Below are 72,089 nucleotides of genomic sequence, written 5' to 3'. Positions count from 1 at the left end.
ACATCTGACTTCGTTTGCTCCTACCGGACTTCCTAAGTTCACTCTTGCCTAAAAGTTAAAAGGAGAGGATATTAAGATGACTTAGCTATAAGTCCGAAAGCGGCAAGCTCGTCCACTGGAATGTCCATGGATTTTATCATCAACTTGATGAATTAATTTCAGGATATAAGACTTTCCTATTATAATAGATTGTTCAAAAGGATCTCTTGTTCTTCCATCAAATATTCTGCTTTTTCCCGGACACTCGGGTTCAAATACCCATGGATTTGCTATTTGCTTACTAGCTGAATATAATTCAGAAAACACTAGTTTTCTTGAAGCCTCTTGCTCATATCTCTCATCAAAGCCTTATTGGAGCTTCGTAACTAGTGGCCGGTTTCCCATCGTGTCAGCGTTTTCCCAGTGCGCGGAGCCCCAACGCTCAATTGAAGCCAAACTGGGTTCCTCGATAGAGTCTATTGAGATGCCAATCAATGGGTGGTAGGGCTTGTTATGCCCAAAACAAGGCTTTTTATAAAAGATTCTCGGAAGAATTTTGCCTTGCCTCGGTCATAATTATGCTAATTCTGCCTAAAAATCTCTGCAGATTTATCTCAAGCATCAGTCCGTGCCCTTAGGATGTCTAGATGGATTCTCGGGCTGGCTCTCTTTCGGGAGAAGTACCATAGAAAGTCTAATAGCGTACTTACCTGATTAGGTGGAGCTGCGTATGGGTATTGGTTAAGGATGATGGCAATGCAAAGTGGAGAGATTTGTTTGGTCAAGGTGCATAATTAAGACATGCACACAAACTTTTGTTAATGTAAGACAATACTTAAGTGTGCAGGGTGGTGGAGTACCATAAGTGATGTTTTCTCTAAATCTTGACTTTCTCCTTATAAATAAATTATATCCTAGAGGAAACCAAATACTCCACCATAAGAAAGAGCCTTGTGCACTCAAGCCCCTTTGGGCGTCACTTATATAAAGCTAGAGAGAGAGTGCGTCGCACCCCCATCTCTCACATGCGCACGTTGGGATGTGTGTGGGGTCCACCTTGTGGATAGCTCTCCATCAACCCGCTCCCTTCCTGCAAGGGTTGATTTAATTAATTCTCCTCTCCTCCACCATATGGAATCGATCAACGCAATCTCCTCTCCTCCGTATCGGACAGATCAGTATGAAACTACCTGTTTGATTTTTCAAATTCATTGTAAATGCCCTATAAATACCTGTTTATTACAATTTCACCCTGTTTGGAAAAAAGCAGGTACTTCTGCTTGGGGAAATAGTCCAAAAGGATTAACTTAAATTTGTGGGCCCCACCATAATGTATATAACATATCCATGTTGTCCTTCTGCTTTAGCATGGCATTTTGAGGCATGAATCAAAAAATGAGGTAGATCCAATGTTGAAGTGGCCCACGCCAAAGTAAATAGTGGCCCCAAGAAGTTTTTAACGATGGGTGTTCGATTCCCTTTTTCCTGTGGTGTGGTCCACTTGAACTTTAGATCTAGCTCATTTTTTTGGCTCATGCCCTAAATTTAGTTGGCACATAGATCACGATGGGCCTAGCAGCATCCTCGATTTTAGTGTCGAGAAAAGTAAGGGTCAAATCAATCCTAGAAAAGGATGCCGTAATTGAGAAATTGACCACCGTAGATGCAACTTTTTACCTGGTTTTTTCTTCTTCTTTTTTTCTGAAGAGTCCAAAACTTACCTTCCGAGCTTAGACGTTGGATGTACGGACAAGCATTTGAGGACTAAAATACCCCTTCCTTCCTTTTAGAAGTGGATTGGCTGGTGTACGAAGACGAGCACTGACGCTCGGATGTAGGAAACGGATTAGCTACTCACCTGCCACTAGCCAATGGCTGGTGGTTGGTGCTCTGTGGGCCCCACCATGATATATGTGTTTCATCCATGCCGTCCATCTATTTTTCTAGATCATTTTATTGCATGAGAGAACAAAATGAGGCATATACCAATCTTAGTGGACCACATTACAGGAAACAGTGTTGAATGAATTTGGACCATTAGAAACTTTTTGAGGGGCATAAAAGTTCTGGATCAAGCTGATCTTTGTTTTTTTCCCTTCATGGGTCTGTATGACTTAATCAACATATTGGATGTCAAATAAACAATACAGTGGGCCTTAGGAGTATTTTAATGGTGGATATCCAATCACTATTGTTCTCATATGGTGTGGTCCACCTAAGATTTATATTCTTATCATTTTTTGTATCAGGCCCTAAAATGATCTGTAAAAATGAATGAGCGGAATGGATGAAGTAAATACGTCATGGTGGGGCCCATATAGCACCGACCACCAGCCATAGGGCTGGTGGCAGGGGAGTAGCCAATCCTTTCCCCGGACGCGGATTAGATACTAACAGGTTGAGTAGCGAGTCGGCTACTGAAGTGACATCACCAAGTTCTGTGGGCCCCACTATGATGTATGTGTTATATCCACACCGTCCATCCATTTTTAGATATCATTGTAGGCTATTAACCAAAGAATGAGGTAAATAAAAATCTGCAGTGGACCCCGCCAAAGAAAACAATGGGAAGAGTGATTCCCACCATTGAAACTATCCTAAGGCCCATCATAATGTTTATTTGAAATCCAACTTGTTCAAAAGTTAAAAAAGACATGAAATAAGGGAAAACACGAATATCAGCTTGATTTAAAACTTTGTGGCCTTTAGAAGTTTTTAATGGTGGGCGTCACTATCCCACTGTTTTCTGCGGTGGGGTCCATTGGAGATTTGGATTTAACTGGTTCTTTGGATATTCCCCTAAAATGATCTCTCCAAATGGATGAAAGGTGTGGATACAAAACATACATCATGGTGGGGCCCACGAGCATCAATGCTCATCTTCGCACACCAGCCAATCCACTTCCAAAAGGAAGGCAGGGGTATTTTAATCCTCAAATGCTCATCCGTATGTCCAACGTCTAACTTGGGAAGGTAAGTTTTAAACTCTCTAAAAAAAGAAACAGGGTAAAAAGTTACATCTACAGTGGCCAATTTCCCTAGCGTAATTACACATGGAAATAATTATTACCTATTTACAATGCAACTACGTTTATTTTAGAAAATCAAACAGGCCCTTAGTTTGAAAGATTAGTGATAGTAAATCAAGTAATTTCTACATACATATTTTTTCTTTTTTGAAACTTAGATTATCAAAATGGAGATCTTTATAGCTAATTTTAAAATTTTAACTTTAGAAAATATTTTTAATTCCATTGGGCTATGAAAAATCCAACATGCAACTGTTCCTACTCCCGTGGCCCACTTGCATTATTGTTGAGGATCAAATATTGCATATCAGACCCAGTTATTAACTGGATTTATGAACATGGTACCGTTTAATAACCCATTTTAATCATATTTGTGTTGCAAGGGCGTATTCACGAGCCTGGACTGGGAAAGGGTACTAAAAGCATGGATTTAACAGTCTGAAGTCACCAAAGCAAGCGACGGACCCTAGGAGACCAAGATCGACGGAATTACACGCCAGGGATCCGCGAAAATCGAGAAACTAAAGCTCAAGCGGCCTAAAAGTCAGCCAGAATGCAAGATCAGGGGTTCCCACCATCCGTTCAGTTCAAAACTTCATATATGGCCTGCAAACCCTAAATAAACCGTACACGTCAAATTTCAGTAGTTGGATCGTCATGGAAGTGGTCCAATGGTCAGATCAGCCCATGAATGTGTGATTTGGGGCCCACCTGAGATCTGGATACGCTTCAAAGTTGGTCTCGCCCCATTTTATGAGGTGACACAACAGATGGTCGGAGTAGATTTCTCGGAATCATCACCGTAGACCCCACCTGTGTTGAGTGTACATAGTGCACTATTGCACTAGCCGTGCACGGTAACAGATCTTCGGTCAAACGAATCCCTGACCGAAGCTTTCTTCCTTCAAGATAGTTACGCAGGCCGTCCGCTGGGAAGTTTTGTGGCCCACTTGCATTCATCATACGGGAGATCTGGACCGTCCATCAGAACTCTACAGGTCCACTAACCGAGACCTAGGTGGAAGCTTTTTAAGAAGCAGCGAGGATCTAATTTCACCTATCCGAACGCAAGACGGACGGTAGAGCAGAAAGTCTGGTGGACCGCATCAAAAGCAACCCAAAAGCATCCATTTCTAACCGAAATTCTGAGAAGAATCTGGTGGACGGAGTGGATTTCTTAAAACAAAATCGTAGTGGTCCCCACCATCAGAACAACGTAAGAGGCGTTCGCAGGCCCCTGTTTCACGCGTCCACGAGTTCCAGATGTTCCGGAATCATGTAGGCCACTATCTTTGATCGGATGGACGATTCAAACCGTCCATCGTGTAGCTCGTCAAAATATTCCCCAAGGGACGTTGCTTCTTTGCAAAGAAAGCAAAGGAAGTGGGAGTGTCGGTGCTGTTTCTGTGGCTGTGTAAACAGTTTCTGCGACGCAGTTATAGTTGCTGGCTGCGAAGTTTTCCTCACGAACTCCAGCAGCGTCGGTTCTCTAATTCGACCTCTCCACCGCCCTTTGAAGGATATAAAGAGAGACGAAAGGAGGACGTGAGGGGGGAAGGAAGGAAGGAAAGGAGCTTGGCTTGGTTAGGACGTGAAAGCAGGGAGCATGGAATGTGAAGCCAGAGAGAAGGAAGCTTTCTGACAGGGAGTTGGAGGCAGCAGGAGGGCTCGTTTTGGAAGTCTTCAACATGGAATGTTAGACGTGGAGTTTGACAGGGCTGGACAGAGATGCACTTGAGCTGAGAGAGAGAGACTTGGTTCTTCTTCTATTCTTTCTCTTTTTATTTTAAAATCCAGTCGCATCATGCCTATGTGCGGCTAAACCTCTTAGTTAGGGCTAAGAGGTGAAGCCTGTAGCGAGATGGGAGATTCTACTTTGTGCATTTAATTTAAAATTCATAAACTGAATTTGATTTAGTTGATTATTAAAAGAATATTTTTCTTAGTCTTTAATGGTCTGTTGTGACTGAAATTACAATGGGTTTGCAATGGCTTTGAGTATTTCTTTCCCCTTTTTATGTTTATGAAGTCAGGAAGCCCTGTTGTTCATCATTGTCTCATGGGCATGGTAGGATGACAGTACCCTTCCTAACTTTCGTACATTGTTGGTTGGTTGGTAATTAGTTTAATTCTGTTGTTTACTTTGTCTCCTAGGCATGGTTTGGTGATGGAATCCATTCTAATTCATATACCTTTCACCTCTTGAAAACTATATCAAAGGAAGTCTAGTTAATTTCCATGATTTCTGAAGCAGGCATAAAATCTCTCTGATCTCTACAAGTAGATCCTCTGAATCCATAGTTTTCTTCCTCTGAATTCCTTAAGTTTTAGATAATTATTCCACAAATATTCCTTAAATTTTATTGAATTTAGATTACATCTTTTTGCTAGTTCTAGTTCTACTTAGTTTCAGATCACGTACAAGTTTCAGTCCCTGTGGATTCGACCTCGGTCTTACCGAGTTTATTGCTACATCACAACCCTATACTTGGGGAGTGAACAAGTTTTTAGCGCCGTTACCGGGGACTGACGGTTGCGATTTTCTGAAATTAATTAGGTTTAGAATTAATTTAATATTAGAATTTGACTAACTTTAGTTGTAGACTTTTATGTGATTTCTAGAACTAACTTGTTTTCCTATTTTATAGGATCCTGACATAAGTTTCTAAATTGGTAATTCCTTCCTCATCTCTCTACTTTTTTTACTTTTTAGAATTAGGGTTTAATTTTTGAAAAATTTTAATTCTAGTATTTTTCTATTTTTAGGAAGTAGTTTATTTTTAGAAACTTTCCTCTTTTGTTACTTTCTAAATTTGTTTCCTAATTTATTTTTAGAATTTTTGTTTAGAAACTAACTTTCCTTTTTTGTAGGCCTTTAAGATAGAAATTTCTAATTCAGTAAGCTTTCTCTCTACTTTCTATTTTTCAATTCTTTTTTAGTAATTTACCTTCTAGTTTTGACTTTTCTTCTTTTAGAAACTGACTTGTTTGTTTTATTTTGCAGGTTTTTAACTTAGGACTTCAATTTGGTAATTTCTTTCCAACTCTCCCTCTCTTTCTTTTTAGATTTTCTTTTCCTTTCTTAGGATTAGGCTTTGAATTTGATTGAGGGCTGCGAGTGTTTTATGCCCAAGTGGGCCCGTGACAACACTCGACGTCTCTTGACTGAAGGATGATTGGTTGAGGGGTTGACTATCCATCGCAGGACTAGACACCGCTCGAAATCCCCTGAGTTAACTAAAGTTATGGCTGAAGACCAACCTCCTCTACTTCCACCCAGGGTGGAGGATACCCAAGATGAGAATGAGGTGCATCAGGCACCCCTGCCTCGTACTTTACGAGATTATCTACAACCGGCGGGAGTAAGTACGCCCTCATGCATGATTTTTCCTGAAAACACAGGACAAATGGACATCAAGTCAGGAGTTATCCAACTCCTTCCCAAATTCCATGGACTTGAATCAGAGAGTCCATATTTACATTTGAAAGAGTTCGATGAGATTATAGCTACATTATGTTTTCCTAATGTATCTGAGGATACAATTAGGCTGAAACTCTTTCCTTTTTCCTTAAAAGAGAAAGCTAAGACGTGGTTACATTCACTGCGTCCTAGATCCATTGGCACATGGAACGACATGTAGAGGGAATTCATAAAAAAAAAATTCCCACATCATAAAACGATTACCCTCAGAAAAGCAATCATGAACTTTGCCCAAAAGGAAGATGAAACATTCTTCCAATGTTGGGAAAGGTTCAAAGATTTGGTCAGTTCATGCCCACACGCGGATTTGAAACGTGGCGCATTACAAATTTTTTCTATGATGGACTGACATCTTCCATGCGCCAAATGGTCGAGACAATGTGTAATGGAGAGTTCATTAATAAAGATGTTGACGAGGTATGGGATTACCTCGATAGTCTTGCTGAAAAAACACAATCATGGGACTATTTCCCAAAGTCGAACACCACGTCTAGGCCGAATCAATTGAAGGAGAAAGGTGGATTATATCTCTTGAAAGAAGAGGATGATCTCAAGTATAAAGTGACTATACTCATAAGGAAAGTTGAGGCCATGGAAGGAAAGAAGGATAAGGTTAATGAAATTGTTTGTGGCATCTGTGATTGCAACATTCATACAACTGAAAATTGTCCTACAATACCCGCCTTTCGAGGAGTGTTGAATGAACAAGGTAATACCGTAAACAACTATCAAAGACCTTTTATTGGACCTAACTCCAATACATACAATCCTGGTTGGAAAAATCATCCAAACTTTAGTTGGAGGAATGGACAAATGGCTACCCCTCAAGGTTTCTTCAATCAAAATCCAAACCAAGTGAAACCTCAAGAAGAACTGGTTTAAAATTCCATACAAGAGCTAGCTCAAGCAGTGCTGGGAATTACAGATTTTATGCAAAAGATTGATTCTCGTATGACGGTTATAGAAAAGGAGATGCTTCCTGCACAACCTCTCCCCAATCCTAAACCGCAGTACGAGATTAATGATCCCAGCTCTTCAAATCAGATGGGGCACGCTAAATCCATCACTACTCTTAGGAGTAGAAAGATCATTTATAAAACTCTTCCGGTTAGGCCTGAAAAGCCTCAGAAACCAGAAGACGACAAAAATGATGGATCTGGTGATGCCCCACAAAAATTAGAACCGGAACTTATAGAGAAGCCAGTTGCTCCATTCCTCCAGCAGTTGGTTTCACGAAAACCTTCCTCTAACTCTCAGGATATCCTAGAGGTGTTGAAACAAGTGAAAGTCAACATTCCTCTACTTGATGTCGTGAAACAGATACCTTCATATACCAAATTCCTGAAAGACCTATGCACGACCAAACGACGGCAGAGTATTCAAAAGAAGATCTTCTTGACCGAGAAAGTGAGTGTCATCCTAAAGCAAGACGTGCCACAGAAATTCAAGGATCCCGGTAGCCCAACCATATCATGTGTAATCGAGGACCATCGAATTGATCATGCACTTCTTAACTTAGGAGCTAGCGTCAATCTGATTCCTTATGCGGTATACAAACAGTTAGGTTTAGGTGAATTAAAACCCACCCTAACCACACTACAACTTGCTGATCGCTCGGTTCGTGTACTAAGAGGGATAATTGAGGATGTGTTGGTCCAAGTTGATAGATTTTACTACCCTGTAGATTTTATCATCCTAGACACCGAACCCATCAATAACATAAGCACTCAGATCCCCGTCATTCTTGGCCACTCATTCCTTACCACTTCAAATGCAATTATCAATTGCAGGAATGGTGTCATGACTATGTCTTTTGGAAATATGACATTGGAGTCAAACATTTTTTTCAATAACGGCAGAAACTTAGAGGAGGATGACGATTTCCACGACATTAACATGATTGACTCTTTCGTGGAAGATACGACACCTCTAACCTTATCCTCCGACCATCTAAAAACGTGTCTGGCCCACTCCCATGATTTTGATGATGACATGACTAGGGAGACGTGCGCCTTGCTTGATACTGCACCGATACTTGAAGTTAACCGGTGGAGGCCACAATTTAAAGAATTATCACAAACCGATGTAGTGCCTCTACCGTCTAACCTCAAGCCGCCGAAGCTTGACCTAAAACCTTTGCCCTCTGATTTGAAATATGCCTATTTAGGTCAAGATGAGACATACCCGGTGGTGATCTCTGCCCACCTGGAGAAAGAACAGGAGAGTATGCTCATATCTACTCTCATTGAACATAAAGGAGCCTTGGGATGGACGATAGCGGACCTCAAGGGAATCGATCCCTCGATTTGTACTCACCGCATATATCTTGAGGATAATGCAAAAACCGCTCGGCAACCACAACGTAGACTAAATCCAAACATGAAGGAAGTGGTTAAGGCCGAAGTTCTTAAACTGTTGGACGTGGGTATCATATACCCTATATCTGATAGTCAATGGGTGAGCCCAACTCAAGTGGTCCCTAAGAAGTCCGGAATCACCATCGTAGCCAATGCTAATAATGAACTCGTGCCAACTAGAGTCACTACTGGTTGGAGAATGTGCATTGACTACAGGAAGTTGAATACCGTCACGAGGAAAGACCACTTTCCTTTACCATTCATTGATCAGATCCTGGAAAGGTTAGCTGGTCATTCCTATTACAGTTTCTTTGATGGGTATTCAGCCTACAACCAGATAGAGATAGCCCCTGAAGACCAAGAAAAGACCACATTTACATGTCCCTACGGCACCTTTGCCTACCGAAAGATGCCATTCGGACTATGTAATGCCCCTGCCAACTTTCAGCGATGTATGCTTAGTATCTTTTTTGATATGGTGGGGCAATATCTAGAGGTCTTCATGGACGACTTCTCTGTTTACGGTCCATCTTTCAGCAAATGCTTGGAAAGTCTTAAATGTGTGCTGAAAAGATGTGAAGAAAAGAACTTGGTACTTGATTCGGAGAAGTGTCATTTCATGGTTCAGAAGGGAATTGTCCTTGGGCATATCATCTCGTCCAAGGGAATCGAGGTAGATAAGGTAAAAATCGATCTTATCTCTAACCTACCTCTACCCAAGAACATCAGAGACGTGCGATCCTTCTTAGGACACGCAGGATTTTACAGGTGATTCATAAAGGACTTTAGTCTCCTCTCTCGTCCTTTATGTACTCTTCTTCAAAAGGATGCTCCGTACGAGTGGACTGAGCAATGCCAAGAAGCTTTCACTAAGCTTAAGGGCACGTTAACCACTGCACCTATCTTACAGCCACCCGACTGGAGCCTTCCTTTTGAGCTTATGTGCGACGCTTCTGATTATGCTCTTGGGGCGGTGTTGAGGGTTAAATATTGCATATCAAACCTAGTTATTACCTGGATTTATGAACATGGTACCGTTTAATAACCCATTTTAATCATGTTTGTGTTACAAGGTGGAATTGCGAGCTGGGACTGGATTAGGATGCTAAAAGCACGGATTTAACGTTCAGAATGCACCAAGGCAAGGGACGGACTCTAAGGGACCAAGATCTACGAAATTATACGCCAGGGATCCGCGAAAATTGAGAAACTGAAGCTCAAGCGGCCTGGAAGTCAGCCAGAATACAACATCACTAGGTTTCCATCATCTGTTCGACTCAAAACTTCATACATGGCCTGAGAGTCATAAATTAACCGTACACGTCAAATTTCAGCCATTGGATCCCTCTGAAAGTGGCCCAACAGATAGATCAGCCCATAAATCAGTGATTTGGGGCCCGCCTGGTATCTGAAAATGCTTCAATCTTGGGCTCAACTCATTAAATGAGCTGACAAAACAAATGGATGGATCAGATCTTACATATACATCACAATTGGCCCCATATATACAGCGTGTGTACAAAACGTACACACGCTCTGCCACGCACCGAACCGAGTTAGCGGGTCAGCGCCTGCTGACCCGCGCCTGTTTCTAAAAACGGCAGCAGCAGTTTCACGCTGCATAACGGACAGACGACGTCCGTTTTGCGGACGGTAGTGGACCCCACAGTGTAATTTTTCGGATGATCCAAGCCATCCATCGTGTAGAGGGCCTCAAATACTATAAAACCTTGCTAAAATTTTACACCCAAGCATGCACATGTGCACGATACAGAGGCCACAAACAGGCGCTCCTACAACATTCAAAATGAATTTTGGCATGATTTCTTCTTTGGGCCTCGTGAATGGACATTCAAAACCACCCATTCTTGACCGAAATTTCATCCTGAATCCAATGGACGGGGTGGATTTCCCCGAAAATACCTCTGTGGGGCACCACCAACTCGTCAGCGAACTCCTCTTTGCGCAGGCTCTGTTTCCGCATCCGGTCGAATCCGGGATTTGCAGGAGGTAGTGGGTCACGATCATTAACATTTTGAGTGATCCAGACCGTCTAATGTGTCTACAGGGAGGCTAATACCCTATCCAAGATTTCAAAATTGTCAGGTAGGTCGATATCACGCCGCAAATTCTCTCCAAACGCAAGTCGTTTTGCACTTTTGCTACGCATACGAACTCAGTTGCGTAAACAAATTGCGAAAGCTTTCGTAGTGCGGAAGGGAAACTTGGACTGAAGTTGTACAGGGGGTCTTCTATAAAACAGGAGGGAGAAAGCATTGAAAGGGAGTTTTTTTTGGACGTGAGCATGAGGGGCTCGGTTTTGAAGGCTTGAACGTGGGGAGGAAAACAGGAGAGAGGCTTTGGACGAGCAGGGCTGCTGGACCGTGGGACTGGCAGCGTGTGAAGAAGAGAAAAAGGAAGAAAAGAAGAAAAAGCTGAGGGAAGCTGGAACCAAGAGAGAGGAAGAAGAAATTCGTGGCAGGGACGTGACTGACGATTGCAAGAGCAAGAGACATCCGGTCTTTGTTTCCTTTTTCTTTTCCTTTTATTTATTTCTTTCCTTTGATGTTTTTTTTTCTCTGGTTCTAGCATGATCACGCTAGGCTAAACCTCTTAGCTAGGGCCAAGAGGTGAAGCTTGTAAAGTGATGGGAGAATTTATGCCGATGGTATCCTTCATTTAGATTGAAGTGGTTTCTGATTTAATTTTATTATGGGAATATTTCTAGTTTTTAATGGTCTGTTGTGACTGAAATTACAATGGGTCTGCAATGGCTTTGAATATTTCTTTTCCTTATTTTGATTGTGACGTCAGGAAGCCCTGTTGTCCACCATCGTCTCCTGGGCATGGTTGGATGTCTGTACCCTTCCTGACCTTCATGGCATGTTAATTGGTTGGTAATTAGTTTAATTCTTTTGTTAACTTTGTCTCCTGGGCATGGTTTGGTGATGGAATCCATTCTAATTCATATACCTTTCTTCTCTTTAAAATTATATCAGAAGAAGTTCAGTTTAATTTTCATAATTTTTGAAGCAGGCATAAGATCTCCCTGATCTCTACAAGCGAATCCTCTGAATCCCTAGTTTTCTTCCTTTGAATCCCTAGTTTCCTTCCTCTGAATTCTTTAAAGTTTTACATTAATCTCTCACCATTATTCATAATTTATATTTGATTTAGATTGCATCTTAGGCTAGTTCTATTTTTACCTAGTTTCAGGAAACGTACAAGTTTCAGTCCTTGTGGATTCGACCTCGGTCTTACCGAGTTTATTACTACATCACAACCCTATACTTGGGGAGTGAACACCAACTTCCATATAGATGATGCGTCCTTGATGTATTCAATCACGTGTAGACCACCTGGATAGATTCGGCCTGATAACTACTCGACTACGGAAAAGGAACTCTTAGCTGTAGTGTTCGCCTTGGACAAATTTAGGTCCTACTTGACCGGATCCAAGATCATTATCTACATAGATCATGCGACACTTAAGTATCTTCTTTCTAAGAATGATTCTAAGCCCCGTTTGATACGATGGATCCTTCTACTCCAAGAATTTGATTTGAAAATTAAAGATAAAAAGGGAGTAGAGAACGTAGTGGCCGATTACCTTTCTCGCCTTAATACCTCTGATTCCCTTGAGGCGACCCATATCAATGATATGTTCCTTGATGAACAACTGTTCAGAGTCTCCCATTCACCTTGGTTCGCTAATATTGCTAATTATCTTGCTACAGGTGCCATACCGACACAGTGGACTGCGCAAGATAAGAAGAAAATTTTCACCGAGGTGCGCAACTTCTTCTGGGATGATCCTTATTTATTTAAATATTGCATAGACCAAATCCTAAGGAGATGTGTACCAAACGATGAGCATTAGAGCGTCATCTCCTTCTGTCACTCACAGGCCTGTGGTGGTCACTTTTCTGCTAAAAAGACCACGGCCAAGATTCTACAGTGTGGCTTTTACTGGCCCACTATGTTTAGGGACGGTCATGAGTTTTGCAAAGCTTGTGAGCGTTGTCAGAAATTAAGGACATTGTCCCATCGAAATATGATGCCTTTGAATCCCATCTTTATCATTGAAGCATTTGATTGCTGGGGTATCGATTTCATGGGGCCATTCCCCCAATCGTTTGGAAATCTGTATATTTTGCTCGCCGTGGATTATGTCACTAAATGGGTCGAAGCGATTCCGTGTCGAACTAATGACCATCGCACGGTCATTAAATTCCTAAAAGAAAGCATCCTTTTTCGATTCGGAACGCCGCGAGCCATCATTAGTGATGGGGGCTCACACTTCTATAATAAACCATTTGAGAGCTTAATGAAGAAATACGGTATCTCTCACAAGGTGAGCACCTCGTACCACCCGCAGACAAGTGGGCAAGCTAAGATTTCTAATAGGAAAATTAAACACATTTTGGAGAAAACGGTTAACCCTGATCGTAAGGATTGGTCAATCCGATTGACCGATGCCTTATGGGCATACCGTACTGCTTTTAAGACCCCTATTGGAATGTCTCCCTTTAGACTTGTCTATGGGAAAGCTTATCACTTGCCTATGGAGCTGGAACATAAAGCGTACTGGGCGATCAAAAATCTTAATTTCAATCTGGACAACGCTGGCTCGCTATGCAAACTTCAATTGAATGAACTTGAGGAAATCCGGAATGATGCGTACGATAATTCAAGAATTTACAAGGACAAGATGAAAGCATTTTATGACTAACACATTTTGCAAAAATCATTCACGCCTGGTCAGAAGGTCCTTTTGTACAATTCTTGATTACATCTCTTTCCGGGTAAGCTTCGATCTCGTTGGACTGGCCCTTACATTATTGTTACTGTTTTTCCTCATGGGGCCGTTGAGATAAGAGATCCCGACAATGGCAAGGAGTTTAAAGTCAATGGACATCGATTGAAACCATTTGTCGAGAAATTTGACTGATCCTGTTTACCAGGATTGATCTCCTAGTCTGATGGAGGTATAGGTAGGTTTCCTGTTTTCTTAGGACTAGGGTAGTTGCTTTATTTGTCTGGCTAAAGAAGGTAAACTTAGCGCTCCTGGGAGGCAACCCAGCTCTTCATTTCATTTTATTTTTATCATTAGTTAGTTCAATGTTTGTGGGTAACATTACTGCAAACCCTCACGAGATTACAACTCGTCCACTAGGGGCAACCTAGGGGTTTAAAGGCTTGTTGCATACGCGAAATGCAATCGAGAGCACCTATGAAAGTGGTATAAGTAGGATTTTATTTTTGTTATTTTTGTGTCACCTCCTCTCTCGTGCTGACCGACGCCCATGCTGCGATCTCTTGGAAAGTGTCTCTCGATTCATCATTCAGGTACTATCTTCCCATCACTTCTCATTTACTCATTTTGTCCCATGTGCATTGCATGCTTATTTCTTTTACATTGAGGACAATATAGATTTTAGGTTGGGAGTGGGAGATTAGGTTTCCTAATCAGTATCTTCTTAAGTCTTGAGCAGAAATTGTAGAAATTGTTAAATTTTTCTAGAATTTCGTATGAATTCGAAGCGATTTTGACGGCCATCTTGGATTTAGAATTATAAGATAAGTGATATTAGAATTTATGACTCTTGGATTCAACTATTTGTTAGATTTCACAGTTAAGTTAGAACTATTAATCCATGATTAGAAGTTTTAAACATTGATTGAATCATAATTTTACATGTCACATCTCGCTTACACATTAAGGTTTCATTCGATATTGAAGGATTAATTTGGTGATCACTAAGCTTGAAAGGAACCAACCTGAGAAATTGAAAAGATTGGGCGAATGGTTTTCACCATAGGTTTGCTCCCTACAGGTGAAGGTTTGATTCCCTAAGGTTGACATTCAAAAAACTTTTTGGCAACTGGTCTTTACCATAGGTTTGCTCCCTATAGGTGTAGATTCAATTCTCCTCCTTGACTGTACTTTTAAAAAGTTGACATAGTGTGAAATTCATCAAAAGCTGGAAGAATGAATCAACCTTTGGTTTAGGTGTTGGTTATCATGAATTCTATTGTGGTTACCAATGATATCCTGAAATAGAGGAGTGAAATTTAATGGTGTTAAGCTGAGATCACACTATACACTCATGAAACTCAATATTTAGAATCATTCTAATTAATGGATTAATATTTGAGCTTGATTATGAAGTTTACTGTGAACTTGATTTCAGGAGAAAGTAATGCCAACCTTCATGAATCTGAGAATTCTCATATCTGGATTATTCTGCAAAAATCACTCGAGTTTATGGAAATTGTTCTGTAATTCTCAACTTACTCTTCGCATATCTTGCTCGGGACTAGCAAGATGCTGGTTGGGGGTTGTGTTGAGGGTCAAATATTGCATATCAGACCCAGTTATTACCTGGATTTATGAACATGGTACCGTTTAATAACCCATTTTAATCATGTTTGTGTTGCAAGGGCGTATTCATGAGCCTGGACTGGGAAAGGGTACTAAAAGCATGTATTTAACAGTCTGAAGTCACCAAGGCAAGCGACGGACCCTAGGAGACCAAGATCGACGGAATTACACGCCAGGGATCCGCGAAAATCGAGAAATTAAAGCTCAAGCGGCCTGAAAGTCAGCCAGAATGCAAGATCACGGGGTTCCCACCATCTGATTGGCTCCAAACTTTATATGAGGCCTGATGACCCTAAATAAACCGTACACGTCAAATTTCAGTAGTTGGATCGTCATGAAAGTGGTCCAATGGACAGATCAGCCCATGAATGTGTGATTTGGGGCCCACTTGAGATCTGGATACGCTTCGAAGTTGGTCTCGCCCCATTTTATGAGGTGACACAACAGATGGTCGGAGTAGATTTCTCGGAATCATCACCGTAGACCCCACCTGTGTTGACTGTACATCGTGCACTATTGCACTAGCCGTGCACGGTAACAGAGCTTCGGTCAAACCAATCCCTGACCGAAGCTTTCTTCCTTCTTCAAGATAGTTACGCAGGCCATCCGCTGGGAAGTTTTGTGGCCCACTTGCATTCATCATATGGGAGATCTGGACCGTCCATCAGAACTCTACAGGTCCACTAACCGAGACCTAGGTGGAAGCTTTTCAAGAAGCAGCGAGGATCTAATTTCACCTATCCGAACGCAAGACGAACGGCAAAGCAGAAATTCTGGTGGACCGCATCAAAAGCAACCCAAAAGCATCCATTTCTAACCGAAATTCTAAGAGGAATCCGATGGACGGAGTGGATTTCTCAAAACAAAATCGTAGTGGTCCCCACCATCAGAACAGCGTAAGAGGCGTTCGCAGGCCTCTGTTTCACGCGTCCGCAAGTTCTGGATGTTCCGGAATCATGTGGGCCACTATCTTTGATCGGATGGACGATCCAAACCGTCCATCGTGTAGCTCGTCAAAATATTCCCCAAGGGACGTTGCTTCTTTGCAAAGAAAGCAAAGGAAGTGGGAGTGTCGGTGCTGTTTCTGTGGCTGTGTAAACAGTTTCTGCGACACAGTTATAGTTGTTGGCTGCGAAGTTTTCCTCACGGACTCCAGCAGCGTCGGTTCTCTAATTCAACCTCTCCACCGCCCTTTGAAGGATATAAAGAGAGACGAAAGGAGGACATGAGGGGGGAAGGAAGGAAGGAAAGGAGCTTGGCTTGGTTGGGACGTGAAAGTAGGGAGCATGGAATGTGAAGCCAGAGAGAAGAAAGCTTTCTGACAGGGAGTTGGAGGCAGCAGGAGGGCTCGTTTTGGAAGTCTTCAACGTGGAATGTTAGACATGGAGTTTGACAGGGCTGGACAGAGATGCACTTGAGCTGAGAGAGAGAGAGACCTGGTTCTTCTTCTATTCTTTCTCTTTTTATTTTAAAATTCAGCCGCATCATGCCTATGTGCGGCTAAAACTCTTAGCTAGGGCTAAGAGGTGAAGCCTGTAGTGAGATGAGAGATTCTACTTTATGCCTTTAATTTAAAATTCATAAACTGAATTTGATTTAGTTGATTATTAAAGAAATATTTTTCTTAGTCTTTAATGGTCTGTTGTGACTGAAATTACAATGGGTTTGCAATGGCTTTGAGTATTTCTTTCCCCTTTTTATGTTTATGAAGTCAGGAAGCCCTATTGTTCATCATTGTCTCATGGGCATGGTAGGATGACAATACCCTTCCTAACTTTCGTACATTGTTGGTTGGTTGGTAATTAGTTTAATTCTGTTGTTTACTTTGTCTCCTGGGCATGGTTTGGTGATGGAATCCATTCTAATTCATATACCTTTCACCTCTTGAAAACTATATCAAATGAAGTCTAATTAATTTTCATGATTTCTGAAGCAGGCATAAGATCTCTCTAATCTCTACAAGTGGATCCTCTGAATCCCTAGTTTTCTTCCTCTGAATTCCTTAAGTTTTAGATAATTATTCCACAAATATTTCTTAAATTCTATTGAATTTAGATTACATCTTTTTGCTAGTTCTAGTTCTACTTAGTTTCAGATCACGTACAAGTTTTAGTCTCTGTGAATTCGACCTCGGTCTTACCGAGTTTATTACTACATCACAAACCTATACTTGGGGAGTGAACAATTATTAAATGGCTTGCATTTTTTGGACCCATGACAAAACAAGGAATGCTGTGCATGATGGTCAGAGTGGATCATCATGAATACATCACTATGTGGCCCATCATTTGCACTAAACTATAGTGAAAACATTTGTACTAGAATATGACCCATATATGTGTGTGCCCATCCAGTACCATATGTAGCAACGAAATGATAACTAAGAAAGCTCCTCTCTTGGTGCCTCAATTGAGTTATCTCTGAAATATCAATGAATGAGAACAAAAAAAAAAAAAAAAAGGCTTCGTCTCTTGACATGTGAATGGAGATCTCTCCTAATTAATCTTGTTTAACTAAGGGAGAAGTTGGTTAATTGATATTATTTTTATGCCGAATTCACTTTATTCTTTACTGAAACTATGTGCACGGTTATGATTATTGGACCATGCGGGCATGTGGACTCAAATGGGGTAGTGACACATGCCACTGATAATGAGCAAGGTTCAAAGTACCATCTATAACGGTGCATGATATATATGTATTGGCCCGAAACAGGCTGATGGAAGGCAATAGGGGCTGCATTGGTGGTGAACGATATAACACCCAATGCCGATTTAAAACCTTTCCCCACACAAGCAAGATGAACTCTTAAAATTAGGAAAGTACATATATGGTGCAGAAAGTGTAACTAGAGAAAACAAAAAGAATAGACGCTTACGAGGCCTCGATCTGTCGCAGTTACACTTCACAGATGGAACTTTCTACTCGCGCTCTCTTTTGATATACGTGCCCTTGAAATTTTCTTCACGCTGCCATTAAATAGCCAGATAAAAGAGATTGAAGTGATCGGCATCCAAGAATGACTTGATACTCGGGCATAATAAAGTCACGATGAGGTATAAATGTAAAGTACCAGGAAGCGGATTGGCTGGTGTACTACAAACCACCGACCAGGCTTGTGTGTTGACGTCACAAGTTATGTAGGTCCCACCGTAAGATATGTGTTATATCCAAACCGTCAGTTCATTTGGGGATCTTGTTGTGATCCTTGAGCTGAAAAATAAGACAGATCCAGTTATCAAGTGGACCACACTACAAAAAACAGAGGGACTTTAACCTCTACCATTGAAATCCTTTCGGGATCACATAAGTTTTGGATCAATATTATATTTATTTTTCCTCTTCATCCAGATCCGTGTGATCTTATCAACAGATTGGATGGAAATGATTTAACCATGCGATTCTTTGTCCCTACTTCTATTGGTGGTGTAACCCACTTGAGCTTTGGATGTGACTCATTTTTAGGTTCATATTCTAAAATGAACTCACCGAATAGATAAGGAAGCGGATTGGATTGTGTACCTCACATAGGCTGTATGGCTGCTGGATTGATGGGTCTGGATATGAGATATGTGTTATATCCAAACCGTCCATCCATTTCGCAAGCTCATCTTAAGGGTTGAGACAAAGAATAAGATAAATCTAACTATCATATGGACCACACTGTAAAAACTAGCGGGGGATTGAGTGTCTACCATTGAAATCTTTTTTGGGGTCATAGAAGTTTTGGATCATTATGAAATTTGATTTTCCTCTTTAATTCAGGCCTTTGCAACTTTATTAACAAATTGAATGGAAATTAAACGTTATGGTGGGCCTTATGAATTGTTTAACTATGAAAATCATTATCTCCACTACTATCTGTGGTGTAGTCCAGATGATCTCTGGATGTGATTCATTTTTTGGATAATGCTCTAAAATGATCAAAAAATAGATGAACAGTATAGATATAATAAATACATCACTGTGAGACCATGTAACTTCGATCTCCTTTGAACCGTTCGTACAACTTGGAGCTCGCATCAGTGCTCGTCTTCACACGACGCGTACCTACCGCAGCTATATAGCTGATGTGTGGTACACCAGCCAATCCGCTTCCATAGATAAAGGGTCGGCGCTCACGGCACGTACACACTAGGTAGTCGGTGGTGTGTGGTACACTAGCGAATCCACTTCAAAGTACTATATGCCTTTGCATGCGAAAAGCGAATTGGCTGATGTATCACACACCACTGACTTAGCTGGTGTGTTGATGTAACTAGATTTTACAGGTGGCATGTGTCGGACGCAGATTAGCTACCGACAGGTTGAGTAGCAAGACTCGCGGCTGAAGTGATGTCACTAAGTTCTGTGGGTCCCACCATGATGTATGTGTTGTATCCACACTCTCCATCCCTTTGGAGAGATCATTTTATCCCATGATCCAAAGAATGAGGTAGATTCAAAGCTTTAGTGGACCCCACCACAGAAAACAGTGGAGTGAGTGATTCCCACCGTTGAAACCTTCCTAATATCCACCATGATGTTTATTCGAGATCCAACCTGTTCATAAGTTAAAACATACATTAAAGAAGGGAAAAAACAAATATCAGCTTCATCGAAAACATTCGTGGCCCTTATAAGATTTTAACGGTGGGCATCACTCTCTCTACTACTTTCTGTGGTGGGGTCCACTAGAGATTTAGATCTTAATCATTCTTTGGTTCATCCCATAAAATGGTCTCTCCAAATGGATGAATGGTGTGGATACAAAATATATCATGGTGGGACCTACCAAATTTGGTGACATCACTTCAATACCGAGTCTCGCAACTCAACCTGTCAGTAGCTAATCTACGTCCGCATGTGTCATGGTCGAATCATTCTTCCATTCGGCGGGCTAATCGCGTGGCTTACACCGAAAAAACCAATGAAGAATTGGACGTCTACTATTGAAATCTTCTTGAAGTCCCGTAGGCTTTGAATCAATATGATATTATTTTTACTTTTCGTTCAGATTTACTTGACTTTATGAATAGATCAGATGAAAATAATTGTTATAGTGGCCCAATGAATATTTTAACAGAGAATCGCTGTTCTGCTATTATTATTTTTTTGGTGTGGCCCACTTGAGTTTTGCACATAACTCATTTTTGGGATCATGTGCTACAGTATTCTCACCAAATGAATAAACGTGGTGGACGTAAGAAATACATCACTGTTGGGCCATTAAACTTCGTTCTCCTTCGAACCGTTGGTACAACTGGGAGCTCGAGGAGCGTAAGCGCTCACCTTCGAATGGCACTTACCCACGCTAGCCAGATCGGTGGTGTGTGGTACACGAGCCCATCCGTTTCCATGCATGAGCGGGTAGTGGTTGGTGTACTTGGCTGATGTGTTGACGTAACCACATTATGTGGTTCTCATTATGAGGTATGTGTTATATCCAAACTGTTCATCCATTTAACGAGCTCCTGGTTACGCTTGAGCTTAAAAATAAGAAAGATACATAAATCAATTGGTCCACACTTCAAAAAGCAATGGGAAATTAAACATCTACCGTTGAAACCCTGTTTTCGGTCACAAAAGTTTTGAATAAATATGATATTTGTTTTTCCTCTTCATATCCGGTCTGTGTTACCTTATGAACAGATTTGATGGAAAATAAAAGTGGCCCTACAAATGTGTTAACCGTGAGAATTTTTGTCCCAATTGCTATTTGTGGTGTGGTCCGCTTGAGCGTTGGATATGATTCATTTTTGGAATCACACTATAAAATGATCTCACCGAATGGATGAACGGTGTGGATATAATAAATATATTATTGTGAGGCCCATGTAACATTGATTTCCTTTGAACCGTCCGTATAATTCGGAGCTCGAAGAACGTCGGCGCTTGTCTACGCACGACACGTACCAACACCAGCCAGGTCGGTGGCGTGTGGTACACCAGCCAATCCGCTTACATGGATGAGGACCCACATGGGATGTTGTTTCAACGATCACAACCGCCCATTATTTAGAATCTATTACGGATGTTCCATGGTTGAAAATTTCATTCTAAACGGACAATTTTCCATTGATGTCTTAGTTTAATTAGGTGGCTGAGCAGAAAATTTTGGACGGTTACTTTTCACTCTCAATATCAATTGTCAGGATTATCCTTTTGATCGTTGCCCTTCCAAAATATTGGCAAGATTTTGGACAGTTGCGATTGACCAAAAATTTCTGGAAGCGGGCCACAATGGGTGACACATATCATGCGCACACTACGAGAAAAATAGGCATAGCCGTTGGTTGGGGTTATCCTTTGCCCACAGCCAGTTTTACCGTCAGCCGGTGAAGGGGCTCTAAGATGAAAAACGGGATGCCCTCATTCGCGCTCGCCCGATCTACTCTCTTTTAAAATGAAGAGAAAAAGACTCTCTCTTTCTCTCTCTCCGCTGCAAAATCGAGGAATAACATCTAGTCAAAAACAGTAAACCTAACCCTAACCGTAGAAATCTCTCTCTCTCTCTCTCTCTCTCTCTCTCTCTCTCTCAACCCTAATTCTTTCAAAATCAGGGTTACTGAAGACTAGGGTTTTTGGATGTGAGATTGTTCGGATCCTTCATGGCCGATCTTCCCAGCGACGCCGCGACAGCAGCGAGGGCTTCTCCCTGACAGCTCTGAACAATGGTAGTACGGATGCGCCGAAGCTGACGGTGTCGGGATCGTTCAAGGGGTCAAGGAGGCGAACATCGGTCCGGCCCAGCCTCGACGCAGATGAGTTCATAAATCTGCTGCACAGGTCGGATCTGGTCAAGGTGGAGTTGAATCAATTGGAGAATGAAGTCAGAGGTGGGCTGGATTGCAATTGTGATCCCAGTGGCTTTTGGTGGTTTCTTTGATTTTTGGGGGTGATTTGAAATGGCGTTTTCCTGAACTGCAGATAAGGATCGGGAGTTGGGGGAAGCGCAGGCGGAGATCAAGGCATCGAGGTTATCAGAACGTTTGAGAGAGAAGGCGGTCGAAGAGGTATTAATTTTAATTTATTTATTTTGGGATTTTCTATATTTGGCTATCAGGTGTTTTATTTTGATTTAAAATCTGGTTTCAATTTTAGATTTATATGTAATAGTGTATAACATTGTGTTTTTTGGATTTTCAGTAATTGGCATTTTATTTATTTTTTTATATGAGGTTTGCCATCTCGTGCACAATATGAAAGGCGGATGTTGATGCAGTAGTAGTTAAAATAGTCATGGCTGGAGCTGGGTGTGAAAATGGTATTAAAGTGGAACAAGTAAGAAACGACCTTCATATTGATATATTTAACATTGTTGCTTTGTGGAATAAAACTGCAAATCCTATATAAAAGAGAGGATATGTGGCTATTAGAGTCTTTTTTCTTCACTTTGAAACTGGACTTTATGGAGGATGCGTTTTCTTAGGTTTGAGACATGTCCTACCATTTCTTTACTTAGTTATTATTGAGATTAATGCCCCTAAAATTGATTTATCAGATTTTATTTTGCCTTTCTTTGAATAAAAGATGTTTGAGATCCTATATATCTTGATCTCTGTAAGTTTATTTGCTGATTTGTTGTTTATGGATCTTGAACTGTGGTTAGTTTACCCATATTTATTGTTTGGAATATCATTTGGTAAAAAGATGGTCCATTTAAAGAAGTGGACAGCCTGTAGTACAATACAGGCAAATTTACTTGTGTAGACAGCTAGATCAGAATAATGCGGTCTATTTTTATTTTTATTTATTTATTTATTTTTATTTTTTGTGTGTGAGTGTATTTTCCTGCAGTAAGCATTATATTATATTTTTGTTTCTTTCTAGGTGCTTGTGTATAGTTTGCAAACCATGGCATGTCTTTGTGGAATTTTCAGTGAGTGGGAATGAGCTAAGTGAGACATCATCCAAAAAAAGAAAGCTCTGCATGGATGAGCACATCTCTCATGGGAAGGCAGAGCTCTCGCCTTGATCAATGGAAGGGATTGGAAGCTCTAAGGCATTTGAGAGGAGAAACAAGAGAGCAAAAATCTGGCACCATGCCCGAGACTTTTAGACAACGGGATTTTGAAAATGCCAAAGAATATTTGCTGATTCACTTTGTCTCTTTTGCAGTCACAGCACTAAAAGATCTTTTCAGTTTCCTGAACTTTGTTTTTGGATGATCCAATAGCCCCAATCTTTATTGGGTTTTCCAATTGAATGTAGACAAGTGCTCATTTTTTATACAAACTTTTGTTAATCTTCCATCTATATGTCATGAATGGGTTTCTAGTTGCCTTGACTCGTGGACTATGGCCCATGATATCAACAGTCTTGATAACCATAGACATGAATCACATGTACAATGGGGATGTCGTAGTTAGCACTTCATGAAACTCCATGAAGCGTGCACATTGCAGTAACATCCCTCCAAATCATAAACATCCATTGGAGCAAAGCCACGCATCCAGAATAACTCAATCAACTGTTTTGGTTTTCAATACATTTCTTTGCCCAATTTTGTCAGTATTATAGCCGAATTATCTGAACTGAGAAGACTTGCTTGCTTAATCAGGCTGCGTCTGAATCTTGGGGTATTTTTGTCCGCTTCATTAGAATAATTTTGCTACCAATAGTTGGAAATGAGACAGAACATGCTAGTGCAATCATATTTTTGTCATCTGTTTTTCATCTGTTTTTCATCTGAGACAAACATCTGTTTTTGCTACTAACTCTCGTCTGTTTTTCATCTGAGACAAACATCTCAGTTATGGTATATAGTCATTTTTTACTGAATCTAAGCAAATTGTTTGATCCCCAGCTATGACAGATCTAAGTGCACATGTTTTCATTAGTATATTTATATTTTTACCAATCTGTATTTTCTTTTAAGCTTTGATTTCTCGGTATCTTATGCAGGTTGCTTCAAATCATTATGGTTATTCTGTTATTGTATTTGGTGAACTCATGGAATTCCATGGAACTGATTGAATGGAAGGAGCTTCTGTTATTCATACAAGTCATGTTTCTGATTTTTTGGATGAATTGGGTGTGTGAAATTGCATGGAACTGATCAAATGAACATGGAATTTCTATTGGGTATTTTTGTCGTTTGCTATTTCCTGGTTTTTAAATATGAGTTCTAATTTCTGAAAGATGATTATTATACTGTGATTGTTTTCTTTTAACAGGAAGAAACACCAACTCCTCAGAAGGCCGTAGACAGTACGGTCATTGGATTCTCTGCAAGTTGTAAGAGTTCATGTCATACCTTTTAGTAAAATTTTTTTTATTTTTTTGGATTCTCCATAGACATTAAGTTTTCTTCTTGTTGTTGGTTCTTTTTGGATTCTCCATATGAAATTATGAGAAATCATGCCTAAAACATTTAAAAGCATTTGTTGGAGCCCACCTAAGTTTTGAAATAGCCTAAAATCTGTTGTGACCCCTTATCCAAGTGACCTCTTATCTAAGTCACAATGAATGGCCTAGATGTTTAAACCACATCTCGTTGGGTCCACTGTACAAAAAAAAACAGAAAAAAAGGTTTCAATGGATGTGCATCTACTCTTAACCATTGTTTACGTTGTTGCTCACTTAAGTTGTGGATTGGCCTCATTTTTAAGCCCATGGCTCATCATGAAAGGGTATATCTAATTCGTGGGATAGATGTCTTCAAATTTTGAGGATGTGTTGCAAGAAGAAAATCTTTACTTGATTACTGAGGTAAGTTGCTGATTTTTTATTTTTCTTTTTCTATTGATGAAGTATATTAAACAGCATGATTTAGGTCTTCATCAAGTTGCTGATACAGTTACATTTGTTGCCAGGCTATTATCATTTTGCAGAAATATTTTAGACCAATGAAATTTTAATATGACTGAAATGGACGGACAGCTGGTTGTCTTCATTTTCATTTTCTAAATTTTTTGTCTTTTGCTTTTTGAACATGCATAGAATCCTACAAGGAATTGGGAAAATACAGACCAATCTTAGACTTCTTAATGACATTCTATTTGGTTGTAAATAGGGGCACCTTCTGTGATTTGAAGCTTCATCTCATTATCAATAATGCCAGGTTTGCTCTTTTAAGTTACTAGATAAAACCCAAGATTTCTGCACCCATATTCACTCTACAACCGTCATTACTGTCTGACTGTTTAGACTGGTAAAAAAAAAAACTAGGATACATGTGGGTCACCTTTTCTTTTTTTTTCTTTGTTTCTTTTTAAAAAACTTTTTGATAAGAAAGATTTTCTCTTGGATACGGATTTAACCGCAGCAAAGTTTAAAGGGCTACGGTACCAGTAGCTACGATCGTACTGTGGGCTACTTATATTTAGCTATGTATTTTATCTGTAGCTTTTTACAATGTAGCAGCGGTCAGCACAACCGTCAGTAAAGGTTCTGACCGCTAGTAAAGCCTTTACCGACTGAGGTTTTACCGGCTGTTAGCTGACCACGGGCAAAGTATTTACCAGCGGTTTTCTGTATTTGCCGGCGTTTTTGACCGCCGATAAAGGCTAGTTTTCTTGTAGTGGCATGAGTTTGAGACTAGGCCAAATGCATTTCAAAAGGGATTGAAGCAGAGAAAGAGGAGGGAACAAAGGATGCAAATGAAAGGAGAGGTTTGCCGATTCCAAACGCTTGTGGGAGCCATACACATGCACACCTCGGTAACATGTGTAGTAGTGTGACACATGTGAGGTGAGCTACACTATTTATATAATCTGTCATAAAAATCAGGACATTTCACATCTCATGTGTGCTGCAACGCATCAGAATAAATAAGGGGTTAGAAAAAATATATATTTGAACCGTCGATTTACTTTGTACCTTTCGGCCCACCGGAAGGGTGAAGTTGTTTAATTTTACGGGTAGATGATCTAGCATTGTTTTTCAACCTTATAAAAAGTTGAGATGTCACGCGCGTGCTTCATATTTGCACGTGCGCCCGAATGGATGTAATCCTTTTTATTTATTTATTTTTATTTTTTAAAATTTTTATTATGGAAGGGAAGAAGCTATATACACGTGATTCATGAGTGATGATTCGGCAGTCACATATGCCCACATCAGATAAATGTGTGAGAATTCTGGGAACATGCAATGGCCTGAATTTGGGCTGGTTCGATCATCAGGTGGGCCACTTGAGAAAAAAAAACAGTTGTGAAAGAAATGCAAACACTGCACGCACACAAAGGCACACCATTGTGAAGTTCTGTGGGGTCCACCATGACGTCCTATGGGTTGGATTAGCAACTTGTGTGGTGGGGCTCACCATCAGTGAACTTCGAGAAATTTTTATTTTTATTTTTAATGGGCGAGTACAAGAACCAAGTTGTTGCACTCAAGTCCAATGATTTTTTAGATTTAACTGGACCATTTAGACATGTTAGCCAAAGAAGGTCGAGGAGCTCCTTTTCTTCCATGACTCACGTGGAATTAGAAAACCTAGTCTGTTCTTACATCTTTCGTGGTGGGCCACGGAGAGCTATAGATGAACGGCCCAAACATAAGTTATAGATCAACAGCCCGGGTAAAAAAACTTTCATGGTGGGCCACGAAGAGCTATAGTCAATGACCTGAGTCAAGAAACTTTCAATGCCGACATACCTTACCACTTTTGTCAAAGAGCTACTATTCGGTTATAATCAGATCACCATGCACTTGCACGACAAGTAGAAGATGACTTTCATCACCGACAAGGGAATCTATTACTACAAAGTTATGCCCTTTAGGCTGAAGAACGTCAGAGGGACGTATCAGTGACTTGTCAATAAGATGTTCCCCTAGCAAATCGGACACTCCGTGAAGGTCTATGCTGATGACATGATGGTCAAGAGCATCAAGGCCATGGACCATGTGACTAACCTCGAGGAGATGTTTACTATCATGAGAGAAGTACCAGATGAAGCTGAACCCGAGCAAATGTGCCTTTCGAGTAAGCTCAGGAAAGTTCTTCGAGTTTCTGGTCAACTAGAGAGGGATTGAGGCAAATCTCGAAAAGATCCAAGCATTGTTGAACATGAGCTCGCCCAGAACTACAAAGGAAATTCAATGCCTCACAGGTAGAGTCTGTCACCCTCAACAGGTTCGTTACTAGAGCTACTGACAACTGTTTTCCATTCTTTCAACAACTTAAGGGTAAAGCAAAACCGACATTGACAGACAACTATGAGCAAGCTTTCCAGTTGCTCAAGTGGTACCTAGGGTCATTCCCTCTGCTTTTCAAGCCCAAACAGGGAGAGCTGCTGCTACTTTACTTAGTAGTTTCCGCCATAGCAATTAGCTCGGCCCTGATTTGAGAGGTCGGGGGCAAGCAACTTCCCGTCTACTACGTTAGTAATGCACTGGTCAAAGCCAAGACTAGATACCCCGACATTGAAAAGCTCGTGCTAGCTTTGATAGTGTCATCACGCTGCTTCCGCCCCTACTTCCAAGTCCACACCATTGTGGTCCCGACCAATCAACCCATTCGTCAAGTACTCCAGAAACCAGAGGTGTCAGGAAGACTGACAAAGTGAGCGATTGAGCTCGGTGAAATCGACATCGAGTATCAACCCCGAACTGCTATCAAATGTCAAGTAGTGGCCGACTTCATTGCTGAGTTCACCAGCATCGAGCTCTTGATTGAGCCCAAAGAAGCTAGGGAGAAAATCGATCCCCACATTTGGACCCTTCACTTCGATGGGTCTTCCAACTCAAAAGGCAATGGGGTAGGGATAAGCCTTGTGGCACCCGACCAGACCTGCAGTCAATATACCTTAAGATTTGGATTCCCGACGTCCAACAAATCTTATATAGAAAAAGACAAAATAAACTTTAAGTCATAAAATGACCAATGGTCCAAAAAGGCCTTTTAAACTTTTTTTACTTGCACCTAACTAACACATACTTGATGCAAAAACATAAAACTGAGGTCTAACATCTGTCTGTTGATCATAAAATGACCGATTGTGGAGTTTATAGAAATGATCAATAGTGGGGTTTATAAAAATAGCACAACAGGTGTCATCCTGAAGAGTGTAGAGTGTTCAAGGGCAGAGGTGGTGTTTAGAGACAAAGGTAGAGAGAGAGAGAGAGAGAGAGAGAGAGAGAGAGGCTTAAAGGAGAGGGTTCAAGGGGTCAAGGGGAGTTCGAGGTTCTAGAGAATTCAAAAACTCCATGACATTGCCATCAGGCTACCTAACTCATGTAAAAAAAGGGGAAAAATTAGTTAGCAGAAGAAAGTATTTATCAAGGATATTCTACCATCCCTTTCATAGAAAAATAGTGTTTAACCTCACCTTTTCTTCTCATATCTTGACTCAGATTGTATTCAACTCCACTCATTCCTATTACACTTACAGTCACTACTTTTTATTTCCTTTCCTTTTGCCTACTTTATTGCTATAGACCCTATGAACCAAGGCTAGTTTACCTTTTCCTTTATTTGCAATGTGAAACAAGGTTAGTTTACTTTTTCTTTTGCTTATCCCAAGTCATTAGCTCTGTGAAGCGAGGTTAGTTTACTCAAAATCTATGGTCATAGGCCAACCATGGGAGTCACTTGAGTTGAGAATCTTATGATTCCCTAACACCTAAGTGATTTTAGGGTTTTTAGCCTATCATAAATTCTAAGCATCATTTGGCCTGCTTTATTCTATTCAAGTCAATTCAACACCCCAACTATTACATCAACTCAAACACAGAAAAGCTGAAGAGATGAAGGAAACCACTTATGCGGGTGCGTTCATATATTCACAATGTGCATAAGCTACAAAAAACTCAACTTTCATATGCCCCCCGACAGATAGAGAGAGAGAGAGAGAGAGAGAGAGAGAGGATGCAGTTGTATGTAAAAAACTGCGAAGGGAAAAAAAATCCCACTTTTCATAAAAGAAAAATGTAACTCTAATATGCTTGTTACAGTGTCTTAGGGCCTGTTTGGGAGCATGGATTTGGAACCCCCTGGATTCGGAACCCCTAAGATTGGAAACACCCTGGATTGGCAATCCTCCCACTGTGTTTGGCACCCTGGAGTGTGAATCAACTTTAATTCAAAATTACCTATGCATGGTATATTTATAGGGGTTTGAATTTAATTACTAAATCAACTTTAATATCCCCAATTAGTGAGATATATAATTTTTGACACTATGGTTGTGATAAGCCCGCTGTAATATATGCTTTAATTGAAAACGATGAAATTCCAAGTCTCGGTTGGACCGCAAGCACAAGATCATGTCTGAGTGACTAACCAACGATTTTTAATCATTGATTAATATAGACAATGTTTGGACAATGCTGGACAATGTTTGGACGGTGCTGATTTACATGGACAATGTTTGGATGGTGCCAGTCATCATTAGTGGGCCATGTGCCCAATAGAATGATAGTGTACAGTGACACACATGTTACACCTGCAACTATTGAAATGATTTTAGGTGTAATCCAAACTCTCACCTAATTACAAACCCCCTCAAAGAGGGCCCCAGCTACTTTATGCTGCCAAACAACCAAGGGGATTTGAAACCCCCTCCAATCTCCTTCAATCCACGGTGCCAACGACCCCTTAGTAAAATCAAGCCAATCAAGACACAAAGAAAAGGACATTCTTAAGCCCAATGGTGTTGGATTTTCACCCCTTTGTGCGTGAGTAACCTGTGCATGTGCCCAATTAATTGGATACATGGGCCTAGTCCCCATTTTTTTGAAAAAAAAAAAACCTGTGCATGTGCCTGATTAATTGGATTTTCAGCTGCCCTATAGGCTGGCCTTGTGTCTATGTACGGACTTAGAACATTATGTAAGCTTCTTTATTATTTTTCAAAAGGTCATCGAATAAAAAAAACTTTATAAATAATTCATACATTCTCCCTACCATGTTTGTTGAGAGACATACGTTTCTACTACAAAAGTGAAAGAAACACCTTAGATAACACTCTTTTTTTTAAAAAAAAAATACGCCAACAGGTAAACCATCTAAGAGGGGCCAGCATGGTAGGCTAGAATAGCATAAAAGGCCTGTATCAGCGTGAGGATAATGACGAGTACAGCAGCTATGACGGATATGGTGGACCATGGATGGCCGAAGTACTCACGCTTCAAGATTGCCCTCCAAGTGGGCCACTTACGCGAGACATGATCATTCAACTGGGTTGACAGGATGGAGAGATAAGAGCCATTGATGTCATCAATACTGATCTCTCGACAAAGATCGTTGAAGAGCTGGGCCACGGCCTCATCACTCCCTAGCCAGTGGTTGATAATACCTTTCTGTTGTAGATAGGCAACGTCTCGTGAGCTGTTGATCAGCCCGTCCATGAAAACAATGTAGGAACTGATTTCATCGCTGTATTCCCTGTGGCACTGCTCAACGGCCATCAGGTTGAGGAAGATGGGCTTGGTGTGGTCATCCACTACCAACGGTGGGATCTCAAGAACGCCTCCTTTGAATTCAATGTCTGTCAATTTGCTCAACATCTTCTTCTTGAACTTCACACCGGAGTTACTTAGCATGGAGACGCATTGGATCATCAGATGGGGGTGGCGATGATCCACGAGTGCATCAGTGGGTTGCGATGATGATGATGATGGCGTCGACATCGGCGGTGTGGATCGTAATGGAATGAGGCTTTGCCGGATAACATCGAGAAGATGCCGGCCATCCACATCCTTATTTCCTGTATTCGGAGTCCCTTGATTCTTGATGCGTCCAGGTATGGCCGAGTTGAAGAAGCCGAGAGCGAGTTGACTCACTGAGTCGCCTTTGTAGTATGGTCCTACAATGATCGGGAACAAGCTGTCCAGGACGAACAATGGGATTTGGTTCTCGAACAACAACATGTCACTTTGGATCGATGGGAGTAACACACGGTCGGTGTAGAGCAGGTTACCCTCATTGCCTGTGAGCCCTTGGGTCCACATCAAGAGTAATTCGATGATAAAGGAAGAGTCAAGCAGCAGCATCATGATGAGATCTTGATCGTTGAGGTTGATGGAGGACCACCCATAGAATTTGCGTGTTCGGTCCACGAGTTTCAAGATGGCGTTGATGTAAAGCTCTAGATCATGCTTGGTACGGTCGAGGTTGGAGCGAAGGAAATACCACTTGTACAGTTCCATGTATTGCAGGTGGTCAGCGCCTTTGTGGATTGGGCCAATGCTGATGACCTGGGGTGTGTAGGCCTTGGGATCTATTTCTCGAAGTTTCCGTGGGACCTTACAGATGGAATAGCTAGACCAATCCACTTGAGAAACTATTTCAGAACATCGATCCAGTCCATTTTTGATAGAGATTATAAAGTTCCCCATGTTTGCTGCTGGCCCAGTGTAGGAGCTCTCCTCTGTGTGCTTTTCATTCTCACTGTTTGCCGTTGGTGAAGTGGAGGAAATCGCCTTATTCTTTTGACAACCGACCTCCGTTGGGTGGCCTCCTGTGGTGAGAAATGAAGGAAATCACCCCAGAAATGGGTGCTTAAAATTTTAATTAAGATATATCAATTTTCTGTTAACTTTGGAATTCAAAATTTACTGGTTGTTATTTTTATTTAAAGAATTTATGATGTTAGCTTGATGTCACGGGCTGACCTGGTTAGAACGGACCAGACTGCCCAATAAACGAGTCAATTATTATATGCGGTATGTGTTGTACCTTGCTATGGCAAAATAAATAAATAAATAAAATAAAATAAAATAAAATAATATGGTGTATGTGTTGGTTTGCTGGTTTTGTTTTTGTTATAAAAACAAAAGAGAGAAATGGAAAGTTCCATAAACATAGATTTGAATCTCTTTAGTTTTTATTTGTGGGAATAGTCTTATATTAGAGAGAAATAAGAACTTTTTCTTGTTTATATATAGAAGCATGTGGTAAGCTTATGTTGTATTATCGTGAATGCTATGTCATAAACCACGCACGTCTGTGGGCTTGGGCCTGTTTACATGATTCCTTTTTTCTTTTTCGTTTTTTTTTTCCCTCTGATCGAGTCTTTTGCAATTACATGTGGTGGTTCATCGCATCATTTGTAACCATTTGTAAAACGGATATCTATGTTGGTTGACACATAAGCGACAGGTATACCCCACATCAGCCATTATATTACTATAAATAGTAATTTCGGAAAAAAACATAAAGCATCAAGCAGCCACGCAATCATATTTTCCAAAAAAGTTTTCTTCTCTGACTGATAAAAAAATCTCATTGTTTTTATTTATTTTCGAATTGGTGAAGGTATTATGAGCATCAATCGCTTGGTGTCAAGAAGTTGTTTTTCAAAGACTTTCGTTGAGGGAGATTTAGATTAGTCATCCGTGCATCAAAAGGATGTGAATAGTTTTCAAGAAAGCGACATGGATCCGTGCCTTCACCGAGTTTACTTATATTATCATCTAAGTATTTCCTTCGTTCATTGATCCAGGTGTTTTTCTTCTGTTACGTTTTGTGAATTTATATCTTATAATCTGGTATTAGATACATCCTTAATTTTTCTAATCAATGAATTGACTGCCATATCTATCCCCAATTTTTTTTTAAAAATTTTTATTTTTTAATTCTAAGGTCTTCTATATTTTATTATTCACAAAAAAAAAAGAAAAAAAGAAAAAAAGAAAAAAAAGTGACTTTACATCCATTCGCGTGGGACCAACCAAAGGATATCATCGGCCCTCACCTATTATATAAGAAAACCCAAAAGGGAAAAATCCTTCCTAAAGGGCAACAATCAAAACCATAACTCATAAGCGAAAGACTTATCGAGGATGAGAACAAGGGATCTCCAAGCAAAAAAAAAAACAGAGACTGCCACCACCCAAGGAGACGCACCTGCAGTTGATGGAAAAGATCCATCAAAGGGACGATCTGGAAACAGAAGCAACTCTAATGAGACTGTAACTGAAAGTGTATTTACTGTGAATCATCAATAAGATACGTTCAACTTTTGGCGAGTTATCTCTTCTCTTTTTCTTGTTTTATTGTTGAACTACGGTCACAATCACATGCTTAATTGGAAGCCCTTTTAACCGAAAGACAAAAAGAACTTATCCAAAGGACAAACCTTCCCCTTTGTAAATCAACTAATCTTTCACGACCAGTGGCTAAATAGACAACCAGTCCATCTGAAATTTAGTCTCTCTGTATATTTCAACGTTTACAATCAAAGGCATTCAGTTCAATTTGAGTTGCATCTGGCTCTGCACACCTGGCACACGCATAACATGCACAATTGAATTTGAGCCAAACACCATTTTCGGGTATGCCGAATGGGACTAAAATCTAGCTGCCTGTCAAACACCATTTTCTAACATGCTTGTTGAGCCCTATTGATTTAGTCATAAAGACCTAATGACCTAATTAACTTAATTTTAGAAGTGACCAGCCATGCTAAGGCCACCGGGTCAATATATAGACCTACATACTGAAAGCCATCTTAAGATTGGATTGATCAAAGGTTTGAAGTACCGAGGAGCTATAAAATTCCTAATTTTAATTATCTAAAATTAAAGCTCTTAAAAAACTCTCTAATGGGAAGGGCCTTTATGTGGTACATAAACCTACCACCAAACTCAATCCATACATGGCCGGATATGGAAGAGATATTTCGCACTTAGTTCTTCCGAACTAAGATTGAATTATTGATGGCTGATTTATCTCAACTAAGGCAATTATCAAGAGAAACAATCGAGAAATATATTGCTCGATTTAAAAGGGCAAGAAATTGATGCTTGGTGGCTTTGTCGAAAGCTAAGGTTGTAAAATTGGCCCAAAATGGTCTTGATATCGAGCTTCGAAAGAAGTTCTGACGGAAAGACTTTAAGGGTTTATTCGAACTCTCAGCCCCTATGACTGGGTACAAATGGCTTCTCTAAGAGGATGGGCAAAGAGAAAATTCTTCATTCAGGACCTTTTACCAAGATCTAAACTTTAAATTGGATATGGCTCAAGTCATGGCTAAAAAGCAATTCCTTTGTGAAACTTTGTCCAAGAGGGAATAATCACTCCTAGACAGAATATCATAAAGAATTACCTTCAATTTTAGGAAGTAATATTCTAATTTTGATATTACTAGAGCCAATAAAATCTTTTATCATCTCCTAACAAAAAAATTATTAAGTTGCCAGAGAATCAAAAGATACCTTTGATTGAAGAATTGAACAAGGGTGAATTCTACAAATGGTATGGCTTATGGACTCACTCTACAAATGATTGTGTGATTTTCAATAACTTAATACAGAAAAATATCGATAAAGGCCTACTCAAGTTACTGTTGGTTAATGTCTTAAATCTGTAAATCAACAGGTCTGTCGATGACATGTTCGATGCCATTGAGTAAACTTCGATGCCATCGAAGTCCTGCTCGATACCGTCGTAAATATCGATATTTTCTCATGTTGATTGCTCAACACTTTGGTGGCCTACCTAATACCATTGAAGGCTGTTCAATGCCATTGAAGTCAGTTTCGATGACATCGAAGGCTTGCTTGATGTCATTAGAAAAATTCAGAAAATCCATAATTTATCACTGGAATGTTTTGGTATTATGTTCGATGATAGAGTGATGTAGAGTGGGTTGCAAACACTTTCATGTCCAAGATGGATCAGAGAGGGCCCGATCAGAGGCAGAACTCATCAAGAGCGTCAGAACTTTAAAATAGGCATATCTCGCAAATTGGAATGAGTTACTTGACGTACCATATATGATTTTGGGGTAGGACGAGCTACTTTAGCCAACCAACTTGGCTATGCCAGGTTGCCCTTGCCAAATTTGCGAGATTCCATATTTAATTCCGTTTTTACTACAAATAATAAGTTTTAGTTTGATTATAACTCTTCATCTGTTGGGCTTTAAGAGTTGTCCAACATGAAAAGTGCTTAGAATAATTAGGAGAATAACATGGTTAAGCCACATAGGAAACGTACTATAAAAACTAAATTTACTATTTATAGTAAGTTACGAATTTCTAGGAGCTTTAGTTATAGTTTGCTTCTGATTTCTCTCTCATTACTTGGTATCCCTATTTAAAGGGTTGTAAACTCGTTTATTTTAGGAATCAATCAAATTTTGAATTTATTAGAATTTATTTCTATTTTCTTACTTTCTTTCCTTGTGGATTCGAGAAGTCTCTGTGAGGAGTCCAGAGAAGCTCCGTGGATTCGGAGTAGTTATCCTTGAGGAAGACGGTGATCGACCTCATCACGTTCATCTCTGTGTCAATTGGTATCAAAGCGAGGACTCCCCTCGGGCCGATGGCAAACAACGAAGGTATACACAAAAATCCTGTCGACAGTGATCCGGGGATTTATTATTTTTTAGAAAGAATGGATGCTTTCCACCAAGAGAGTCAGTTGACCATGCAAGGGCTGTAGGTGACCCTCAACCATATCGCGAATGCGCTAATTTCACCCCAAAAGATCTTGAAGGCAAAAGTGAAGGAATTGATCCATATTAGCCAAGTCAAGGAGAGCATGAGTACATCTATTGTGTCAACTCAAGAGCCTAATGTCAAGAATAAGAAAAGGGCTAATAAACATTGACATCAAAAGTTATCTTAGAATTATGAATTAAATCCCTTGAATAACTCGAGGACGAGTTTTTTTCCAAGCGGAGGGGTTTGATGTAGAACGTGCCACAGATACATTCCTAGCATGGTTGGACCAAAAGAAGGTGGACTGTAAATTGATCGTAACTTTTGATCCTGATATAATTACGGTGCACTAGACCGAGTATCATGAACCGAAGCAGTACAAGAACTCGAGGATTATTTCTTTTAAAGTGGAGGGGACTGATGCAGAGCAGGTAATGAACACTTTTATGTCCAAGATGGATTCGAGAAGGCCTGAACATAGGCAAAAGTCATTAAGACTGTCAAAACCTTAAAACAGGCATATCTTGCAAACCGGAATGAGTTACTTGACGTACCATATATGATTTTGGGGTAAGACGAGCTACTTTAGCCAACCAACCCCACTATGCTAGGTTACCCATGCCGAATTTGCAAGATTCCATCATATCGACGGCTGAATTCGATATTTAATTCCGTTTTTACTATAAATAGTAAGTTTTAGTTTGATTATAACTCTTCATCCGTTGGACTTTAGGAGTTGTGTCCAACATGAAAAGTGCTTAGAATAATTAGGAGAATAACATGGTTAAGCCAAATAGGAAACCTACTAAAAAAACTAAATTTACTATTTATAGTAAGTTAAAATTTTCTAGGAGTTTTAGTTGTAGTTTGCTTCTGATTTCTCTCTCAATGCTTGGTATCCCTATTTAAATGGTTTTAAGCTCGTTTATTTCAAGAATCAATCAAAAATTGAATTCTCCATGGATTCAGAGTAGTTATCCTTGAGTAATACGGTGATTGACCTCATCATATTCATCCTTGCGTCATAGAGGGAGGTGATGTTGAGGCCCACATAAGCAACTTTAATTAGATAATTTACAAATTGTTAGATGTGGAGGAAACGATTAAAGATGAGGATCTGGCATATATCCTAATGAATTCTCTCCTAACTTCGTATGAGTCATTTAAGGACTCGTTGTGCACCAGTAGATCGACCCTTAGTGTTAATACCATTATCGTAGCCCTTTAGGGAAAGGCGATGAGAAAGAAAAGCGGTGACATGGGTGCCTCTATTGGTGCATTGGTTACGAGGGGGCAGAATTCTAAGGGGGACATTGGATCTTCTTAATCGAGATCCAAATCCAAGAGTAAGGGCAAGGGAAAGTTGAAGTGTTAGAACTGTGGAATGGTTGGGCACATGAAGAAAGATTTTACATATCATAAAGCAAGAAAAGGGAATTCAGAGGCTTCTTCCAGGGAGGCTATCACTGCTGAGTCATGAAGGTACGAGTGAAAGTGGTGTGTTATTAGTATCTATGGTCGGACACTTATATGATGATCGTAGGGACGAGTGGATTTTGGATACTGGGGCATCATATCACATGACTTCTCATCGGAGTTGGTTCACCAGTTACAGAGAATGCAATGGTGGCCAAGTATTTATGGGCAATGATAATGCCTGTAATGTTATGGGCATTGGATCGATATGCATCAAGATGTTTGATGGTATGGAGCATACCTTGATCGAGGTTAGACACATTCCTGATATGAGTAAGAGCTTAATATCTCTTGGAGCACTTGAGATACTTAGGTGTAGATTCATCGATTTCAATAGAGTCCTTAAAGTTTCAAAAGGGGCTCTCGTTGTCATGAAAGCACAGAGGAGTAGAAACCTTTACAAGTTGATCAGGAAACCTTTACAAGTTAATTAGGAGCATTTCATTGGGTGGACCTACAACGTCTATAGCAGATTCTACGTCTACACATATGTGGCATGCGCGTCTGAGCCATATGAGCGAGCGGGGCATGAAGGTACTTTTTGACCGATGTTTAATTCTAATTTTTAAGAGTGCTGATTTAAATATATGCGAGCATTGTATATGTGGTAAATAATCTAGGTTATCTTTTAAATTGGGTAAACAAGTAATGATGTTATTGATTATGTGCATTTTGTATGGGGGCCAGCACCCGTGGTTTCCACCGGAGGGTCGCCATGGTTTGTCACATTCATTAACGGCTACTCCAGGAAAGTGTGGATTTATTTTTTAAAAATAAATCTGATGTTTTCATTAACTTCAAGTAATGGAAGGCGATGGTTGAAAAACAATCAGGGTAGAAGGTGAAGGTTTTAAAGATAGATAACTGTGGAGAATTTACTTACGGAATATAATCAATACTATAAAAATGAAGGGATCAATACCATCAAAGTTAGTTTCGATGACATCGAAGGCCTATTTGATGCCATCGGAAAAATTCAAAAAATCTATGATTTATCGCTGGAATGTTTTTGTAATATGTTCGATGACATCAAAGGGGTTCGATGCCATCGACAGTCTATCAATGCATCGAAGTCCCATCAAAGGTTCTATCGAACTATCGCGTAGATTTTCGTAGATTTATGATTTTGCGGGAAATCTGTAGGATTTCTTTTTTATTCTGTTTAGGATTCTTCTTAAGGCTATATATAGGAGTGTAAACGGGATTAGGGAATATCACATTGCTTTCTACTTCATTCCTAGGGTTTTCAAGGGCTTATAAGGGGAGATTTGAGGCTTGTTTGAATTAGGTATTCTCTCTATCTCTTGTAATTTCTTCTTTCATAGTGAGATTTGTCGCTTTGTGCTATGATTTTTTTCCCCAAAAGGGTTTTTCCACATTAAATTCAGAATCTTTGTGATTGGTCTTGATTGTTGCTATTGGATTACTTTACTTGGTTCATCTCCATGTGCTTCCGCAATTCCCCAACGGTTACTATAGAGAAAAGAAAGGGATGGGGATTGACACCAATCCATTTCCATGATGGTAGATTTACGGAAGCTAGCACACCCGAATACAACAACTGATGACATGACTCCTAAAAATCGGCTATTTGAGAACTAAGTGATTATTATAGAAGATCGAAGACAATAACAATACCAGGGGAAAAGAGAATAGAGAGGAACCCCTATGACATTTTCAAAAATCCATCGAAATATTTGTCACGTGACTAGTGCAATCAGAAACTCGATATGATCCATCGACATGTTATGTATAATGAACCATATAGAGAACTGCCACAACCACAAAGGTCGAATTAAGAATCATTATGGCAATAAAGGACGATTGGAGAATTATCAAGGCCGTTAAGGCCAACTACAGAAACTTTATGGCCATGAAGGTCGTCAAAGAGCAATCACAGCTGTAAAGGCTAAACAAAGAAACTTACCAGCCACACCAACACTCTTATCCATCACCCAACATGCCGTCTACACAGTGATCCGGCAACAACAACTAACAAGGACTAATTAGGATGGACAATTCTAAGAATCAAGAGAGTACAGTTAAGCCAACAAATGTTAGATAGGACCAATGGACAAAAGTTGTCCATCCAAAGTTTTCTAAGCTAATGGATGAAATGATGCGAACTCAAAAATGTTGTTGGCGGAGGCAACAGGCCTCCCTCAAAGCTTAGAGAGCAAAGGCCAGAAGAGATCATAATATATTTTGGTTGGTAGTAAACTTAATCAAGCCAAGGGCGAATGTGTCTGAACAACGACATGAGGGAAAATGACCTATCATGGAAGGTTCTAACATGGTGGACTTCTTCCTTAATTATTCGACATGTGAGGATGATGAGAACTTCCTGAATGAAAATCTACTTGACAAAAGCCTTTCGATCGAACATTGATGGTTGTAGATATATTATTAGAGACAATGTCAAAATCCATTGAAGTTCATTCGATGTCATCGAATCCCTGCATTAAGATTTTCATATAAGTGAAATACAGTTCTGCTCAATGTCAACGAGTGACGTTCAATGCCATCAAAGGTGACCTTCGATGTCATCGAATGCTAGTTAGATGTCATCGGGATTTTCTTTGAAAAATGCTTAGAGCTTGCTGGACAATTTGGTTCACTTTTTTATGTCATCGAATGAACTTGATGTCATCGAAATTTAAAATTCGATCGATGTCATCAAATTTATTTTGATGCTATCAAAGTGCCATCCAAAAAATCCATATTTTTCATGTCTAGTGGCTAGAACATTTTGGTATTGTGTTTGATGACATCGAGGGTCTTCGATGCCATCACCGATCTATCGAAGCCATCGAACAGTCACGTAGAGTTACACAGAATTGTGTAAGTATAGATTTTTTTTCCTATTTTGATTATGATTCTCCTAGAGGCTATATATATGGGTGTAATTGGGTATCTTAAGGCTTTCTAATTCATTCCTATGGTTTTTAAGGGTATAGCTTGGTGATTCGGGGCTTGTTTAAATCGAGTAATCTCTCTCTTGTAATTTTATGCTTTTACAGTGCGTTACTGTCGCTTTGTGCTATGGGTTTTTCTCGAAAAAGATTTTCCATGTTAAATTTGGAGTCTTTGTTTTGGACTTGATTGTGCAATTGGAATACTTTGCTTAATTCGTCTATGTGTGCTTCCACGATCCTCTAACAAGTCGTACCAAAGATTAACATTGGGGCGTAGATTGAATTTGAAAACATAGTATCAATGGCTTCTAATCCTAAGTTTGATGTTGAGAATATTACAGGAAAATAACTTTGAATTATGGAAGGTCAAGATAATTAACTCCTAGTTCAGTAAGGTTTGGATGAAGCCATCCTTGAGAAGCGACCGAATTCTATGACAAATGAATAATTACTGGAACAAGATGGATAAGAAAGTGAGAACCTCTATCCAATTGTGCTTAAAGAATATGTCCTTTATAATGTCATGAGAGAAAAATATAGCAAGTACATTGGTGAAGTTAGAGGACATTTATGTGAAAAAAATCTATTAAAAATTGTTTGTGCTTGAAGCTTCAGTTGTTCAATCTAAAGATGGCAAAGTGGGTTGATATTGAGGTCCACATTTGTAACTTTAACAAGATAATTTGTAAATTACTGGATGTGGAGGAAACGATGAAGGATGAGGATCAGGAATGCATTATGTTTAATTCTATCCCAGTTTTGTATGAGTCATTCAAGGACTCGTTGTGCCCCTGTAGATCGACCATTAGCATCAATATCGTTATCTCAGCCCAATGAGAAAGAAAAGCAGTGACGTGGGTGCCTCTACTGATGAATTGATTATGAGGAGATAGAATTTTGAGCAGGACAATGGATCTTCTCGATCGAGGTCCAAATCCAAGGGCAAAGATAAAGAAAAGTTGAAGTGCTGGAATTGTGGGATGTATGGGCACATAAAAAAGATTGCACAAATCTTAAGGCGAGAAAAGAGACTTGAATGCTTCTTCCAACGAGGCCAACATTTATGAGTTTGATGTAGGTGTGAGTAAAAGTGATGTGTTGTTAGTGTCGATGGTCAGACACTTATACAATGATCGTAAGAATGAGTAGATCATTTTGGATACTAGGGCATCATATCACATGACTCCTCATCGGAGTTGGTTCGCCGGTTACAGAGAGTACGATGGTGGCTAGTATTTATGGGCAATGATAATGCCCGTAATGTAGCGAGTGTTGGATAAGTGCGCATCAAGATGTTTAGTGGCATTGAGCGTGCTTTGATTGAGGTGAGACACGTTCCTGGTATGAGGAAGAGCTTGATATCTCTCGGTGCACTCGAGGAGCTTGGGTGCAAATTCACTGGTTTTGATTGTCCCTAAAGTTTCAGAAGGGGAATTCATTGTTATGAAGGCACATAGGAGTAGGAACCTTTACAGGTTGAATGAGAGTATTTCATTGGGTGTAGATGTAGCATCTATAGCGAATTCCACATATGTACGTATGTGGCATACATGTTTGGGCCACATAAGTGAGTAGGGCATGAATGTACTTTTTTACTGTTGTTTAATTCTATTTTTTAAATCTTTTAATTTAAGTATATGCGATATATGGTACACATTTAAGGTTATCTTTTAAATTTGAAAAACATGTATGTAAGAGTGTTATTGACTATGTGCATTCAGATGTATGAAGGCTAGCGCCCGTGGTTTCTGCTGGAGGGTTGCCATGGTTCATCATGTTCATTGACAACTATTTCAGAAAAGTATGGGTTTATTTTATGAAACTTAAATCCAATATTTTCATCAACTTTAAGCAATGGAAGGTGATGGTTGAAAAAAAAAGTGAAGGTACTAAGGACAAATAATGGTAGAGAATTTACTTCAGGTGAATTTAATCAATATTATAAGGATGAGGGGATCACGAGGCACAACATAATGCACCGCATATTAGAGCAGAACGGTGTGGCTAAGTGGATGAATCAAACTCTCTTGTAGAGGGCCCGATGCATGATTAGCTAGTAATGCTGGGTTGGATAAGAAATTGTGGACTGAGGCCATTAATACGGCTTGTTACTTAGTGAATCGGTCAACTTTTACAGCCATTGATTGTAAAATTCTAGAGGAAGTCTGAAGTAGTTAGCAGATAGATTACTCGAGATTGCGTATATTTGGTTGTAACACTTACTCTCATGTACCGTCAGTTAAGAGAAATAAGCCGGACCAAAGGGCTAAGAAATACATCTTTGTTTTGTGATAAATGAGCCGGACCTAATAAGTTGTACGCTTTCCTTGTACCTTGAAGAGAAATAAGCCAGAACAAAGATTTTCATTTTTCAAGGAAATAAACTAGACCTAATAAGCTATACGACTGGGTCACAGGGAAAATCATCAGTAGCGGTGACGACAAATTTGACAAAGGATCCTTGTCCGGTAAGACTGAACACGAGGACTCGAAAAAGTTGGTTGTGGACGTTCATTAGACACAAATGATACTTAGGTTGATACAAATACACAGATAGAGGTACAATAGTAGGTGGAACAACCACCTGTGAGAAGGATCCGCTACGGGATCATAGGTGATAGGCGAGATATAGGGATTACTCAAATATCATTTTTTCCCTTATGTGGATGAGGGGGATCCATTTACCCTTCAAGAGGCTCTTGATGAGCCTGATGATGAGATGAACACCTTTTACAAAAATGAGATGTGAGAGCTAGCGGAGCTTTCCGTTTTTCGAAAAGCAATAGGGTGCAAGTGGATCTTCAAGAAGAAACATGATAGGTACAAGAAAATATTGGTAGTGAAGGGATATGCTAAGAGAGAATGTGTTGACTTCATTAAAATATTTACACTAGTTGTGAAGCAAGTATCTATCAGATTCGTGTTGACGTTGGTTGTCTAATATGATTTCGAGCTGGAATAAATGGATGTGAAGACTTCTTTCTAGAAAATTGGAAGAGAAAATCTACATGAAGTAACAAAAAAAATTTGAAATAAAAGGGGTAAAGAACAAGGTTTATAAGTTAAAAAGGTAATTGTACGGGTTGAAATAGTCGCCTAGGCAATGGTACAAAAAGTTTGATTCTTTATGGTAAGCTAGGAATTTACCAGGAGTGAATATGACCATTATGTCTATTTCAAGACACTGAATGATGAAAAGTTCATTATCCTAGCGTTGTATGTTGATGACATGTTGATTGTCAGTTATAGCATATCTAAGATCGGCTTATTGAAGAATCGGTTATTAGGGACATTTGAGATGAAAGATCCGGAGCCACAAAGAGGGTTTTTGGCATTGATCAAGAATGGGATGGACAAGGTAAAGCTGGTCAACATTCTCCACATTACTCACTTCATGCTATCTTTAGAATGATGTCCTAAAATAAATGAAGAAAAGTAGGTAATGTCTCGTGTGCCTTATTTAAGCGTGGTAGGCAGCTTGATGTATGTCATGGTCTGTATTAGACTGGATATTTTACATGTGCTTGGTATTGTTAGCAGATACATATCTAACCCCGAAAAGTAACACTGGGAGGTGGTGAAATGCCTACTATGATACATTTGAGGTACGTAGGACTACGTCATATCTTTTGAGAAATCAAGGGGCAAGTTAGTAGGTTATGCGGATTCTGATTATGCAGGCAGTGTGGATGGTAGAAGGTTGACTTCTGGATACTCATTTATACTAGCGGGTGAAGTAATCAATTGGATGTTAAAGATTCAGTTTATGGTGGCTCTTTCCATAACCGAAGCTAAGTATATAGCAGTGACCGAAGCATTCAAGGAATGTATTTGGTTGAGGGTGATGATAAATCAGTTAGGTCTTCAGCAGGAGACCATGATGGTCAATTATGATACCGAAAGCATGATCAATTTAGTTAAAAATTATGTTTATCACTCGCATACTAAACATATTGATGTGCGTCACCATTTTATCCGACAGGTACTCGAGAAAGGAAGCGTGACTCTAGAGAAAATTCACACAAGCGCGAATCAGGCTGACACGCATGCTCATTAAGGTGGTTCCCTTAAAGAAGTTTAAGTTCTGTGCAACTTCTCCGGGATTAGTGAAGACGTAAAAGGAAGACAAAGGATGCACAAGAAGCAATAATGAAGCTATGATGTAAGATGAAATTAGAGAGGAGGAAATGAAGCTATGAAGAATGAAGATTGAAGGCATGGTGGAGATTGTTGTTAATGTCTCAAATCTTTTAGCAATAGAGTCTGTCGATGCCATCGATAGACCATTCGATGCCATTGAGAGTTGTTCGATGCCATCAATAGATGCTTGATACCATCGAGAAAGTACAGAAATCACATCTTGGTTGTTGTACACTTTAGGTGTCCCGCTCGATGCCATTGAGAGGAGTTTGATGCAATAGATGAGTCGTCGATGCCATCGAAGTGCCATTGAAAAAATCTGAATTTTCCATGTCTAATCATTGGAATGTTTTGGTGTTATGTTTGATGACAACGAAGTGCCATCAAAGGTTTCATTGAACAGTCGCCCAGAGTTATACAAAATTGCGTAAGCTTGGGATTTGTTTTCTATTTCGATTGTGATTCTCTTAAAGGTGTAATCAGGAATATAGGGTATCTCAAGGCTTTCTAATTCATTCCTAGGATTTTCAAGGGCATAACTTAGTGATTCGAGCTATGTTTGAATCGAGTAATCTCTATCTCTTGTAATATTCTATTTTTATAGTGCATTACTGTTGTTTTGTGCCGTGGTTTTTTCCTGAAAGAGTTTTTTCACATTAAATTCAGAGTCTTTGTGATTAGGCTTGATTGTGCGATTAAAATACTTTGCTTGATTCATCTCTATATGCTTTCGCGGTCCCCCAACACGATCCACCCTCCACAGACTGTCTCTCCACGTTAAACCTTTTCCTTTTGTACGAAAGGACTTTTCAGTACAAATAAAATAGAAACGAGAAAGGGATTCTTATAGTTGGTTGCAGAGAACCACTGCGAAATACTTCCCCAAATGAGGAATTGAATACAACATAAGAGCGTAGACCCAAATTACAGCTAAACTTAGCAGCTACTTAATTAATGTTACGGATTACACTATAGAATGTAAATAACAAATGAAAAGTAAATGATTACACAAGGAAATGTAATTTACTTGGTGAAAAAGTAGAATGATTACACTAAGAAATGTAATTGACTGGTAATTGAAAGGATTATTGAAAGATAATGTTTGGTTGGTGCGAGATCCCATTCCTATTGAATTCCTTTGCTATTTATAACTTTTCCTTGGACATCTAAATCATTCATATGTTCTGATGGTTGCTATAACCGTTCAACAATACTTAGCCTTCTTTGTTTCTTCTTTTGCCATTTGTCTTATAACCGCTCCTTTATGATTGCTTTTTTATCTGCAGCTTAAACAATGACGTAGCATTGTTTGATGTGCTCTAACTGTATTACCATAAAATCCTCTTTATATATCTCTGCAAATCTTCAAATACATTACACGGATCCCTCTATATTATGCGTAACTCATTTCGATTGGTTCCTGTAGGAAATGACGATAATAGAGATGAACACACCTTAATGTTTTTATAGTTTTTATTTGTCATCCAATCTATTAATAAGTTCATATAATCCTGAATGAAGTGAAAAAAACAAATATCAACTTGATCCAAAACTTTTGTGGGCCATCAATGGTCAATCACAGCTGTTTCCTATGGTATAGTCCAACTGATAATTGGATTTGCTTTAGTTTTTAAATAATGCCCTAAAATTATGTGGAAAAACGAATGGACAGCGTGGATACAGAATACACATATCAAGGTGGGCCCCATGGTAAGGGCTGCATCATCTTGGGTGACGGGGGGTGTCAGCTAATCTGCTCCCCTGCTCCCGAACAAGCAATGGATTTTCTTGATGCGTGAAATTCACGTGGGCCCCATAATGATATTTTTCTTAGATCTACACTGTTCATCTATTTTTCAGATTATTCTATTATACCAACCCAAAATCAATGAAGATCCAAGGCTGAAGTGGACCACACCACTGAAAACAGAAGGAATTGATTATACCATTGAAAACTTCTTGGGGCCATGGAAGCTCTAATCAAGCTGATATTTGTATTTTAACTTCATGCAGGTAACTGTGTGATCCTGTGAACAGGTTAGATGGAAAATAAGCTCCACAGTTGGACTTAGAAAAGTTTCAACAGTAGTTAGTTCAATCTCCACTGCTTTTCCTGTGGTGTGATTTAGTTGTGCTTTGGATGTACCTTATTTTTGGGCTCATGATCTAGAATTATCTAGAAAAATCGATGGGTGGTTCACTTGAGCTTTGGATGTGCCGTATTTTTGGACTCATTCTCTAGAATTATATGAAAAAATTGATGGACGGTGTAGATCTAACACAAAATTATGGTATGATTCAAAAAAGTTACACACGTTAAAAGTTAAGTTGCGTAGCTAGCAATCTATTTAGGAGAGAAATCCTATAAATCTGGCCTATCTTGTTAGCCAGAGTCATCGGAAATAACGTGGAACAATGAGAAGCGACGACACTCAAAGTGCCTATGCCCTCAACACAGACTATCCGCACTCAATTTAGGTTGCAACGTGGAAAGCATCCAGGCCCTAAGTTTTTGGGAAGGAATAGGCAATAGGGAGCTTGGTCTCCTGTAACTTATAATAACTGCTTCTGCGTTAAATATATCCCACCTATTATTAATATTTTAAATTATAATGATTAAATATCTAGTCAAGCCCGTTCGAACATCCAATTGAGTCGGTTTTTCGGTTTTTGAGCCATGATCCATTCCCAGTAAGTGCTGTCGTACTCACAAGATTCCCAGCGATAAGAGACGCTTATTAAGTTGGACGTGGATAAAGGAAAAGCTAGCTTACATACTCTTGTCAGTATGTGATGGTTAGTACGGGTCCTTGCTCTTTCTCGGGTGGTAGACTCTCGAGAGTTTCAACACCCAGTCAAGGGTTCGAGTATCATAGGTGGTGAAATTCTATATTGGCGTGAGTGTGTGGGTGTGTGTGTGCGTGTTTAAAGAAAAATAAAAAATAAAAAAAATGTAATGGGAAGTACAAATATTGCACGTAGCAACCTACAGGTAGGATACACGTGATTCAAACAAATCCCACACCTGAAATAATATCCTAATTAGTGTAGTAGTGAACACCTAAAAGATGGTTTAAATTACAACAGTCAAAAGTACAGCAAACATATCCTCGTTGATGAGGGACCAGGATCATCCAATACATCTGATTTTATTTATAACATATTTACAGTGGATTCCACCGTCATAAATCACTGCATAATTTATGAGTGCCTGTCCATCAAGCCTCTGCGTAGCACAAGCCGTCAAAACAACGGACGGGGATTCACTGCGAAAGCATTTTGCCGGAACTTCCTACCCAAGCATGCTGGGTGGGGCCCACAGCCATGTTTATAAGAAATCTAACAGTTCATCCTTTTTCCGAGCTCATTTCAGGGTAGTCGACCAAAAATGAGGTGGATCCAAACCCTAAATGGGCGACACTAGAGGAAACAGTAGAGATTCATTGAGAACCGTTGAAATATTCTTGTGGCCATAAAAGCTGTGTCTGAATAATTTTTATGTTTTTTTTCTCACTTCATCTCAGTGGTAACGACCTTATAAACAGTTTTGCAGATTTGATGGGATATAAATATCAAGGTGTACCCCATGGAGCTTTCAACAGGAGGTATTTCTTTCCCCAATTTTTCTTCTGGCGTGGCTCACTTGAATTTTGGATCCAATTCTTTTTTTCGAGATTCTACTAAAATGAGCTTAAAAAAGGATGAACGGGTGGATTTCCAACAAACGTGGAGATGGCCTCCGCCCAGCATACTTGCACAGTAACTTCCTGCAAAAGGCTTTTTGCCGGAAATCCTGCGCAAGTATGTTGAGAGGGCCAATGCATTGTGTGTGAGAAATCCATTCTGTCCACCTGTTTTACAAGATTATTTTAGGATGTGTGATGAAAAATGAGCTGGATACAAAACTCAAGTGAGTCACACGAGAGGGAAAATTGGGGAAAGAAATTCCTACCGTTGAAACCTTCCGGAGGTCCACCTTGATGCTTATATGCTATCCAAACGGGTTATAAGGTCGTTACCAATGGGATGAAGTGAAAACGCCAAAAAGATAGCATGATACAAAACTTTTTATGATCATAAGAATGTTTCAACTGTGCCCACTAAATTTCTACTGTTTCCTTTTGGGTTGACCCAATTGAGCCTTGGATACACCTAATTTTTGGTCTCACGAACTAAAATGAACTAGAAAAATGGATGGACAGGGTGTATTTCTCACAAACATATAGGTGGGCCCCACCTGTATTGTTGCACGGGAACTTCTTGTGAAATCCGCATCCCTACATTGCTACAATAATTTCTTTGTGACATCCACGCCATTCATCTATTTGTCCATCTTGCATTAGCCCAAAACCCAGGTAGACCCAAAACTCAAGTTGTCTACACCGAAGGAAGGAAAGCAGTGGAGAGGAGATACCCACCATCAAAACCTTCATGAGGCCCACTGTGATGTTAAACATCCAACCCTTTTATAAGGTGGGTAGTGTGTAAGGGATCAAACAAATACCAGCCTGATCTACAGTTTAGATGGGGCCAAGAAGGCTTTAATGCCGGCATCCCTGTCCCCATTGTTTCCATGGTGTGGCCCATTTGAGTTTCCAATCTGTGTGATATCCTTATCCGAAGATGAGGTGGCCTAAATAATGGAAGGAGTACTGGAAGTATCATGATTGGCCCCACAGAGTTTTGGTGCACAACAGAAGTAGGAGGATATACGTGTCTGAAAGAGACAGGGTCGGGAGAGAGAGAGGGTCGATGGTTTATTTAACACTCCAGTAGAGTATGAATCTTGATACTCATCCACTCAAAAATTGACACATTGTATTGATTTATTGAAATTAAAATGACAAAATATTGAAACCAATGTCTTAAAGTCACAGTCAGAAAATAAGATTGATGGAAACGCCTAACCTCTGATTTGTGGATACTTGTTTGTAGAAATAAGAGAGTAGGATATTTCATTTTTAACCGTTCCATAAATATCCAAATGAGCCTAAATTTCGTTTCATGATACTTCTAAAATGGTAATCACAGTTTAATATGACATCCTTGCATGCCATGTATTTAATTTCTTAACTAATATGAAAGTGTCAGCGTATCATCGGTCACACTCTACTACAGTATCAAGGTTCTGAAGGGTTTTTGGGCCTATTTATATGATATACTCGGGCAACTTACCACGCTTGATACACAGATACTCAGAATTGTAGTCGTGACATGCATTAGAACAATCAAAACCGACCAGAGATTTACTGTCTATAAAGTATAAGTTCTAAAATCAGATTGGGCGATCAACCCTCACCTTTTTCTTTGACACTTGTTTATCAAAATGGGATTATTAGTTTTTTTTTTTTCTTTTCTTTTTTAACCATTCAATAAATGTCCACCAATCTCATGGTTAAATAATCTAGGCCCCATAATTTGGGAAATTTGAGGGGTACTTCATTTTAAAAAATATGCCACATGGGAATTCATTTTCTCAAAGTTTTCAACCGATCCTTCAGATGAAAATCATAAAAGGCGCCTTAAGATGGAAATGATAAATTTGGGAAGTGGATTTCCACAATAAAATTTTCCAACCCATATTCTCAATATTAAAAAATAAATCCAAGCCCTCACTAATGGAATTCAACCCCCGGGGGCTGGATTCACAGGAGCCAACACAACACCTCAGAGTTAATTGGTGGAAATTCTACTAGGAGTTTACTCACCGCTACCTTTGAGGACTTCCCTAACCAGATGAAATGGAGCTAAGCGATGTTCTTCCTCAGCACCCTTCATTAGCATCACCTGTACATTAAAAAAGAAAAAAGGAAAAAAAGAAAGACTTCATTTAACAAGCTCCAACCAAAAAGTTGGACACAAGTTTCTCATAGCATTATTTGCAAACAACCTGCGCAGCAATCAAACTCTATAGGGCAATGTTAGTGTTGTGCACCTTGAAAAGACAATATGATGATCGTGTTTGAATTTGATGATCTTGTCTAAAGATCACGACAACATGAGTCCCTTGTGAACATGTTATTAATTCCATAATAAATGTGTGGGTTTTTCCTAAACATAATTAAACATGGAAAAGAAGAGGGTTTCACCCGATTAGTCCATGACCACTTAGTATGTCTTGTGACGAACTTGCGGTTATCCCTCATCATATGAGGGAGCCAATGACGAGCCAGGATGAAAAGCCTCCACCATCACACTCAACAATGAGTTTGTGCCTTTTCCCCACCTCATATGAAATTGTTAGTGTCCATGGATATGAGATTTTGGTACGGACCTATTGGATATTTGTGTTGTATGATTACTTCAAGCTCTTAGATTGAGAGAACCATCATGCTTGACTAAATCAACTTATGCATATACTAGCTTGAGTTAATGATGTAGAGAGAGTCGTGGACAGTTTCATAGCCAAGATGGATCAGAAAAGGCCCGGTTGATGACAAAAGTGATCTGGACCGTTGGACCTTAAATCGAGCGTATCTCGCAATCCGGAATGAGTTAACGGATGTAAAATATATGATTTTGGGGTAAAACGAGCTACTTTAGCCACCTAATTTAGTATGCTGAGTTGCGCAAGCCAAATTTGTGAAAAACCACCAGATCGTTGGTCGTTTCCCTGTTTTAATTCCATTTTTACTATAAATAGTAAGTTTGAGTTTGATTATAACTCTTCATCCATTGGGCTTTAGGAGTTGTACCCAACGTGAAAATTGCTTAGAATAATTAAGAGATCAGCTTGGTGAAACCAAATAAGACACTATTTTTGGCCAAAAACCTTGTGCACTAGTAGACATCATGACAGTCTATAAATAGTAAGTTTATTATTTATAGGAAGTTGCAAATTCTAAGAGTTTTAGTTGTATTTTGATTATATATGATTTCTCTCCCATTGCTTGCTATCCCTATTTAAAGAGTTGTGAACTCGGATATGTTTGAACTTGGCCCGAACTCAGTTTCAAGCCGAAGAAAATGGCTCATCCCAGCCCGAACTCAGTTCCGGGTCGGGCCGAGTCGAGCGAGTTAATCGGGCTAGCCAGGTTCGTGTACAGCCCTAAGCATGACAAATTCAAATAAGAATAAGATATAAAATGTACCAGAGGGAAAACAAAATGCATAGGCGCTTACCAGGCCTCAAGATGTCCACATTTAACCAATGGAACTTCCAATTCGTGTTCTCTTTTGTTATCCGTGCCCTTTAAATTTTCTCATGCTGCCCTTAACTAACCAGAAAAGTGATCGGCATCTAACAATGACTTGATGCTCAGGCATGATAAAGTGACATGAGGTTTGAAAATAAAGTACCACGTTTTCTTGTGTGGATCATGTCCATCCGGTATGTATTGTGCTTAACATGTGATGGTGGTCGGATGATCGAAATCATCCATCGTTTGGGAGCTATCGTGGATGTCCCATGATTGAAAATTCATGCTAAATGGTAGACTTACGGTTGATATCTTAGTTTAGTCTAAGTGATTGAACAGAAAATTTTGGATGGTAACTTTTGACTCTGAATATCAATTATCGGGATAATTCTTTTGATCGTGGCCCACCCAAAATCTGCCAAGATTTTGGATGGTTTCAGTTAACCAACCATCTCTGCATGTGGCCACATCGGGGGACCCATATCGTGAGCCTGAATCGAGACTTAGACCGAGTGCACTTAAAAAAGGTTTAATTAAGATAAAGGAAGAGGGAACAAAGGATGCAAATAAAGGAAGAGGTTAGCTTATACCACACACTCGCGGGAACCGTACACATGGCACCGCGGGGGAATGTGTTATAGCGTGACATGTGATGTGGAGCGGGTTGCCGACACTTTCATGCCGAATGTGGACAAGAGAAGATCCATTCGGAGGCGGAGGTGATTAGGACTTTCAGAACCTTAAACCAGTTGTATCCAGCAAACCAGAATGAGTTTTTTGACATTTTATATATGATTTTGGAGTAGGAGAAGCTACCTTATCCAACTAACCCGCTACACTAGGTTGCCTATGCCGGATTTGCAAGATTCCATATTCCATCAGACCGACCATTGAAAGTCCGTTTTATTTCTGTTTTAACTATAAATAATAAGTTTTAATTCGATCATAACTTTTAATCCTACGAGTTTTAGGAGTCATGCTGAACATGAAAAGGGCTTAGAAAAATTACAAGAATAATATGATTAGGCCAAATTGGGCATTTACTATTTTTTGGCTAAAATCCATGAAGTCTAGTAGAATCACGACCGTTTATAAATATTAGTCACATTTTTAGGGAGTTGGACTTTAAGTCTGAAACTCCATCCTAGGTTTAAATTCACTATTTAAAGGATTATAATATCATTTTCTTTAATCATCAATAAATTTATTTCGAATTAGTAAAAATTATTTCTATTTTCATCCATCGTGGATTCGAGGAATGCCTATAAGGAATTCAAAGAAGCTTCGTGGATTCAGATTAGTTATCTTTGAGGAAGACAATGGTCGACCTCATTAAGTCCTTTCCTGTGTCAATTGGTATTAGAGTGAGGACTCCTCTAGGACTGATGACAACTAACAATGGAATGGATTAAAATCATTTGGATAGTGATTGAGCGATTCGTTATCTATTGAGAAAAATGTAAGCTTTCCATAGAGAGAATCAGTTGACCATGTAAGGGTTGTAGGCAACCCTCAACCGTATTCGAATGCGCTAATTCCGCCCCGAGCCAAAGGTGATGCTTAGCCGCCCGTGGTCGCTATACGGCATAACTACAATTTCCTTAGAACATTTTTGGATGTGAATCTTAGAGCTACCCTAGATGAGTCGAGCTCCAGTGACGAGGATATCGGGGGCGACGTTGCTCGACGACCAGTCCATAGAGACGATTGACTAGATCATGCTGAAATAGGACTATTTAGGGAAGGCTAAACTTTTCAATTTTAATGGTTTATTGTGTATAGAAGATTTCATCGATTGGTTAGCTGAAGTAGAATAATATTTTAATTATATGAACGTGCTAGAACATAAAAAAGTGAAATTAGTAGCATTCAAATTAAAATCCAGTGCTTGTGCATGGTAGGAGCAATTACAATTCTCACGTGTCCGACAGAATAAGGAGCCCATCTAATTAGCCACAAATAAGACGCCCTCTCTGATCATGATTCCACCATAATGATTACGAACAGCTATTGATCCAGCAATACCAAAATTATCAACAGGGGAATCGAATTGTTACAGATTATACTGAAAAATTATAGTAGTTGGCAATGTGGAATGACTTGTCAGAGACCGAATCATAGAAGGTATCATGATTCATAGGCAGTTTATGATCGACAATTCAATATCGAGTTCAAATGCAACCGGTCGAGACCATAGATAAAGTAGTTCAGTTGGTAAGTAGGATAGAAACGCAACTTTCAAGAATTCTTACTCGGCTTTATCCTTTGACTTGGCACCTCATGACAAGTCTCACGCAGGATTCAATGTTGTCCAAAGGAAAGGAACTGATAAGAGGATGCCCTCAACCTCCTACAATCGCAAGCCATGACACGGTGGGCGGTCCATTTAGGTCTCAATCTATTTGAAATTATTTGAAATATTTCTGTTTTCATTCAACATGAATTCAGGGAATCTCTATAAGGAGTTCAGAGAAGCTCTCCGGATTCGGATTAATTATCCCCAAGGAAGACGGTGATCGGCCTTGTCATGTCCTTACCCGCGTCAACATGTGTGAGACCTCACCTTTCCATTAGGTGAGCTACACTATTTAGATCTTCTGATATAAAAATCAGGCCATTGCACACCTCATGTGCGCGACAACGTATCAAAACAAATAAGCGGCTAGATAAATATTTTAATTATCAATTTACTTTAAACCTTTTGGCTCATATGAACAGTGAAATTGTCTGATTTTCTAGGCAGGATGGTCTAAGCATTGTTTTCAACCGTATAGAAAGATCAGATGTCACACACGCACGTGTTTTATATTTGCATGTGCCCCGTGTAGATGCAATCGGCTATAAACGTGGATGTTTACGGCTCTACAGTCTACACGCTTGTGGAATTGGCAAACCTCAACGAAGGGAAGAAGCTATTCACGTGATTCAGTGGTGATTCGGTGGCCACACATACCCACATCACACAGATGTGAGAGTTCTGGACCATTTGTCACGTACGTATGGGCGCACAATGAACATGCAGTACTGGCAAAATTTGGGCTGGTTCGTTCATCAGGTGGGCCACACGTGATTGAGAAACAAATGGACGATTATGAAAGGAGATGTCTATATTTGGCCTGCCTGTTGAGCGGAGGAGATTGTTTCCTGGGCCATGGCTATGTTTAGTGTGGGCCTCTCCTGATGAATGCACCGGATGTTGCAGGTGCACGTTGGGTTGACGCCCCTGCTGCAAATTGCTTTTTCCATCGGTTCCCATTTCATGAGACGAAAAAAGTGCTCATGGCACGTTATCAATTAATGCAAAATTCTTTACAATGTAATGTAATCTTGACGTTTCAGAAGTAGCACTGACTCTAAATAAACTTCCGTTAAACATACAAATTCGTTTTAAGGTAGGTCACGTGAGTCACATTTCGATGATTTTTTAACGTTTCAATGAAGCACGTTCCATGGGTGACACATTCCATTATATATGTTATTAACGAGAGAAAGCAAAAGAACAGACCTTTTCCTGCGTTTTAAGGCGTTGCAGCTACATTTTATGGATGGAACTTACCTTCTCTTTTTTTCTTTTTCTTTTTTAGCCCAAAGCAGACTTCGGCATCCAATGATGCTTGGATGCTAAGGCATGAAAAAGTAAGATGAGGCATGAACGAATAGGATCTAGTTTTGTGTGAGTTGCACCTCATGTTCATCCGGCACGTGTCGTGCTTATGGGGCATGCATGTGGTGATGGTTGGATGACTGGAACCGTCCATCATTTGGGATTTATGGTGGGTGATCTATAATCTTAGATTGATGATGAATGGACGATCATATAGTCCGTCAAAAAGAAAGTTTTAGCTCCTGATAGGCACTCCTCGGCTGACTCGATTGTCCTCCACTCTCTTCGAATCCCATCCGCTGCTCCCAAGTCGCTGGATAATCCAACCATAGTCAAGTGGTCGAAGCCTCCCCCTGTTTGGCTGAAGCTTAATGTAGATGGCTCTTCTAGGGGCAACCCGGGGGAGAGTGGTGGTGGTGGAATTTGCAGGGACCGTCATGGGAAAACCATCTTTGCTTTTCACAGATCTTACGGCCAATCTACTAACATGGTAGCCGAGATGCAGGCCATGCTTGATGGCTTAACTTTATGCTACAAACTGGGCCTGCCTAACATTATGGTTGAGTCTGACTCCAAAATTCTGGCGAATGCGACTGACGATCCCCATGCTACTTGCTCCTGGAACATCTGGTATATGCTAGGTGCTATTCAGCAACTACGCGGGAGACTCAACACCAGATTCAATCACATTTTTAAGGAAGCGAATTCGGCGGCTGATTCCTTGGCAAGACGGGCTAGCAACGGTAGCCCAAACAGAATTTATGATTCATGGTTGGCTTTGCCTAGGCTAGTGAGGGGCACCATGGTTTTAGATAACGCAGGCATTGGGTCCATCAGATTTCCATGATCAGGATCCCGGCTAGGTTTTATTTATTTATTTTATCCTTATTGCTTTACACGAGAAGTGAGGCCCGAAACCTTTTTGTCGGGGCCCACTTGACATACTGTACAATCTTTAGTTGAACCTATGAATTGTGGCTCAGTCCTACTTTTTTCACAAAAAAAAAAAAAAAAAAAGAAGAAGAAGAAGAAGAAGAAAGTTTTGGACGATTTATATTTAGCTCCTCATTTCAATGATAAAGATCATCCCTTGTTGTAAATGTAGATTTTAATAAAAAAAATTATTATATAATATATATAAAAAATGTTTGAAAATATCTTTTCATAGGTTTTTGGGAATAGTCCCATGTTTGAAAAGGAGGAGAAAATTTTTTGGTTTAAATGAGAATAGTGGAGTATTATAATATTTGCTCACCTTGTTCAAGGAGTATGGAGGCTGCATGTACGCAGTGGAACACCCACGCACGGGCTCGGTCTCGGGCATGGGATTGGTGCGAGGGCGTGGACATGCGAGACAATGTGGCTGTAAAGGCGCTAGTGGCGGTGCACCGCATGCAGTAACCATTACACTACATGCACAATAGCTAGAAACTGCCAATAACGGCTAGTTTCTCCAATAGCTAGAAAATGATTAAATGAGATTTATTTTCCTGAACCATAATCCCAACCACCATAGCCTATATAAAGAGGGTCTGGATAGGTTTCCAATCCATCTCAACATACTCCAGTAGAACTATACGAACCATATCCACTCCTCTCCTACAGACTAGAAATTACAGCAACAAAGCAAGGTTCATCTGAACCATTGCCTGAAGATCAGACTAGCAGTATAGTCTAGAACAGTTCATCTGAACCATTAGGCTAAAAGACAGACCAGTGCAGTGGTCTAATTCACAATTCTTCTTCTCTCTCTTTTTTTGGAATTTTCCTTTTGTTTTTGCCAGATACCATGTAAGAGTTCCATAAGTAGGCCTTCGTTTTTGCTGAACGCAGACCCACGCCAAGCTTGTCCTATCCTAGAATCAATTTATCTGTAACCTTTTCAGCATACTCAATTTACTTGAGTAGGGGCAAATAACGCTTTAAGGACAATGTTTTATACGTGCTTCAGCCCGTCCTTATATCAGATTGAATTTAGATTTGTCGGTTTCTATATTTTACAGAAAATTATTATTTCTATATAATTCTCAACATCCCTTAGTTATGAATTTTCAACTATTGCCTATCTAAAATAGTGCCGAAAGGTTGAATGGTTTTGATTAACCAACTATCGCTACATGTGGGGCCCATTGGGTGACACATGTGATGAGTCTTGAGTCCAGATCGACTTGGGCCAGAGTACTTTTAAGGGATGCAAGGTGAAGGAGAAAGGGAACAAAAGAAGTAAATGAAGGGAAGAAGGAATTCTCATTTGTCGCTTTAGTCCGTTTTGCTTTCGTAGCTACTCATGATCCAACGTGTGGCCTACAACTGGGCCTCACATGTTGAGTGGTCTCGTGATAGGAACTATCCACTCTGATCAGTACACTCTTATTGTACTGAGTAAACTCTGTTAAGCCCATTGTGAATTCATGTGGTTTATCCATGCCGTCCATCCGTTTTTCCAGATCATTTTAGGGGTTGAGCAAAAAATTGAAGTATATCAAAAGCTCAAGTAGACCATAACCAAAGGAAACAGTGAAATTATTGATTTCCACCTTTGAAACATTTCTAACGCCCCCACTAATGTTTATTTGTCATCCAAATTGTTCGTGAGATCACACAAACATGGATGAAGGGAAAACACAAATATCATCTTAATCTAAATCTTCTGGGAGCCCCAAGAACTTTTCAACAGTAGACTTCAATTCACACTAGGTGGTGTCATCCACTTGATCTTTGGATATGAATAATTTTTTGTTTAAAGCCCTAGAATTATATGATAAAACGGATGGACGGAGTTGATAGAAAGCATAAATGACGGTGGGCACCACAAAATTTACTTAGTACGCAATTCGCTTCCATCCACTCCATGTGATTGATGATAATATATATTGGTGACTTAGGGATGTACATGATGAGGTCTATCACAGTCTTTCTCAAGAGGATAATTATTCCAAATTGTGGGAGCTTCTCTAGACTCACAAAAATTACATGACAATCGCAAATCTAGGAAGAAGTTTCATAATCAAACTCCAACTCAATTCCATAAAAATGTGACTTATTATAAATAATAAACTTAACATTTATAGACAATCATTATTTCTACCGGACTTCATGGTTTTCGGTCAAAAATAATAAGTGCCTATTTGGCCTAACAATGTTATTCTCCTAATTTTTTTAAAGCCCTTTTCATGGCCGGGGTGACTCCTAAAGCTCAAAGGATCAAGAATTATTATCCAACTAAAACTTACTATAAATGGTAAAAACGAAATTAAAATGGACTTTCAACCGTCGTCATCTGATGGAAGCTTGCAAATTCGATGTGGTCAACCCAGTAAAGCAGGCTTAGATGGCTAAAGTAGCTTCTCCTACTCAAAATCATATATGATAAGTCAAATAACTCATACCCGTTTGCGAGATATGCTTAATTTAGAGTTTTGACAATCATAATCACTTCTGCCTCCGATTAGGCCTTCTCTAGTCCATCTTAGACATCAAAGTGTCCGCGACCCACTCAACATCACATATCATGTGCACGAGTTTGAGACTAGGCCATATGCACTTTAAAAAGGATTGAGGGAGAGAAGGTAGAGGGAACAAAGGATGCAATTGCTTATTCCACGCGCTGGTGGGAGCCGTACACATGCACATGACATGTGTCGTAGTATGACACATGTGAGGTGAGCTACACTGTTTAGATCTTCTAGCATAAAAATCAGGTCATTTCACACCTAATGTGAGCTACAACGTATCAAAACAAATAAGCGGCTAAAAATATATATATTTCAACTGTCAATTTACTTTGTACCTTTCGGCCCACCTGAAGGGTGAAACAGTTTAATTTTCTGGGCAGATGATCTAGCATTCTTTTTCAACCTTATAGAAGGCTGAGATGTCACATTCATGCTAATTCATATTTTCATGTGCGCCTATATGGATGTAATCAGCTCTGTACGTGAATGTTTACAGCTCTACGTACAGTCATAAGTACGCCTGTGAAAGTAGCAAACCTCAGCGTAGGGAAGAAGCTTCTTTTTTTTTTTTTTTTTTCTCGTTTTTCGGAAGGAAGAAGCTATACACGTGATTCAGGGGTGATTCGGCAGTCAAATATGCCCACGTCACATAAATGTGAGAATTCTGGGCCATTCCATCACGTATGGGCGCACTATGAACATGCAATGGCCTGAATTTGGGCTGGTTCGCTCATCAGGTGGACCACACGTGATTGAGAAAAAATGAACGGTTGTGAAAGAAATTCAAGCATGCACACAAAGGCACACCATTGTGAAGTTGTGGGGTCCACCATGATGTCCCTATGGGTTGGATTAACAACTTGCGTGGTGGGGCTCACCATCAGTGAACTTCGGGAGCAAAAATTTAAATGGGCAAGTACAAGAACGAGTTGTTACACTCAAGTCCATTGATTTTTTAGATTTAGCTGGGCCATTTTGACATGTTAGCCAAAGAAGGCCGAGGAGCTACCTTTCGGTCCATGACTTTCTTGGAATTGGAAAACCTGGGGTGTTTTTATGTCTTTCATGGTGGTTCAAGAATTAAGAATCTTTTAGGCTTTGGGTTTTTTTTTTTATTAATTTTTTTTTTTAATTTTAATTTTTAAAGGTCTTTCATGGTGGGCCCCGAAGAGCTACTGATTAGCTGCCCAAACATAAGGTTTTATCTCCTTAATTTTTCATGTATCAGGGCCATCTCTCTTCCACAAAAGTGGTAAGGTTTGTCGGCATTGAACCGGACGAAATTTTTATTACTAAGGATGTCAATGGGCTGGGCTCAGGCCCAGTCAGGGAGAATCAAAATTGTCAATTAGCTTGGCTCGAACAATTCAAAATTGAGCTAAAGCGCCCTAGCCCAGTGACCGCCCTAATTATAACAGTTGATTTATTTTTTTTAATCGGCCCACCTTACCATTATCTAAATTCTGTTAGGAAAAGGATGGATTTTATATATATATATATATATATATATATATATATATATATATATATATATATATTAGTTTTTACATAATAATGTTAGTTTTTTTTTTTTTTTTTTTAAATTTAAATTTTTATGTTGATTTTAGTCTCAAGTTGAAAAGAGAATTTTAAGAGGATGTCTTTATAGTAGAATCTTTCACTTGTTTATATCGGAAATCAAAGGTATGTCATGAGATCAACATCGCATGCGCATGAGCTGCAGTCGTGGTGGTGGTGAGGCGTGGTAGATGTGTCTTTAACTTGATCACATTTGTTTTCTCTACAACGATCAAGGAGTACTTTCATACCGCGCTCACTCATATAGCGTATGTTCGCATGCCACAATGTGTCGATGTGGACTCCGCTCACTCGATATAGTATTTTTGATCAATCTGTAAAGATTTTTGCTTCTTTATGTCTTTATAATAGTGAATGCCCCTTTCAAAACCTTTAGAACACCTTTATAACTGGTCAACTTGCACTCGAGTGCATATAGAGCTCCTATAGACATCATAATATTCTTCTTCAAATCTATAACATACCTCACGTCAATCAAAGTACACTCCACCCATTAAACATTATTACGCGAACCAAACTAATTCTTATCATCTTGCAGGCATAATCATTACTCATAAGAACTAGGCCACGATCATATTCACTATATGTGATGAACTAAATCTCATGAGGACACATATGGTACAATGCCCTTATATCCAAAATATACTCTCGATAAAAGTAATTGATCTTAGAACTAACAACATGTCACAATCATCCGTTCCTTCACCTGGTTCCCTTGAATTAGCTTCCCTCAGTGAATCATTTGATTTCTCTTCCTAATTTTTGGGATATTAACAGTCCTTCTTCATATGTCCCACCTCTAACAATTCCAATACTTCAACTTGCCTTTGCCTTTCGACTTGGTCTAAATCATGACTTTGCCTATTATCACTCATATGATTTTTCCTTAGTAAAAAATGCATCTGTAGAAGTACATTCGCATATGCTCTCTATTCTCAACCACTTCAATTGAAGGGTTGAGATAACGGTATCAACGTCCAAGGTATATATCCTTACCATAAGACTTTGTCTTCTTCATCGATCTTCACATTCACACTATAAGTTTGCAAACTAATTTCCTAAAGACAGTTTTTTTCTCTTTTTTTTTTTAGAATTGGAGTATTATATCATTGAAATGGAACCATGTATAGAAACCACAACCGCTTTCGAGCTACCCGAGGGAAAAAAAAGCTTGGGGAAAGCCTATCATGTAGAACCTAAAAAGAATAAAACTATGACTCTGACTATGGCCGGACTTAGGTGGACACGTGCTCTTCCCTAAGGCTACTAAGGCCCACTTTGTCCAGAAAGATTAGTCCCCTAATTTGGGGAGGAAGGTCAGATGGGTCCTTAGTAAGATAGAAGAGTTGCTGCTCTGACCCTGTTCGGGCTAAACCATCCGCTAGACCGTTCCCTTCCCTCAGGACATGGGAAAAACTAACCAGGCCACCGACACTTAGTTTATCAATCGTCTGTGTCCAATACATCCAACTCCAGCTCGACTTGAGATACCCATTTAGGAGTCTCACCACTAATATGAAATCTGATTCTACATCTACATTGACGAAACCCATAGCCCTACAATCGGCAAGGCTGTTATAGACTGCTCGAGTGTTGGAATCGAACCCGTAGGCCGCTGTGAAAGTGAAGAGGAAATCGCCAGTAGCCCCTTTGCAAATGCCCCCTTTGTAAACTAATTTCTTAAAGACATTGACATGCTTAAAGAGATTCGACCCTTCCTCCATCTTTACAGTATAGATCTGCCTCTCTAGATGTAGATGATTAGAGAGTGATTTCATTATGTAGATACTCTCCAACCTCGTCCATAATCTTGCAGTAGTCGTCTCATCAATAACATTGGAAATGACTTGATTGACCAAGCACAATTGAATTATATTAATCGCCCTCTAATCAAGTTCATCCTAATCATCTTTCTTCACCAATTCAGAATGTTTCTCTTTTCCAATGAGTGCGTGTTGTAACCCTTGGTGAATTAGGAGGGCTTTTATCTTAAACCTCCATATATAGTTTTAAATTATTTTTACCCGTGACTTCTCTCTCTCAAACTTTGCATTTGATCCCCTCAATATCAAGTTTTCATATTCAATTTGATAGCCCAACATATGCTCTGATATCATTTGTTGGACAATAAAACCCCTTAATGGGCACAGATAGAATTAAACAAGCAATAGAGAACGAAAAAAACGATCAACTACAGAGAATACAAAGATTTTTTTTTACATGGAATGCCCTTGTAGGAAAAAACCACGATACGAAGCGACGAACAATCCACTATAATAAGAATATTAACAAGAAACGAAACAACTTATAGATGAAGCTCTAGCTTCTCCCTTCAAAACCCTTGCTTAAACGTTCTGCTCTCTAACTCTAATAAAGAGATTACAAGGTATTTACACACCCCGTACCTGATCTAAAACTAATCCCACACGCATTAAGTCCGATCAAATCATGAGACTTTCAGTCGGATTTGATTGAATCATAGTGCAAACTTTTGATCGAATCGAAAATAGTTAAAATAATATAGCGAGCAACAGGTCGAAACCTGAATTTTTAGTCGTACTGATTAAAAGTTTGATTAGACAGAAACATGGCTTCTTTTATAGAATATATCTAGGCACTTGATCAATAAGGAACAACTTAAGAAGAAATTCAAAATAGAGGATGTTGAAAGAAAAAAAAAATTAGTAAGTAGATATATTAATTTTAACATGTCAAATAATAAATTTATAGTAGATTGAGTGCATGATTTACAGATGATAGCCTATGAAATCTCATCCAAAAGTATGGCAATTGGTGAGGCTTTCCAAGCTGCTTTAATTATTGAAAAACTTCAGTAATCTTGAAAGGAATATAAGAACTCTCTCAACCACAAGAGAAAAGAGGTAAGCCTAAATGACCTTATCCTCCACAAATAGATTAAGGAATAGGAAAGAAATTGTAATAAACATTTCCTAGAATTGGAATTTATAACAAAGACTCATCTTATTTAGAGTAATTAGAAAGGTCAAGATAATTAAAAGTCGACCACCAAAGGAAAAGCACCTACATTTCCAAAGAATAAGAAAATAAATAAAAATAATAAGAAAAGTGAAGGTTTCTATGTATACGAAAAATTGGTCACTTTACCAACGAATGTCGTTTCCACAAAGATTACAAGAATGAGAAAATCCATAGACATGTTGCTAAGGAATTTGTGGGAATCATCATCAAAGCACTCATTGCTTATAACCAAATAAATTGTGGATTAATTCAGAGGTTACCAATCACCTATGCTACGGCTGAACCACCTTTTCCTCCTAGAAGAAGGTAGAGGATGAGAAACATTTTCATATAGAATTTGTCCAAGGCAAAGATCATTACTAAGAGAAAGGTGAGCTGGAAGCTTAATTCCGGTGATGTATTAACTCTTCTAATATTTTACATATACCGGACCTTCGGAAGAATCTTGTCTCTGACTCTATACTCAACAAGAATGAGTTTAAGTTAAAATTTTAAATCTAGAAAATGTATAATCTCCAAGAAAGCTACTTTTGTTGAAAAATGCTATATATGTATGTGATGGCTTGTTTAAGTTTAGTGTTTTGAATGAGAATTATACTAGTTCTTCTGATGACTTCATTAAGGCTTTTAATGTGTGGCATACTAAATTAAGACATGTGAATTATCATTCTCTTGAAAATATGATTAATATAGGGCTTATTCAGATAGTTTTTTTTTTTTTTATTAATCAAACTTCTTTCATTTCATCTATATAAGAAATGTACAGAAGGAGGCCTATCCGGACTTCCCTGCTAGAGCCTTTCCTAGGGGAAGCCCATAAATAAATAAATAAATAAATAAAAGTCTCAAAGACTATATAAAACAACCAATCCCCTATCTAGACTTTCTATATGATCCCTAATGGCACCCAACCCTACTTTGTCAAGGAAAATTAAACCCCTGGTGGTTGTGGGGAGGTCCACAACCTTCGTAACCATGAAGTTAGTTTGAAGATCACTACCCAGACGAGCCAAGCTATCCGCTGGGGCATTCCCTTCTCTAAGGATGTGGACAAAAACAACGAGGCCCGAATGATTCAATTTCTCAAACCTATTTAACCAGGGCTTCCAAAACCAGGACAATTGGGAGCTTCCATTTAGCATATCCGCCACGAATTTAGAGTCAATTTCCACCTCCACCTTATCCATCCCAAGGGAACGGCACAGGGATAGCCCGTCCCATACTGCCCTCAATTCTGCTCTATTGTTTGAGCCCACCCCGTAGCCCACCAAGAAGGCAAAGAGGAAGGAACCCTTGTCGTCTCTGCATAGGCCCCCGCTAGAGAGTCTGGGGTTACCTCGAGAAAATCCGTCGATGTTAAGCGTAGCCCATCCTACTAGCGGGGAGGTCCACTTCACTAGCTAGAAACGGCGCTGCCCCTAATCTAACGTCTTGTTCGACCTCAGCAAACTACCGCTGCCCCTGTTAGGTGGCCTGCTCAGGTCGCTGATTTGCGTGGACATCCACCATGAGATGCAGCCTATTATGACGAAGATGGAGACAACAATACCCTCGAAACGGACAGCATTCCGTGCTTTCTAGATTTTCCAGAGGATAACCGCTGGGACCAGCTTGCGCAGGACGATCAGGCTTGCTTATTCGTATAGTTAAAATGAAAAGTCAAATAAGTGTGAAATCTATGTACAATCTAAACACTGAAAGAAACCATTCAAGCGAGTTAAAAGAAACATCTAAGTCATGAATTTGATTCACAATAATATATGTGACCTAAAAAATACGGTAACTAATGGAGGAAAGAAAAATTTCACGACCTTATTTAATAAAAAATTTAAATATGCAAAGATATCTTTTATAATTAGGAATAAAGATATAGAAAAAGATAAATTCATGGCATATGTAAATGAAGTGGAGAACCAATTAAAAAAGATAGTAAAGTTTTTAAGATTTGTTAAAAGAAAATAATATCTTTCTCATGACTTCACATCATATTGTGAACCAAAATGGATTGTATAAGAGATAATTGTTCCATATTCACCCCAAAAAAATGACGTAACTAAAAGAAAAAATAGAACTCTAATGAATATAGTAAATGTTACATGCATTATCTAGTTCTACTTTGCCCTTTAACCTATGGGGAGAAGCTCTCTATACTACATGTCATATTCTCAACTGTGTACTTCACAAGCACTCAGATAAATTCCTTTATGAACTATGAAAGAATAAAGCTCTAAATCTAGGGTATTTTAAAATAGGTGATTGCTTACCTAAGGTAGGTCTACCATTCTCCAAGAAAATAAAATTAAGTGACAAAACCCTTGATTGTGCATTTATTAGGTATATACAAAATTGCAAGGAATATAAATTCTTGATGTTGAAGTCTTATAACCATATTAATATCAACTTCATTATAGAATTCTTAAATGTTGAATTCTTTAAAAATATATTTCCAACTAGATTTAAAGTTATCTCTTTCATATAAGTGCATACTCAGCTATAAGGATTGATATAGTAAATAACACAGTAGATGGGCCCATGAAACCTAGGAGTAAGGGGGCTAGAATAAATGCTAGCTTTAGGCCGGACTTCTACACCTTTCTAATAGATGATGATCTTATCACATATGGTGAGGCAATGAGCTCTCATAATGAGACTTTTTGGAAAGAAGCTATTAATTATTACATTGATTTTATCTTACACAATTACACTAGAGTTACCTCCAGGTAGCAAATCCATAGGTTATATAAACAGATGTTTAAGAACCAGAATTAAAATGAGAATATCAAATAAATATGGAGGATCACTCACCTTGGAGAGGAAGGAACCCGAGATTTCTTCTTCTTCTTTTTTCCCTTTACTCTCTCTCTCTCTCTCTCTCTCTCTCTATATGCACACGCGCGTGATGTAGGACGTGGCACAAATACATTCCTAGCATGGTTGGATCAAAAGAAGCTGTGAACCGTAATTGACCATAACTTTTGATCCGGGTATCATTACGAGGTGCATAACTGATCAATTTTTACTATAACGAATCATTCAGGGTGAACTGACCCACAAAGTGGGTATGGAAATGCCTACCGTTGAAACCTCCCTAGGGTCTATCATGATGTTTACATACTATTTAAACTGTTTGTAAGTTCATTCCTATTGGGGTGAACTAAAAATACAAAAATATTAGCTTGATCAGAAAACTTTTATAGCCCCACAAATGTTTCAATGGTAGACGCTCAATCCTCAATGTTTCCTTTCGTGCAACCCAGTTGAGTTTTTTATCCACCTCTTTTTTAGGGCATTTCCTAATATGACCCAGTAAAACGAATGGATGGGGTGGATTTCTCACAAATATCATGGTGGGCCAACATATGTTCCCATGCTGGAAACCTGCAAAGGAAATCTAGGTCCGCTCTAAATGTGGATGTTTACGTCTCTACTGTTCTCTATTGTTTATACGCATGAGAAATGAGCAAACCTAAACAATGAAAGGAGCTATTCATGAGATTCAATGATGATTCTATGGTCACACATGCCCACATCACACAAGTAAGAGTTCTTGGCCATTCAACATGTACGGGTGTGTAATGAACATGCAATGGCCGAAATTCGACCCATTTGCTCATCAAGTGGCCTACATGATATTGTGAAAAAATGATCATTATGAAAGAAATGTAAACACTCCCACAAAGGCACACCATTTTGAAGTTATGTGTAGGGCCTATTGATTGAGTGCCCTTAATCCTGTATTAATCTTATGCTAAAGTAGTGTTTTTTTTATTCGGTTGTCAGAGGTGTTGATTTGATCAAAATAATCCTGAGAATTTCATATTACACAATGATATTTTGGAACTTTTCAATTCAATTGACAGAGGTATCGATTCAATTGATAAATGTGTCGATGACTGTCGAGTCGATCGACAGAGCGCGCAAGTTTTGCATAAGTACAAGTTTTGTTTTCTAATCTTGTAAGGGAGTATATAAGTGATCTCCTAATCACGATTAGGGTAGTGTAGAACGAGAAAGCACGGATAGAAAAGGGTTTTCAAACGGATTTTAGGGTTTCTACTATAAAGTGTTCAATCTCTTATATTCTTCTGGCTATTGTGGATTGTTCATCGCTTTGTGTTGTGAATTTTTTCACAAGAGTTTTCATGTAAAATTCCTGTTTCTTGATGTGTGCTTCTTTTTTCTTTTTCTTTTTTCTTTTCTTATCTCATTCATATCTAAGGTTGTTTTTTTGAAAATTTTTTTCTTTTAAGAACAGAGCTTTTCATTCATGAAAGATAAAACTTTACACAGATGGCTGGACATTTCGGGCACCCTACCAGAAAAATACAAAGGGTCACCTATCGTATGCTAGGCATATACAAAAGACCTAACCCGGATTCCTAAGGATTTTCTTAAGGGCACCAAGGCTTGATCTATCGAGGACTAACATACCCTTTATATGCATCGGAAGATGGGTCAGGCAGCTGAACATGGATGACACCTGGGAATGACTACCAATGCGGGCCAAGGCATCGGCCGAGGCATTCTCTTCCCTCGGGATATGGCGAAAGATGAACGCCTCTTTACTCCTAAGCTCCTCAATCCTTTTGAGCCAATTCTTCCAAACCCAACTTGGACTCGAGCTACCACACAGGAGATTAATCACAAAATTGGAATCTAACTCGACCTCCACCTTGTACAGACGACGGGCCAGACAAGCTGATAATCCGTTCTAAACCACACGAAGCTCCGGTCTGTTGCTGGACCCTCTCCAAAACCCACTGCAAATGCAAAGATGAGGTTCCCCTTAGAGGATCTACAAATCCCACCTCCACCTAAGGGGCCAGGGTTGCTCCGCGTAGACCATCGACATTCAACTTGGCCCAACCCTCATTTGGCATTTTCCACCTAACAACCTTCTACTGGACTTGCTTGGCGAAGATATTCCCATCCGACCATATTAACCTTATCTACCCGTAAATATGATTAATAGTAGCTGTATTGGACCTATACTTTCCGTCCATCTTCATGGAGGATTAGACTTGGAAGCAATTTGTTAAAAAGAGGATTACTACCCCCCGAATCAGCTATCCACCGTTGCTTCAGCCTAGCATCCACTGAATGAGCCACCAATGGAGGAATCCCGGACATGATACCAAAATGATTCCAGACCTTGGCGGCCAGCCCACCATGAATGAATAAATGAACAAGAGATTCTACCTGGGGATAACCATGACATTAAGGTTGCTTCCATGCCCATTAAGTTATATCTACGTCCAACAGGGTCCACCTTAATGTCTCCATGGGTTGGATTAGCAACTTGCATGGTAGGGCCCACCATCTAAGGGTGGATTTTTTGGGGGCGGATTGGGTGCTACCCCCACCATGACATAGTTAGAGACTAATAGTCCTGTCAGGGCTTAGTTGGGCCAACCGTTACATATGTGTTTTATCCAGTCCGTCCATACATTCTGAAAGATCATTTTAAAATATGAGCCAGAAATGAAGGACGATCGAAGGCTCAAGTGTACCACACCGCATGAATATAGTAGAGATGATGATCCGACCGTTGAAACCTTCCTAGAGTCCACCGTGATGTTTATTTGCCATCCAACTTGTTCAAAAGGTCACCTAGATATAAATGAAAGGAAAAAATAAACATCACCTTGATACAAAACTTTAGTGGCCCCAAGAGGTTTGAAACGGTAGGCATTCAATCCTCAATGTTTTCGGCAGCGGCGCGGTCCACTTGAGCATGCAATGTACCTCGTTTTATTTTTTATCATCTAAAATGAATTTTCAAAATGAACGGACAGCTCGGATAAAATACATACATGACGGTGGGCGCTACAAAGAGCCTACAAGACCGTGCGTCTCTGGCTAGCTCCCAGTGTGGGTAGTGCACCGTCCCCACCCGGATTTTTCGAAAAAAGAATCTTTTGATTTTTAAATAGACGAGTACAGGACCTGAGCTGTTACAGTCAAATCGATGAATTTTTAAATTTACTCGACCACGTGTTAGGTGAAGGAGGCCGTGGAGGTACTTCCCTCCCAGGCCTGCGTAGAACTAACTACGTTGTTGCGTAGTAAACTCTGTGGGTCCACCGTGATGTATGTATCTTATCCATAACGTCCATCCATTTTAACAGCTCATTCTAAGCGGTGAGCCTAAAATTGAAGCATATCCAAAGCTTAAGTAGACCACAGCTCAGGAAATAATAAGAATTGAATGCCTACAGTTAAAAACTTATTAAGTGCCAAACAAGTTTTGAATCAAGTTGATATTTGTGTTTTCCTTTTATTCATATCAGTAGGATCTTCTAAATATGCTGGACGACAAATAAACATCAGTATAGCCCTAAGAAGGTTTCAGCGGTGTACATTATTATTTCTACTGTTTTCTGTAGTGTAATCCACCTGAGCTTTGGATATGCTTCGATTTTGGGGCATGCCTTTAAATGAGCTATCAAAGCGGAGAAACTGCGTGGATAAGACACAAAGCAGAGGAACGGCATGGATAAGACATATACATCACCAACAGAGTTTAGTACACTAGCGTACTAAGTTACTACGCAGTAAACGTTGTTTAAGAATACGTGCATCACAGTAGGCCCTACGGAGCTCTGGATCAGCGGCCCAAACATAAAGAAGGTATTTCCCCTAGTTTCTTTTCTTTTTTGTTTTTTCTTTCATTCATTCATGGGCGCCATCTAGACAGAAATGGTGCGGTTCGTCGAAATTGAAACGTGCGCCGAAATCCGTATGACACCTGTATCATGTAATCAGGCCCACCGTCTGTACATATAAATTCCACACCGTCCATCAGGTGAGATCCTCCCTTCAACGCCTTTAGAAAGAGAGAAAAACCATAGAGAAGGTATATTTCATCACAGCATGGCAACCTGACCCTAGATGGGAAACGGATTGGCTACTCCCCCTACCACTAGCCCAGTGGCTGGTGGTCGGTGCTCTGTGGGCCCCACCATGATGTATGTGTTTCATCCACGCCGTTCATCCATCTTTACCGATCATTTTATGGCTTTTTTTCCAAAAATGAGAGAGATAGAAATCTCAGGTGGATCACACCACAGGAAAACAATAGTGATTGGATATCCACCATTAAAATCCTCCTAAGGCCCACTGTACTGTTTATTTGACATCCAATCAGTTGATTAGGTCATACAGGGAAAAAATAAAGATCAGCTTGATCCAAAACTTTTATAGCCTCCAAAAAGTTTTTATTGGTCAACGTTCATTCAACACTGTTTCCTTTAATGTGGTCCACTTGAGATTGGAATATAACTCATTTTTGGTCTTATAGCCTAAAATGATCTAGAAAATAGATAGACGGCATGGATGAAAGAAATACATCATGGTAAGATCCACAGAGCACCGACCAGCAGCCATTGGCTTGTGGCAGGGGAGTAGCCAAGCCGTTTACATTGTTTTCTATGGTGTAGCTCAGCTAATGAGTAAATAGGTCTGATTTTTTTTAATAGTTGATCATCGTGGTGGGGCCAACCTAGTGAGAGGGTTGGATGTAACGTGCACTTGATTCGTTGCAAGCCATCCGCGTAACGTATGGCATCCGCGTAACGTATGGCACAGGGTTTGGAAATGAGACCTCCTCATTAAACAAAGTTCATTGATGGCCATTCAAACCGGTTATCTTCTAGTTTTTTTAATCTTATAAAAGAACTCTTTAGATCTCATTCAATCACCAGCAGAAAGAAATCCCATCTGCCTCAAATGGAGAAAGAGAGAAAAGCCATAGAGAGGGCAGAAAACGTCAGCGATCATGTAGCAATAGATATCAATAGTGCATGGTTGAATTCCATGAATGAGAGGCTGACAGCCTCTAATCCAAATCCATCTCCCAAAGATTCAACCACCATCTTCAGAGTTCCCCTACACATCCGGCAAGCTGATTCAGGCAAAACCTATGATCCCCAGATCATCTCCATCGGCCCATTTCACCTGTCCAACCAACAGCTACAATCCATGGAAGAGCACAAATGGCGGTACCTACAAAACCTCCTCTCTCGAAGCCCAGATAGTAGTCTGGAAGACTGCCTCTTGGAAATGAAGGCCATGGAAGCCCAGGCACGGAGCTGTTATTCAGAAAGCAGCGATATTGGTAGCAACGAGTTCGTGGAGATGATGGTAATCGATGGTTGCTTCATCATCGAGCTCTTTCACAAGCAGAAGGAGGCCATTGGGGTGGACCCCATTCATCGGACAGCTTGGATGCTGCCGCTTATAGCCCAAGACATGCTTCTCTTAGAAAACCAACTTCCTTTCTTCATCCTACAGCGCTTGTTCGAACTTACTGTTGAATCCACCCATTCATCTCTCATCGATCTCGCGTTTGATTTTTACAGTCATCTCTTTCGGAAGGATGATGGGTTGCACCATTCAAATCGATCCATCCATCACCTACTCCATTTATTTCAGTCACATCTACTCCCATCTCCTCCAGAGGAATTACACCACAACGGTTACTTTCGCCTCCCTAGCACACCAGCAGTGGCCCCACCACCACCGAGATTGATTCCTACGGCAACGGAACTCCAACTGGCTGGAGTTAGGTTCAAGAAGAACGACAAGGTGAGCAGCTTCTTGGACGTAAAATTCAGTAAGGGGGTGATGGAAATCCCACTTTTATCCATCTACGGATCCACTGATCAGCTGCTCCGAAACTTCATCGCCTTCGAGCAATGTCTTCCTATCACCGGATCCCACATCACTAGCTATGCCATCTTAATGAATTTCCTCATCGATACATCCGCTGATGTGGACTTACTCAACCAAAACAAGATCATCGAGCACAGTTTGGGCAGCAACGATGAGGTAGCCCGTCTCTTCAATCAGATGTTGAATGGCTTCGCCATCGATATTGAAACCTGTTACCTTTCGGGTCTCTTCGAGGAGGTTAGGGCGTATAGCGAGCACGTTTGGCATGCATGGCGAGCTAGCATGGTTCGTAACTATTTCAGCAGTCCATGGGCGATTATTTCACTGATAGCCGGGATCTTCGCTTTCATTCTCACCATTTCGATGTCCTTCTTCGGTATCTATTCGTATTTACACCCACATAGAATTATTACTTCTAATTCTGTTTTGATTAATCGTTTGGTTAATAGCTACTCTATGTAATCTTTGCCTTCATTCTCACCATTACGATGGCCTTCTTATCTTTCTTTTCTTCTTTTTTTTTTCTTTTTTTTTTCTTTTTTTTAAAATTTTTTAAAATTTT

The 72,089-nt window shown here is 39.7% G+C and overlaps 2 protein-coding genes, 1 long non-coding RNA gene and 1 other non-coding gene across 5 annotated transcripts; 2 read left to right on the top strand and 2 right to left on the bottom strand.

Moving 5' to 3' along the window:
• Positions 1 to 6,691: 6,691 nt before the first annotated feature.
• LOC131226479 (small nucleolar RNA R71) lies at positions 6,692 to 6,797 on the bottom strand. The gene has a single exon (XR_009161860.1). It is a non-coding gene; the product is annotated as a small nucleolar RNA R71 (small nucleolar RNA).
• Positions 6,798 to 21,732: 14,935 nt separating this feature from the next.
• Positions 21,733 to 23,807, top strand: LOC131225172 (uncharacterized). Of its 2 annotated transcripts, none has more exons than XR_009161223.1 (4): positions 21,733 to 22,049; positions 22,141 to 22,226; positions 22,392 to 22,494; positions 23,094 to 23,807. It is a non-coding gene; the product is annotated as an uncharacterized LOC131225172 (long non-coding RNA). The 2 variants fall into 2 exon arrangements; XR_009161222.1 differs by having other exon boundaries at positions 23,044 to 23,807.
• Positions 23,808 to 30,165: 6,358 nt separating this feature from the next.
• LOC131226008 (UPF0481 protein At3g47200-like) lies at positions 30,166 to 61,578 on the bottom strand. The gene is made up of 4 exons (XM_058221645.1): positions 61,276 to 61,578; positions 49,787 to 49,865; positions 33,008 to 33,076; positions 30,166 to 31,619 (listed from the first exon to the last, which is right to left on the bottom strand). The coding sequence occupies exons 1-4, from the start codon at positions 61,576 to 61,578 to the stop codon at positions 30,166 to 30,168; spliced, it is 1,905 nt and encodes a 634-aa protein (XP_058077628.1).
• Positions 61,579 to 70,582: 9,004 nt separating this feature from the next.
• LOC131226007 (UPF0481 protein At3g47200-like) lies at positions 70,583 to 71,989 on the top strand. The gene has a single exon (XM_058221644.1). It carries the CDS (start codon positions 70,583 to 70,585, stop codon positions 71,987 to 71,989), a length of 1,407 nt encoding a protein of 468 aa, XP_058077627.1.
• The last annotated feature ends 100 nt before the right edge of the window (positions 71,990 to 72,089 follow it).

The sequence above is a fragment of the Magnolia sinica genome, chromosome 14, assembly GCF_029962835.1.
Source record: "Magnolia sinica isolate HGM2019 chromosome 14, MsV1, whole genome shotgun sequence".
NCBI lineage: Eukaryota > Viridiplantae > Streptophyta > Magnoliopsida > Magnoliales > Magnoliaceae > Magnolia > Magnolia sinica.
This window is presented reverse-complemented; position numbering and strand designations above follow the sequence as displayed.

Coding starts and splice junctions, on each gene's coding strand:
- LOC131226007 (XM_058221644.1), top strand. CDS start 70,583: ATGGAGAAAGAGAGAAAAGCCATAGAGAGGGCAGAAAACGTCAGCGAT.
- LOC131226008 (XM_058221645.1), bottom strand. CDS start 61,578: ATGGAGGAAGGGTCGAATCTCTTTAAGCATGTCAATGTCTTTAAGAAA. Junction 49,866..61,275: donor AACTAAGTGTCGGTGGCCTG/GTTAGTTTTTCC, acceptor TTTAATGTACAG/GTGATGCTAATGAAGGGTGC. Junction 31,620..33,007: donor ATCTTTTCCATCAACTGCAG/GTGCGTCTCCTT, acceptor TTCTCACCACAG/GAGGCCACCCAACGGAGGTC.